Below are 72,089 nucleotides of genomic sequence, written 5' to 3' on the forward strand. Positions count from 1 at the left end.
TCATAGAATTTTATTTAGTTTTAATGTTAAGAGTGTGTCTCATCTCTTGGTTAAATTGCTTATTTATGTTTATCTGCTCATTTAATGTCTTTATCTGTCATTAGAATATAACATTGCCTCTCCAGTACCTAGTATGTTTGGCGCATCATAGATATAGGAATGCACCCTTGTCCCAATCTTCTAGGCATCATGGGGAAGAATTTGTCCAGGAGCATTGGTTCTGTGTTCCTCCTGAAGGCAGCTCCCAGTGTTCCACATACTTGTTCAAAAGTCTTATATTTCATTTTAAATAAAATGTTGTTAAAAACATTTCATTTAAGGCCCTCTAGGGATCAAACTCTAAATTTCTTACCTACTTTCATCTCCCATATTTTCATATATGTATTTTCCCATGTCTAGGCCTTTGCATTTTCATTCCCTTAACTTAAATACTCCTCAGTGCTCTTGAAATCCTACTTAGAGTGTATGCCTACAGTTGGTTTAGAAGTACTTCCCTGATTCCCTGAATGGAAGGGGCTTTCTAGCCTTTGAAATGTCAACCGCTTTTATAACTGTATCAGGACACATCACATGATGTCTTACATGATTTTATTGCTGACTGGTCTTCCTGTGTATATATTTTCTCTGACACTAGGTGATTGCCTTTAGACAAATAACCATGTCCTTCCACTCAGCCAAGTACAAAATAAGTGCTCAGTATTTATTTATTTATTTATTTATTTATTTATTGAACAAATAACTGGACATTTGGAAAAATGAAGTCTGGAGTAGATACTTTATTATATTTACCCTGGGTGTGGGGGGATACAGTATTTTCCAGGATAAGATATTAGCTCTTAATAATGCAGTGTTGTCTTCTCTTACTCATTTTATGCTATGATTCCCTGTGTATTTGTAGTACTTTAGGAGATTGGGTTTTCTATATATTTAATTGGCAGGCAAATTATTGTGAGAGATCGCATGTCTTGAATAAAGTAAGTAACATAGACCAAAATGAATGTTTATTTCCAATAATTAGATTTATTTAAAAAATCTTTAATATTGCCTTATGCAGGTTTATTCAGTATTTCTAAAATCATTTAACTATGGTCATCAAAACTGCTAGCTCTTGAAATTCATCTTTCCCATCATAGAATACAAACCAATTTAGAAATTGTAAAAATTCTATGGTGGGAAAGATATTTTCTGAACTTAGAGTATATATTGAATGGTTATGAATATAGATTGAATATATGTACTAGAAAAATTTATGAAGCAATTTATGTGATTTTGATGTGTATCATCTAAATCTTCTCTGAATTATAGGTGAATTGTGAGCCCATTTTCAATAAATAGAATAACCTATGGTTGGTTCTGAACATAAAGTGAAAGCATGCTTTGATAACTACATGGGTAATTGGGCCAAAGTAGGCTATTAAAGAAAAAGCTAGGAATGTTTGTTTTTTCATTTCAGTATTTTGAGATTGTTGTAATGAATGACAATGGTACTTGCCTGTGGATTATCTCTGATCATAGCTAAAGACAAAGTTTGAGATTCAGTGGATGACCCTGTCTGATTCAAACAGCATTTCTCCATTAAAAATTATATTTTCAAAGAAATTTTTATTAAACAATTTCCTTGGCCAAGTGACATGTGTTTAGGGAAATGGAAATGAATAATGCAATGGAATTGACTTCTAGATGTCTATAATACAGATTAAACTAATACAAAGAGACTATTTCTTTAGAAGATACTCTAGGTTCACAATTTTTACTAATGGTTCTACTTTGCTTTTCTATTTCATCCAGTACTATGTGGGGAAGTCACTTTAAAAGTGACACATCTGAGGTGCCTGGGTGGCTCAGTGGATTAAAGCCTCTGCTTTCAGCTCAGGTTATGATCCCAGGGTCCTGGGATCGAGCCCCGCATCAGGGTCTCTGCTCGGCGGGGAGCCTGCTTCCCGCCCCCCTCTGCCTGCCACTCTGCCTACTTGTGATCTCTGTCAAATAAATAAATAAAATCTTAAAAAAAAAAAAGTGACACATCTATATTTCAAGCTTATAAAAAACACCACATTTCTGGGGTGCCTGAGTGGCTCGGTCAATTAAGGATCCATCTCTTGGTTTTCAGCTCAGGTCATGATCGTCATGATCTCCAGATCACGAGATCCAGGCCGGTATCAGGCTCCCAGCTCAGCATGGAGTCTGCTTAAGATTCTCTCCCTGTGCCCCTCCCCCTTCTCTAAAATAAATAAGTCTGAAAAAGAGAGTGAGAGGGAGAGATTTATTTATTTTAGAAAGAATATGCACTCAGGTTGGGGGGGTGCAGGAGGAGCAGGAGAGAGAGGAGCTCAAGCAGGCTCCCACTCTGAGCACAGAGCTCAGGGTGGAGCTCGAGCTCCACATCAGATACAAATAATTAAGTACTAGGAAAAGGATATGGGTACTGTTTCATTCTTTTCCTTCCTTCCTTTCTACCCTCTCTCTTCCCTCCCTTCTTTCCTTCCATGACTGAGAAGTCTGACATAACAGGGCATTGTAGGTACATGTCCTGTAAGGGAATCTGTACAGTTGAAGTAAGGGATGGTGTTCAGTTGTTGACAGATTGACATTAATAAAGAGCATGATCCCTTTGGAATAAATCTCTTCCCAACCCCTGGATATGCCTCTCGGGAGTTCAGAACTTGCATGATAGACATGTGTCAGCTATGACCAGACATATGCAAGTGAAAGCTCAGCAAAGAAGGAGGCTGTCTGTAATTCCAACTCAGAAGGAGAGAAAAGAAGGGAGGGAGGAGTGCATGAGTTTCACAATACTTTGCACCAGGAGCAGGTGGATAGAAAATGTGGTTTCTGAAAGGTTTCCGTGGAAAGCTCTTTCTGCTCCTTGTCATTTAGCTCTCTTACCTGCATGTTAAGCCTTTCAAAGTATCATTGGGGTTGAATTCAACTGTAATTATCCTGAACTATGTATCGTTCTGAATTAAATTCAAATAGAGATTATGAGTGACTGATAACTGACTCTCTACTAGAGAGTCTCTACTGACTCTCTACTGACTCTCTACACAGGGTGTGTAGACAAGACACCAGAAACAGGGAATGTGTGAGAGGGAACTGCACAGCAACGTAAGAAGGCAGAAAAGGAACTCTGATGTGTGCAAAGACAAAGACTGCCTTCTCAAATTTTTTCTGGGCCACAGAGCTCCATTTCCAGACATTATCATGAAATTACAGGAGATGAATCAAAAAGACTGAGAGGATTGTGTGATTCAGGTGTTGGGAGGAGCCTCCAACCTCTCAGAGCCTCAGGATACTTTATTACGCATCTTGCAATAGGCAACAGTTGCAATAGGAGAAAACAGTTGCAATAGCGAAGAAAATGGAAGAAAGAAAAGACAGAAATGGTATGGGGAAATCTCGCAGTTTTCCTAATGGAGATTTAGGGATTTTTGAGAATGAGTCACCACCAATTTGAGGGAAATTTGGGGTAGGCATTTATTAGGATTAAGTGGCAACAAATTAGCACATACAACTCATGACTCCTGCTTTACGATTTGAAGACTTCCTGACTCTCCCTGTTTTTCCCCCCATTGACTGTAAGTGAAATATGTATCATAATGACAGGACTTCAGTTTACATCTGGAGACAGTTCTCAAGTTATCCAGATCCTTCATGAAAGTCAAATAAGCAGCTGGTTAAATTCTCTCTGTCACAACTGTTTGTGTCCTTTTTAAGAACTTATTTCAGAATTTCTTTACTCTCACATATTCCCTGTGCACATTTTTTACAACGTGCAAAATTGTTTTATTCCTAGTCACTTACTAACTTATTTTTTTCTACTGATAATGTATAACTGACAAAGTATGACATTAATACTGTATAGTTTACTTAATTCTGAAAGTTGATAATAAAATACACAAAACCCAAAAAAAGAAAAAAAGTTTCCTACTTACAGCCTCAAACAGAGAACAGCACTAACTGATGTCAGAATGGTTGGTTTTGATTGTGGCCTGATTGACCTCATATCAATTGGTGGCAGGTATTAACACGAGAATATTTTATGAGAACTGTTCTTACAGCTCAGTGACATTACGGGTCTTATATTTTATGTAGTTCATTATGGAAAAGAATACCTGACAATGCCTTCATCGGCAAATTCTGCAAAGGGATGAATAATGACTCTCCCTAACAATGGCTGATAATGAAAGCTCATTCTTCAGGTAGCCTATAGTTTGGTCCATGGAGCTTGCAAGGCATGCATGTGGACATTATTAGTCTTTCTAACAAGTATTAGGCTTGTGTCGGAATATCAACTCTAATGTGTAATTCTCCATTTAACATTTGTCATAAATTTATTCATTAAAATTCTTTCTAATTTACTGCTTACAAGCAGACAAGCTGAGATAGTCAAAAATCTCCCATTAAGTGTAGCATAGGCTCCGTATGGGTTCTCTGTGAAATGATACCAACTGAAGCGCAAGCCCCAAACAGTTACCCTGGCCTTCGCACAGGGTCTTGGCATTGAAAGACATATTCTTAAGTCCGTAACTCTGGTAAGGAAGAGTTAACTACTTGCTTTGTCAGCCTGATGCGTTGGGAACTGGTGGGAGTGCCTGTAGGGCTGCATTTGAACAGTCTTTCAGGCAGGGTTCCTTACTGTTCTCTAAAGGTACCAAGCTCATTACTGTGGGTAATGATTAGAAAATGAGTGTGGAGAGCAGGGAGCATCTACAGATCTTTGGAGACTCCCATTAAAGTTCCTCCTTCACAGTTACACTTGATGGTTTCAACCCCTGATCTCTCCATAGTCTGAATGCCTGGAACACTTATCACATCCTCTCATTATGGCTTTTAATCATAGACTGTCCCTATCATCTTCTAAGTGTTTCTGGTGTCCTGCATTGTATTGTTCACTCTGAGCAGGAGAGATCACCCCTGTAACGTCTATCTCCTCTGTGGGGTTAGCCGGAAGGCCATTCCATTACTTCATTAAATTCTAGCCCTGTTGAATAAATGAGTTGTAACCACTATTAAAGATTTAAACAGTTTAAAACTAATGTTTTGTTTTAATGAGCAAAATGGTAAAATGGACTGATTATTATTAAACATCTGATGGAGTAGATAGACAATGAGTTATAACAATGCCAGCACTTTTAAAATTTTAATAGCATAAAAAATACATTTGTTAAAATATAGTGAATTCTGTTTGAATCAATAGGAAGAGATGGTTTTGAATACTTTTCTTTTTTAAGTCTTTTTCTTTGAAGCGTTTGAAAACAATGTCTGCCTGTTTGCTACTCAGGGTGTTTAGAAATACTGTAAGTTGACAAAGCCAGTGCCTTGAGAAGTGGTGGACTACTTGTTCTTCCACAGTAATACCTTTTTATTTTCACAGAAGACCTTAAGCTAATTCAAAAGCATGGAGAAGTTGGATTGAACTTCAGGTAATAGAAGAAAATAAAGCATAAGACATTAGGTCCATAGGAAGTTATCAGTGTGTTACCTCCTGCCTGGGTAACTGGAAGGGGAATTTCCTTTCCTTTCTTTTTTCTTTTCTTTCCTTTCCTTTCTTTCTTTTCTTTTCTTTTCTTTCTTTCTTTCTTTCTTTCTTTCTTTCTTTCTTTCTTTCTTTCTCTTTTTCTTTCTTTCTTTTCTCCCTTCCTTCCTTCCTTTCAATATTTATTATTTATTTATTTGTTCATGAAAAACAGAGGGAGAGAGAGGCAGAAGGAGAAGCAGGTTCCCCACTGAGCAGGGAGCACAATGTGGGATTTGATCCCAGGATTCTGGGATCATGATTTGAGCTGAAGGCAGATGCTTAACCATCTGAGCCACCCAGGTGCCCAAGGAGGGGGATTTTTCTAAGCCACATGTCAGCCTATTCATATAGTCTTAGGACAGAGCAGTAAATACAGAGGGATTCTCCGTATCACGGGCATCTAACCATATGACCTTTGGATGCTTTAATCTTCTTAGCTTCAAAATGGAGTCAGTGCATCCTGTATTTCATTTATTCACTCACGAGATAATATTTTTCTGGTCCCGCTATCTGCCAGGACTCTTTATAGGAATTAGGAGATCCAGCAAGAGACCAAAAAGATAAAGCCTTTGCGTTCATGAATCCTACATTCTAGTGTATTTTGGTTTGTATAGGTGTCGAGGGAGTAGTTCGGGAAGTTAAGGTGTAAAGAACATCTTGAATACAGACATCCAGTAATAATAACTGTCATTTATTAAGAAACTACCACACACCAGGGATTTTGCATATCATTCTCATGGCACAATAGTCCGTATTTTAAACATGAGAGTACTATTTGATTTGGTAAGAATTAAATGATTTCCAAGTGCTCTTCACGGACACAATCTGGATTAACTATCTGCCTTCCTGTATATACCTTCTCTTCCTCCAAGCATTGCCCTTTATGACCTATAGATACAAACCTGATGGATGGCCAGGTTGATAGCATAGTAGAGGTATTTTAGGAGCTATGATCCCATATGTGCCAAATATCATTTTTTATAATAATGGGCCATACATAATAGCTCCATTTTGGGGGAGACCATCATTCTGTTTCCTGCCTCTAGCAAGATCCCCAAACTCAAAATTATCTGATGAATGAATGAATGAATGAATGAATGCATATGCTGGGTTATAGGAAGGTCCTTTGGATTTACTGTTTTTTTTTTTTGGTATCACCCAAGGGGTATCTTTGTCAATTCACATTCCCTTTGCTGAGTTAGTCTTTTAGGGACTGGGTTTAGCCTCCACAGGAATGAGTCCCCTGCCATGCAAGTCTCATTAAAGTCATGCTTCCTGGCCATAAGCTCAAGTGATACATTTTCAACAGGGATACCCAGGGACTTCAGGTTGGCAGTCGTGAAGGGGATCTGGCTTATAAGATTTCCCTTTGTCCTCAAAGGAAGTGTGCTTTGGTGGAGAATCGTATTCAGCCTGGTGGGGAGGAGGTGCTATCAAGCTTTCAGAGCTTCCAGGTAGGGGCTACCCAAATTGCTTTTACCTCAACCACCTTGTCCTGAAACTACCTATTTACAAAAAGCAGTTCTAGCTTCTCTGAGCATGTAACTCCAGCCATAATTTGTTTCTGACACCAGCACTTTCTTGCTACATTATCCATGGGTCATATGATAGCAACCAGGCATTCCATATACACTGCAGGCATGAAAGTCTGACCAATCTACGTGTGCGTGCTCTCAGTGAATTTTTCCTGTTAGGGGATATCTAGCAGGAATCGAGTGCAGCAAGCCTGGAGAAGGCCTCTAACACAATAGCTTTTACTTTATTTACTGCTCAGGTAATCCCTCTTGATAGCCATCAGTTGCTAATTGATAGTCTGATGAGCGGCAGGCAAAATCGTGTGTTCAAATTAAAATGTATTAAACTTTTACTACGTGCAGAGCATTTATTTAGGCACTTACTCAGAGATACAGGATTAAGACACAAACAGTTGAAAAATTAAAAAAGAGAATAAAGTTTGGATCCAGGGCTGTCTGCTTTATGAGACAGGAGCTTGCTCTTAGAATATGGCACATGGTAGGGTTTTGATCTATTTTAATGAAATGAATAAAGCATAGCATTAGACTTCAAATCTGTGAATTTTAAATGAGTAAATGGTAATAACCAGTTCTCTAGAAATTAGGTGAAGGAGTGATACATTCAGGCCTGGAAAAACCTTAGATGTAATGATACTGAGTATCTATCTATCTTAGAAGTTTGCAAAGTGTTTCATATTTGTAATTTTATTCTGATCTTTTTAACAGTCCTGGGAGATAGATGGTGGGGCAGGTATTATTAGTCATTTTGCAGATTAAATGGCACTGAGAATTCAGTGTGACTCCAGGGACAGAAAACTTTTCCTTCCTTCCCTTTTAGTTCTTTGGCTAGGCTAATAATCAGATTGATATAAGACAGATTTAACAGGAGAAAAACAAATTTCATACACAGGAGAACCTCTTCCTGAGTTGGGTAGGCCCTGCTTGTCTTCAGCTTGAAATAATTCACATGGCAAAGCAGTATATTTTGGGGTGGTGCATTCTGCTCCCTTTAGAATTTCCCAGGGTCATAGCTGGTATGTGGCAACACTGGGACCCTGACTCACTTTTTGTTATTGTCAATGCAGTGCTCCTTCCAGCAGGTACAGTATATTCTTCCACTTTAGTAGAAACCAGTAGTAGAGTTTCACCAAATTGATGTAGGTGTGGGGCGCGTGGGTGGCTCAGTCAGTTGAGCATCTGCCTTCAGCTCAGGTCATGAGCCCAGGGTTCTGGGATCAAGCCCTGTATCGGGCTCCCTGCTTGGAGGAGAGCCTTCTTTTCTCTTTACCTCTGCTGCTCCCCCTGCTTGTGCTTGCTCTCTCTCTCTCAAATAAATAAATAATTTTTTTTTAAGATTTTATTTATTTATTTGACAGAGAGAGATCACAGGTAGAGAGAGGTAGGCAGAGAGAGAGAGGGAAGCAGGCTCCCTGCTGAGCAGAGAACCCGATGCGGGTCTCGATCCCAGGACCCTGAGATCATGACCTGAGCGAAGGCAGCGGCTTAACCCACTGAGCCACCCAGGCGCCCAATAAAATCTTAAAAAAAAGGTGTCAGTGCTCTGGACACAAATTGCCTTCATTTGCTATCCTAGAATCTAGAAGAACCTGCCCATGGTCTTTCGTTAAATCTTTCAGGGGTTTCTCTCCAAACGCTGAACGTTTAGTCCTTCAAAAGAGAATTGGTGTTAATGACAATGATTGAAGAATCCAAATGGTTCCTTCTAGATACCACTGGGTAGTTTAAATTAAGTATTTGTGGGATTCAGTGAGTAAGGAAGTAGGTAGGGGGTTGAAAGGAAGAACATGGGTAAGAATACAAAATCAGACAGATCATGCAAATCATACAGCAATTCATTTGCAGATGATTCTTGGGCAGCAATTACATAAACTACCCTGAGGGACGTGAAGCCTGCCCTAGTTAGCTTGACTGCCCATAAAAATTGTCTCCTAAGTGTGTTTTAGTCCATATGTTAGAGCACATTTCTGGCAAGAGTGCTTTCTAAATAGCAGGCTTCTTTTTAGGGGACTGGAACAAATTTCACAGGTGATAACTGGCCTTGTGCCCCAAGGTAGATGTATTACTCTGCAACAAGAAGCTGATGTTAACCTCTGCCTGGCCTCAAAAGCCATTCAGTGGTAGAAGCCAACAATTTCAGGTATTTCAACCTAATGTACCTTTAAGCCTCAAGGCTGCATTGCTCTATCTCTTTAATATCATATTTTGTGCAAAATCAAGCCCCTTAACAGTCTGGCAAAGATGCTCTAAGGAGTTGGGCTAAAGAACTCTGATGTTACTGTTAGGGAGATCACTGTGTTCCTCTGTGAGCTACGGTGTGGGACGGAGATAGTTGTACATGTTGTTGGCTCAGACTAGCCCTGGAATAATTATTATTTATTGCCTTGTAGTGCATGCAAGTTGTTCTTTTTCATGTGACAAAACAAAAGGGATATAAGCCAAAATTTTGTCTATATAGCTTGGCCCTACAGACCCGTAGTTTTCAACAAGAAAGATAATTATTTGGAGATGATTCAAGGTGCCCCTTTCTTTGCATTTGATTCAGAGGTCTGCTTAAGTAAAATGAACAGGACTCTCTAAAATACCCTTTTGTCTTTTACTTTGCCCACCTATTTCTGATCAACTCATCCCAAAGAAGGATTTTCACAGTAGTATGGATTTCCTGACTTCAAAGCTGTACCCCAACATTCCTGATGTGATTACTTTGGAACCTCAAAAATTCACTGAGAAGTTGCATTTTCCGTCCATTAGTGCTTTCCTTTTATTTGACAGAGAGAGAGATCACAAGGAGGCAGAGAGGCAGGCAGAGAGAGAGAGAGGAGGAAGCAGGCTCCCCGCTGAGCAGAGAGCCCAATGCGGGACTCGATCCCAGGACCCTGAGATCATGACCTGAGCTGAAGGCAGCGGCTTAACCCACTGAGCCACCCAGGCGCCCAGTGCTTTCTTTTTTTTTTTTTTTTTAAAAGATTTTATTTATTTATCAGAGTGGGGGGGAGAGAGCGAGCACAGGCAGACAGAATGGTAGGCAGAGGCAGAGGGAGAAGCAGACTCCCTGCTGAGCAAGGAGCCTGATGTGGGACTCAATCCCAGGACGCTGGGATCATGACCTGAGCGGAAGGCAGCTGCTTAACCAGCTGAGCCACCCAGGCGTCCTTTTTAAATATCACTCCTGATGCTATGAAACCTGTCCCTCCCTGTGCTTCCGCCTTAGTGTTCTCCTGTTCTCATGCTGTATACCCTGATGGAATGTCTTCTCTCCTCTTATCATGCCTATTGGAATAGCACTTGTGTTTTTTATGCTTCATGACATATTAGGTCTTGGCTCTTCCTGTACTGTGTCACTCAATTTAGAATTTAGCATGCATTATTGTTTTCCATTCCCTATGAGTTTGGTCTGCTTTTCAAGCTGGGATATCAGCTATGTTAGCCAGGCATTTGTTCTCAGGAGAGGCATGGGTATGTGGGGGTATTAGAAGTGGCCCAGGCCTCTTCCTTCATGGTTGAGAAAACTAAAGCCCAGTGAAGGTTAATATCTTGTTCAAGGTGCTTTAGTGAATTTATGGCAGAATCAAGGCTATAGAACTAGTTATGGAATGTTTCAACTATCGGTCCACCACCTTACACATCAAAGGTGCTCTATAAGCACTTGATGTAGATGGATTGACTTATCTGGTACTTGTTCAGCTGTCTAAGGCAGCTCTTTTTAGTTTGTAAGCCCTGGTGCTGTGTGAATGAAACTCTAGTAGTAATAATGGAGACCATTATTATTATTGTTATTATTTCCCAACACACACATGCACTCACAGACACAGACACACATTTTATTTTCTGCTGTCTCATCTGGAAGCTAGCGGGGTTTCCCACTCATTCCTCCACCAAGAGAGATGCCTCTGTAGCAGCTGACTTTAGAACACCCAGGAGAAGTCAGCAGGTGTGTATGTGTGTATACACATACATAGAGTGCACATATCTAAACACACACACACACACACACACACACACAATCTGGGGCTTTGTGACACTTGAAAAGTGGTATTCAGTTATTTGGTCCTAATGTATTTAAGCAAAACATTACTCTTCTCTGTGTTACAATGGTATGGAATCCCCCCAAAAAAAGTTTTTTAGAAAAATGTCATGGAAGGTGGCCACATTAAGCCACATTAAATTAACATTAAAAGTTATTACAACATTAAAGATTATTAAAGTCAAATCTTAGATTGAAGTTTTAAAGTAGTAATAAAATCATTATTTCAAATAAATTCTGCTTCAGTTGATAAACTCCAATTAAAACAGTTCAGGGGGAGGATTATTTGGGAGATGTGGGTAAGATTCCTGGGTCATTGACCAAACGTTATGGACTTTAAGTCAGCAAGATTGATTTGGGCTTAGAGGTGAAACCCTGTTTTTCCCTTTGTTGTTATGTCAAGAGTAGGAACTCTGGTAAAGTTTTTTTTTTTTTTTTTAAATCTTTGAACTATTTTTATTTAGAATAGTAGAACATTTCAATATTAGCAAAAGATTTTGGATTTGACTTTTTTACAGTTTTCTGGCTAGTTATACTATAAAGTGGATAACTTAGAACTGAGTATCCCTGTATTTAATAGTTCTATTCACAAGACTATGACAATCAATTTTTTTCCTGATCTCTGCTATGTAGGTTTACAGAGTGATCCTAAGAAATATGCCAGAGATCCACATTTTTAGGAATCATTTTCTTAGTAGCTAATATGGGTGACCTTCTGGAAGTGATTGAATACTCATTGCTTTAGGTTTTGAGAATGTGCACATGTACAATGCCTAGGAGAGGCACACACACATGCCTACTTAAGGTAGCTGCTGAATGTTCTGATTAATAAAGGCAAAATAATTTAAAATTTTCACATAACTCAAGTTATTCAGATTCAGTAGGTCAACTTAGTGTTTCAGAAGAAAGGAACTCACTTTAGTCATTTCTATCAAAATATTTGATCCCCTGTCTTTGCTCTCAGGATTGAACTAGTTCTGGGATATAGTTAGTGCACAAGAGGGTATTCACTCTAGTAAGTTGCCACACCTAGAGTTTTCCTCAAGGCCTAGAACATATTGGTTCTAATTTGCTCAGTTTTGGGGAATCTGCATTGAATTAGTACTTCTCCTCATCCTTCTAAGATCAGTGAATTTTAGAATTTGATCTCCACTTAGGAAGATAATCTCATACTTACATTATAGGATGAACAGTTATAGCAAAAGTGGGCCCTTTGAACTTTACCCCTTTGAGTTCTTACCTTTGGGCTCTAGAATTGACATGGATTCATGGAGGCATAGGATATTGTCCCAGGAGTACAACCCACCATTAGTAGATAAACTGGTGGAGGGGCTAGTCCTAAGTTACTTAATTTACAAGGGTAAATTAAGAATTTACACTTGTGGAGGGTGCCTGGGTGTCTCAGTCAGTTAAACACCTGCCTTTGGCTTGGGTGGTAATCCCAAGGTGCTGGGATCAAGCCCTGCATTGGGTGCCCTCTTCAGTGTAGAGCCTGTTTATCCCTCTCCCTCTGCCATTCCCCCTGCTTGTGCTCTCTGTCAAATAAATAAATAAATAAATAAAATCTTAAAAACAAAAACAAAAACAAACTTCTCCCTTGATTTTAAAGAAAAAAATTTACACTTGTGGAAAAAAACATTAGAAGGATGGAAGAGAGGAGGATGAATTTGAGGGAGGACTAGCAAAGCCCTGGCCTATCTAATAAAGTGGTCTGGAGGGGGTATGTCACATCAGAGGGTTCTACGGTGGGATATCACCTCCCCCATTTGCTGGATGTGGTGTGCCCTAGAAATTATTTGACCTTGACCCAAGTGGCTCTGTGCATCTGAGATAGAACTGGGTTCTGGGCCCTGGAAGGTGCTATCAAGTCAGGGCTGACTGATGACTGTGTTAGATTAAGCAGCTAGTTAGTCTTTAACAGGAGCCAGCAAAGGGGGGTCAGGGTCAGCTATGGGGAAGGTCAGATATCTATCCTGGCAGCACTCCAAAAACAAAGCCAGAAGAAGCCAGATCACACCAGACAGGCCCAAGACAAAAAAAGACCAAAGACCCTAACCAAGTAAGAGAGAAAATGCAGGAAACCCTGCTCCCAAGGAAATCCCTCCCCAAGTAATGCATATTCCACCCCCCACCCCAGCTGACAAGTGTCAATAAAAGTGAGAAACTCCAAATGCGGGGTGTATGGCTCTCCCTTGAGCTCACCTGCTCTCACATCCAGAGAGCATACTGTCACTTTAACAAAAATTTTCCCACTGCTAGCACTCACACTGTTGTGTCTGGTCTGTCCTTGAATCCTTTCTTGTGAGCAAACTCAGAGCCTCCCAGGACATCACAGGAACAGGCTGGGCAGAGGCCTCCAGCCGGGGGATCTCCCCAGTCTACCTGGTGACAACTCCATTCTCTGCTGCTGGGCAAGAAGAGGCGTATCTTCTAAGTCTACTACTCTTTCTTTGGTCTAAACTTCCATAAATGAGATCTACTTAATGATTGGAAATTCTGCTAATCTTTTGCTGTGCCTTGTAGAACTCAGAGGACTTTATTGCTTAGAGATTGAGGAGCTGACAACTCAGACCACAAATTTAGTACCTTAGAAGCAGAGTTAGTATATAACTTAGTATATACATGTGTGTATATATATATATACATATATATGTATATCTGTATCTTAGTATATATATATATAACATGCTAATTTTACAGAGACGTGTGTGTGTATCTTAATATATATAACATACTAATTATATAGAGATGATAGTAAGGTCTGGAGGGATTGTGTGGTTTAGTCAATGTTAAACATCTTATTAGGCATAGGACAGAGATTAGATCCAAGAAGTTTTAGATTGCAAACTTTATTCAGCCTCCAATATCACTACATTTTTAAAACTATTCTTAAAATTATTTTTTTCTTGACGTTTTGATCATAATTGGGAAAAAGAATTATTGTAATCTGAAGTGATGCCTTTGGGTACTACGTGAGCTGCTGTTTACTTCAATGATGGAGGGAATAGTGACCTCGAGAAAAGTGATAAAGAGCTGTACAGGCTTGAAATATCATTTAAATTGTTTTTCATCTGAAGAATATTCTCTTAAATAAAAAGCCATTACAATAATTAGCACTCCAATGTACAAAAGGACACCATTAACAAAAGGAAATTACCAAACATATTAAATTAACATATCAAAAGATCACAAATTGTTCCTTAAAAAGCCTAGCCCCTAAGGGCATGCATAAACAATTAGCAATGAGGTCACACCGAGGTTAATAATGTATTTGGATTACAGTTTGGGACTTTAAAAAAGGATGCATTTCTCAGGACCAGTTTAACCAATCTTACTCAGATAGGAAGGAAATAGAGTTTCTGTCACTAAACACTGCTTTCCAGCCTAAACAATCTCCTTTTTCCACATGAATCAAGCCCTAAGGAAAAGCTAGTTCTGATAAAATGTCTTTGTCAGTTTCAGTGCACACTAGTGTTTGTGATTTATTTGGGGACACTCTGCCATTTTGATAAAATAATCCTCTTTGTTATTACAAGTCTGTTAGGAATTCAATCTCACATTTCAGAATCCACGTGAAGGGAGGTCTGGGGCTAGAAGCAGCATGAAGTTTAGGGGTAGAGCAATTGAAACACTGATGTTCTGATTTGGGGGTTCAGGCTTAGGCTATAGAATTCCAGGTGGGCTTGGGTCTCAGGAAGATTAAAGAGGTTTTGTGGACTGAAATTGGAAGGATTTAGCCAGGTATAATGGGATTGTATTCAAACATACTTGTTTTTTGGAGCATACTGTTCAGGATAATGAGGAAACAGAGTGGTATTTTGTTATATTTATGTATTATCTTTATTTTTGCTTTTGGTATTAACTAAAGAGAACGTAGCTTTAAGTGTACCTTAAAATTTGATCCAATTTTATAAATTAAATTAAGATGCATTTAAATGTTAACCTGAAAATAAAGAACAGCAATGAGAAGAAAACAAGCATTTGTTTGGGATCAAAGGATTGCAATTGGGGAAGCTCAGATTCAGGTAGAAACCTAAATAGTGTCCTGGCTGCAGGGTAAAAGCAACGGGAAAGGAAAGGGAGCAATTACAGAGTTGAAAAACAAACAAACAAACAAACAAACAAGGAATAAAAAGTTGTCTATGAATGTCAACAAGTTAAACTACTCTGGGTTCTGATTCTATCTGCAGAATGTCCATAACCATCAATCTTGTGATCACAAGGTCTGTTCTCCCTCTGACGTCTCAAACAATTTCATAAAATACTTGCTGTTTTGCCCTGGCCAGAGGTTTTGGCCCAGTTCGAACAAAAGCAGGTAGGGCAGTTTTTCTGCAGTGGCCGCTCTGGCTCTGTTTTTTTTAAAATGGCTCCAGTCATGTCGGTTTCTCACGGTTCCCCCATTTTGATCTTGATCTTTCTCTGAAAGCACAGTTGATCAACTATTAGAAGGTACTGGTGATCGACTATTAAGAGGCAGTGTTGATCATCCAATCAAGAGTTATGGATCCCTTGTGGTCAGGGAGGCTCATTCCCACTGTGTCTTGTCCCACATAGGAGGGAAAGTGATTTCCTTTGGAGCCTTAGGCCATATTTGAGCAAGGAGAGTGAGCATCAGAGCATAGAAAGTCTCCCCCTGCAAGTTCTTTTAAGGCCAAAACACTGCTGCAGTTTCTGGGAGCTTCCTCATATGATGTCACATAAGCCTTAGAAATCATTTTGAAACACTTGAGTAGCTGTGGTCTGGTTGGCATCTTTATAACATTGTCCTATGCAGAGGAGACAAAGTTTCACAACGATGACAATTCCAAGAATAATACTCAAAATGCGGAGTCCAAATTGGAAGAATGACCTGAATCAGGAAGCAATTCCTAAGGGCAGGTACATAAAAGATCTAAGACCCAGGGGGTTATCAGTGGGTCCTGCATTTAACATCTGGTTGGTTTGTGCTTGGATTTTATCTAGTTCTGTTTTAACTCTGCCAGAAACATTTATCCAAATACAGCAGGAGGTGTTTATTACGTAATAAACCCCACCTTGTTCAGCTAGCTATATAATCAAGAACAATTCTATTATCTAATACAACAAAAACTAGTGAGTTGAGAGATTATTTATTTATTTATTTTGAGGGTAGCTATTGCTTTAACAATATCTCCTGGAATTTTAAACAGATTTCTCATCACCTATTCATTTGCCACAGTGCCTACTGAAGGAAAAAGTAATCTTCCAAACTGGGCAGCTTCACTGAGGTTTATACTACCAGGATTGAACACCCTTGAACTATATATGCAACCAGTGTCATGCTTCTAGTCTGTGAAGGAAATGTAAACATGATACCCAGTGTTGAATTTCTGATTGATTATATAATGAAATAGGTGTAACTGATAATCCAATTGCATGATGACCTTCAGTTTGATAGGGAATGAAACACTGCATTCCCCATAAGTCCTCTTGGCAAATATAAGTGAACATAACTCTAAGGGAACACAAATTGATTAAACCTAGGGTATGGAGGTATGAGCAATTGAGAATGTTATCTATAGGTAGAGTATGATTCAAGTGGCAGAAGTCACATGGTCTTAAATTTTTCTCTTTGCAAATATCTTTCTTCGGGTCGTTGGTTTGGGTCGTTAGGGAAGGAGTACAAGGAAGAATCCAAATAGGACCCACCTACTATAAAGGTTCAACAAAAACAATTCATACAATAAGTTAAGGGAAGAAAGGCAAAGAGATTAGCAATTAAATGTGCTGGAGGATCTTCAGATTCAGGTACAGAGTGAGGTAATGATGAAAAATCCAACAGTTTGTTCATTCTCTCCATATGTGGGGGATTGGCATATGTAGACAATGAAATTCTCCTTCTAGGAAGAACGTGAGAAGAAAAAGGAAATAATAGCTCTTATAACGAATGTCTGGCCTCCCAAATTATTTACTAGGTAGGGAGGGACTGATTGAAATATGTAAAGAAAACAGATTAGACAGTTGACATTATAGTTACAATATGTTCTGCAAAGTCAGGATGCAGGGTATTTTTCAAAACCATCAATCAATAAGGTGGACCTGTTTTAGTAGGGCAATTAATATTCAGGAAATAAAGAGCCATGGTATTTAAAAAATATATCAATAATCTGGGGCATTTCAGAAATGTTATCAAAATTTGAGGAACTTGCCATTATTGTAAAATAGTTCAAATGTGAAAAAGGACTAAGAGCAGATTCAAAATAACGTCTCCACAAGGAATTCCAGTTGTTTCCTAAGTTCCCTTCTCTAGGTATTTATGATAAACATTCCATAATATCTGCAAACATAAACATTCTATGAACATTTTATAATGCTTGACTGTTCCAGAAAATTGTCCTGGCAGTTTCTCCTTACCTAAGCCCTCCGTTGGGCTCTGTACAATACCACAATGCGCCCTCCTACCCCCGCCCCACCATTAAGAATTGCTCATTTGTTAATGTCTTCTTTGTGGCCTTTCATCCTCAAATTCAACTGTAAATTCTTAACAATGAAAGCAGAGAAGAGACTACAGTTTTCGGCAACAACTTATTAAGAATATGTAGATCCTGGGAAAAATTATAAGAGACTGACTTCCACAACTCAAGGCCAAGTCTTGGTTCATCTTTGCAATACTTGGGAAATATGCTTTCCTCACAGATCTTGATCTAATAGCACTTGGGAGGGCCAGATGACCTTCTTGCCTTTAGTGAGAGTTAATAATACCATGTCTGTGCTACCTTGATGTGAGATACCATCCAACAATAAGATTCCAGAATGAAAAAAGAACTTCTGTTGTTACTTTTAACTGAGAGATCCATCTCCCAAGTCCTTATTTCCATTGCTTCATTGACGTCTGCCAAGTAATATTAATCATGATACTTCCATTGATTTGAAAGAAATCACCCATGTGTTGTGGCCTTGCACCATAGCCATAAAATAATATAGCTCTGCAGAAGTCCATTTCGGGTAATCAATCTTAGGTAACATTATACTTAAGATGACAGCCCAACCCAGGTTCTACTGCCCAATTCAGTTCAACTCCTTTTACATTGGTCATGTAGCTACCTGTGGTCAGCTCTGAATATCCTGCAACTATCACTTATAGACAGATGCACATAAATCTTTAGGAAAAAAGAAATCTTACATATGTATTTGTCAAAATGCTTACTGTAAAAAGGGCTTTTTTCCCCTCCAACTAAGGAACACAGTCTTCAGAGTCAGTATTCTGCTAAAATATATACTGAAATGAAATTATCAGACTGTTTATTTTTTTAGTATGAAGTATTGACATCCAGGTCACTTAACTTCATTCAGGTCTCTTCCATAAACAAGAAAACAAAACAAACATTATCTGAAGTTCTTTTTTTTTTTTTTTTTAAGATTTTATTTATGTATTTCACAGAGAGAGACATAGAGAGGGAACACAGCAGAGGAAGCGAGACAGGGAGAAGCAGGTTCCCTGCAAAGCAGGGAGCCTGATGCAGGGGCTCTCGATCCCAGGACCCTGGGGTCATGACTTGAGCTGAAGGCAGAGGCTTAACGACTGAGCCACCCAGGTGCCCCTACTTACAGTTCTTAAATGGCAGTTTTTGAAGTCTACTTATCAAAGATTTGTGGAATTTGTTTTTTTTTTTTTTAAAGATTTATTTATTTATTTATTTGACAGAGAGAGATCACAAGTAGGCAGAGAGGCAGGCAGAGAGAGAGAGAGGAGGAAGCAGGCTCCCTGCTGAGCAGACAGCCCGATGCGGGACTCGATCCCAGGACCCTGAGATCATGACCTGAGCCGAAGGCAGCGGCTTAACCCACTGAGCCACCCAGGCGCCCAAGATTTGTGGAATTTGATTGGTAGAATTATTTTCCCCTCCAATTGCCTATTTAGAAAATACTCAAACATATATTCATATTTTGATAAAGATTTCATTGATGCTTATATAGCTATATTACTCTAAAATTGTGCACATTTCAAATACAGATTTTTCAAGATCCTCACTCCAGCAGAACATAGCATTTTGGCCTCTTTATGATGTGGAATGGGGGAAATTATTTTTAAATTATTGTGGGATCCATGAGATTTTATTTGCATTAAAATAATGATACCCCTTGGGCACCTGGGTGGCTCAGTGATTTAAAGCTTCTGCCTTTGGCTCAGGTCATGATCCCAGGGTCCTGGGATCAAGCCCCACATCGAGCTCTCTGCTCCATGGGGAGCCTGCTTCCTCCTCTCTCTGCCCGCCTCTCTGCCTGCTTGTAATCTCTGTCTGTCAAATAAATAAATAAAATCTTAAAAAATAAAAATAATGATACCTCTATAGTCCTTTGCAGTTTAGAGGGCAATTATCAGTAGATGGATTGATATACAAGTATCTGAAACTTTAATTCATAAAGATCAGTAGATTGTTAAAATTCTTTTGATTGTATGTATCAATTAACTTCTTCTTCGAAAAAAAAAAAAAAAGTCCTAAAATTTAGTGGCTTAAAACACAGCAATTTACTTAACTTATTGTTCTGTGGGTTGGCAATTTGTGCTAGACTCCATTGGGTGCTGCTTCTAATGGGGCCAGTCTCAGCTGATATCTGTTTGGCTTGCTGCAGGCAGCTTCTGGATTAGTCAACAGATTGCTGGTCCAGGATAGTTTGGCTGGGACAGCTCATCTCTGGTCTGTGTAGTCTTTTATAACCTAGCGGGCTACTCTGGGCTGGTTCCTGTGGTGATGGTAATAGGGTTTCCAAATGCAGGAAGAGAACAACTTCCAACTCACAAGCACTTTTCAAGCTTCTGCTCGCATCACATTTGGTAACATCCCATTGTCCAAAATAAATCTTGTGCAAGCTCGGAGAGTGACAAGACTCTCAAAGTTTTATGGCATGATGTCATGGTTAGAGGGAAGGGAATTTTTAGACTCAATCTAGTATGATATAAAACTGAGGATTGTTTCAAATATGAAGTGATTTGCATTTTTCGTATTCTACCTGGTCAAGTGCTAATACATCGTCAAACCTCCTTGACTGAAAGAATTTCATTTTTATTTAGTCAATCATGGTGATTAAAACTGAATTGTAAAATGCTATTTGTGGTCTTAGACTATATACTTCTAAAAGAGCACAGAAAAAAATCCTTTATCTGCTGTCCCATACACATACACCCTTTATTATTGTATTTTCAACTCAAAAACTGGTAATTGGATAGCTAACAAAAAGAAAAAAAGTGCCTTAAAATGAATGTTCACCCACTATGTTGGCAAGAAAGAGCAGCTGGATAGAATTCTGCTCCATGCTGATAATGGTAATTTCAAAGTGTATAACCTTCTAATAGAACTATTTGATAGCTTAACATCTATGTGTTTCTTCCTTTGCAGAGTTGCCAACAGTTGTAATAGACATTCTTTGAACAGAAATCATTTTCCTTCCTAATATTTTATAGATGGGCAAGATTTTATGTCATTTCTATTCTTTTCCCAAATTAGTGTGTGTGTGTGTGTTTTTTTTTTTTTTTTTTAGTCTTGGAGGTTACTTGGAAGTAAAATGTGATATGTTTCTAGGGGGATATAATCATCACATAAAAAAGAAAAATAGTAACCTCACTCAGGAAAGTGATTTCCAGATATTCTGTTAATTAAAGACATTGCCGTTGTCATATAAAAAAAAGTTTCAGTAAGAAGAAACTTGACGCCTAAGCTTATGTAAACTCTGCTTAAATGAGTTATAATATGTTGTACTTTTATTTGCGTTGATTTCAAGCTGGAAAAGATGACATAAAGTAAAAGTAAGTTTTTATCTTACCTTCAGTTAAAAGTCTTTGTTAATATTCTTTAATCAAATGAATGGTTTAAAGGTGAAAATCATATGTACGTGTGCATACAAATATATCTGGACATGTGTGTATCATCTACTCTTTTTATTTTTAAGATTTACTTATTTATTGGACAGAGAAAGAGAGATCATAAGTAGGCAGACAGGCAGTCAGAGAGAGAGGGGGAAGCAGGCTCCCTGCAGAGCAGAAAGCCTGATGTGGGGCTCAATCCCAAGACCCCGACATCATGACCTGAGCTGAAGGCAGAGGCTTAACCCACTGAGCCACCCAGGTGCCCCTCATCTATTTTTTGATCTACCCATCTACACCTATTGATCTTTAGCAAGACTGGGAGGAAGGGCCCATTGTCCACTTTCTCAGTTTATCCTTTTGTTTTCAAATGGCTCATAGTCAAGTGAGAAGACTATTTACAGGATGTAATTGTAATTTGCAAGTGGCATGCTCAGAAAAATATCAGCAAACCATTTGTATAAAATAATTGAAAATATCAAAGTTCCCGGTTCAGTTATACCAGGATTGTGATTTATTATTTAGGTGTTCATTCATTTATTAAGCATCGATGCTATCTGCTAGGGACTTGAGTAAGTACAGAGAAATCATGGTGCTTTGCCGGGTAAGCAAGGTGGCAGGCTTGTGATGAGACGAGATCTCTAATCCACTCTGTGCATCTCCTGGAGAAGAGAATTCATGACCGTGTAATAATCAACTGAGCTGGTTCTTGACAAAATGTGATTTTCAAAGACAATCACAGGTATCTGGTTCCTAGCCTTAAACATTTACAATTTGGGGGGTGATATAGATTACGTATTTTGATATATCCACACACAAGAGAATTATAAAACCAAAAAGAAAAATAAGGTATTAATTTTTTTACATGTCCTTTTGCAGTTCAGGTATGGTTCCCCCTTAATTATGGATTGCAGTGTTTTTGTCCACTCTTTAAATTTGCAATAGCTTCCCCTTGCCTTGGAATGAAGTCCTAAACATGTACCAAATCAGTCCAGGATTTTCTCTGATCTATTCTTAAACTTCCCATTTTCTTCTACTACATCATTTTACAAACCCTAAACAAATCCACATTTATATTTTTCTACATATCCTATGATTTTGTCACTCTTAATTTTGTCTGTGTTCTGCTTTCAGCATGGAATCTCCTTTTCCTAATTTTTCTAGCCATCAATCTCCATTTTTCTCATTAAAAGTGCAGTTCAAACATCACCTGCTTTAAATGCTTTGCTTGGTTAGCTTATCATAAAGAGCTTCTCTCTCATACGGCAGATAGCCATTAAATATTTGTTGAGTAAGTTAATCATGCCAAACTTCATACTTAGTACTTATTTAATTTGGGGTTTTATTATACATAACTATCATATCTTTTTCTCACTCATTAGTTTGTACGTTCTGTGAGGGATAGGACCATGTATTAATCATTTTTGTAAGACCTAGCACAATACCCTCCTCTCAATACAAGGTTAGAACTAAATTGAATTCAAGGAAGTTTCTAAAATTAGGGTGTTGATAAAGTACTGTCACATCACTAGATAAAGGGAAAGGCATTTTGGACGTCAATGATAATTTCATAGGCAGCAGGCATTCCACTCTATGAAGACAAGTTTACCTTTCCACAGTAGGGAACACACTTCTGGGATGACCTACAACATCTACTTTGGGTTGCTGTTGGATTTTCTGTTCTTTATCTGTGAAGTCAACTTGAAAAAAGAAGACACATGATCAAAATGAAGGTTCATTATGACTGTTTCATGGCGATGGCCAAGTTACTCAATGTCATAGTTTTTGTCATCTGTGAGGATGGTGATATTTGCTTAGATGACACTATAGACTTGCTATGATGATCCAGTGTAATAGAATAGTTACAGATACTAATAGACAAAAATAAAGCTGTATTATTCCAAACCCCCTTAGAACAGACTTTACATTTTCCTAAGGCCATTGCAAGAAAACTAGGGTTTTGGCATATTGCAAAAAAGTGACATTTTGCCAGGAGAAGTTGGGGAGAAGAGGTCTCCTTAAAGAGGACTCTCCTCCGGTGACTGGTTTTCTGCCTTTCCCAAGTACTCTCGGTGATACATCTTTTTTACTTCATAGTAACGATCAAAATCTGAGGTAATTGATTTGCTTGTTTACTTACTCATTTTCTATTTTGCAAGGCTGTTGGTCCGATGAGAGTATAAATTGTCTGTGGCCTTCTCTACGGAGTCAACAGTGCCCGTGAGTCTAAAGGGATTCTTGCGGAATCCGCTAGGATCAGTGGATCTCTACTTTTAATGTGAATAAGAATCACAGAAATGGCTAAAATATACAGACTCTGAATTCCCACCTGGGAGATTTTGATTATGTGGTCTGGTCTGAGGCCCAGGAATCTACATTTTAACCCCTTCTCTCCCTTCCACAGTTCTGATGTGAACAAATCAACAGATGGCTCCCTGATAAGTAATGACCCGGTGGTACATGTCCTGCATGTTGTGTGGGAAGGACTGCCCCCCTCAGTGATGGGGGCAGGATTAGAGCTGGCTCCTCAATATACGCAGAGAGGAACCCCTCTGGAAATGCACACTGTTGAGGAGGCAGATTGTGCTTTCATTTGTCTCGGAACATAGCAATTACAATTCAGACTTTTGAAAGGATGGAAAATGAGGTTTCCTAAGGACGCAGTTTGGCAAACCATAGCGATGCTGTGTCTTTGGGCATTGGCTGTCTGCCAGAAGCACTTGCCCAGCACTAATTACAGAGCACCTGAACTTTTATCCATCATCTGTTCTACCACACAAGAACTCGAACTCGCCGATGAATGGTTTGCATTCTTCCCGGCAGCTCCGGGATGGGAGGCAAATCCTTTCATTTAATTAGGCTATTATTTTCCATTTTGGGCTTCGAAAGAGATTCAGAAACTGGTGCCAGTTTCCCTTCTGCCTCTAGGCCTAGTAATCAGAATAACTACTACTGGGAAAAGAAAGCAGATAAGGTCTCAGACACAATGCTATTAACTTGCCTCTACCTGGGCTGACCGGAAGCAGATGTTAATTACCACACAGTAAGGCCAGAAACAGAAAACAGCTTAATCACTGCTTGGGCTATTGGAGCTTGTCTGCTAATGCTTTCTGCTGGTTCTTGTATGTCTGGAGAACTGTGTGTATTTCTAGATCTGTATCCATATCTATCTGTATCTATATCTATTTTAGTAGTAGGGTCTGTATCCTTTTTAAGAGTATGGACAGTACCTCATTATAGATGATACTGCTCAGGGCTTCTTGCCCAAGGCCATTGTTGACAGCAGAGGTACTGGGCAGCTTTCACACTAGATGTGTGGGCGTGATCATTTTCTCTTCTTTTCTTTTCTCTTTTTTCCTTTTCCTTTCTTTTCTTTTAAGGGTTTATTTATTTATTTGAGAGAGAGAACGAGTGATGGGGAGGCGGAGACAGAAAGTGAGTGAGAAGCAGACTCCCCACTGAGCAGGGCGCCATAAACGGGACTCCATCCCAGGACCTGGAGGTCCTGACCCAAGTTGCCAAAGGCAGATGCTTAACTGCCTGAGCCATGCAGGCACTGCCCTGCCGCCCCCCCCCCCCCACCATGGTCATTTTGTGACATGATGCATGACTTTATATCCTCACCTCCACCCAGGGTTACAAAATTATTTTTACCAGGCAAGACAAAACAAAATAAAAAATTCAGGGATTTACCTGAATAATTTGCTTTAAAATTCATTTTATTAAACAAGGGGAGATTTGGGTTTTAGAGTTTATGTTGCATTGCTGTCTTTGGATAAGGAGACTGTTCCAGGAAACAGGGAACTGCAGCGGGATGCAGGAATAACATATTTTGTGGGACTAGAGACACACCACTGACTACCCTTGGCTTTGTTCAGGGTACTTGGGAATGGCTGAATGGGTTAACAGTCTGTAAGACAGCTGTGTGCTAAAGGCTGGAGAAACCTAAAGCTTAGGGAGTATTTAAAACACATGAGAAGTACAGAGCTGAGACTGGTATCTTTGTGGAGTGGGTCAAGTAACTCCAAAACCAAAAATGACTATGTTGTGAGGTAGCTCAGAGGTTAGTGCAAGGACAATTGGATTGGCTTTCTCAGTGCGCAGATTCTTTGAAAGAGAATAAAATGGAAACTGATATATTATCAAGTTCCTCAGGCCTGGGGAAGCAGAGTCAACAGTTTTCTTTCGGCTCGGATAATTCATCCTGACTGTCTGAAATCAGGGGAGGTAAACTCAAATTCCTCTGAAGGCTAGGAATAGAATAAATAAATGAGCAGAGTGACCTGGGTGTGAGAAATATTCCTGGAAGCATTTGCCCTCTTGGACTAAATTTTATTTTTTTGCTAGAAATGTGGATATAAAAATATTTCACTTTCTCATAATTCTAGAAGAAAAAATAAAGAAAAAGAAAAGGGAAACAGGCTAAGTGGGATGATAGATGGGAGTTGGAGATGATGCCTTAGGGCAGCGGGCCCAGAGGGATGACGACTGGAGATTCCCTGCCCCCTCCTAAAATGGCCAGTCTCTGCTGCCTGGCTGGAGTCTTGCCACGTGAGAATGTGGGCCCGTCCTGTCAGTTATTCTGTTTTCAAGACAAACTAGAAAACCAAATTCTTAGATGGAACCTCCTGATTTTTACGTTATGGCTGCTGATTCAACTTTTTATGCAGTCTGTTTTTCCATAGTCCTTGATTTTTCCAGATAGTCCTCGATTCAATAGTTACATACTATCTCAGCATCCTTTGTCCTAGCCCAGAGCAAACTTCTCAGAGGCAGAGTGAGGTGTGATTTATGTTGCCCAAAGTCCTAGAAGATAGTTTCCTAGTGAGTTGATAAACAACTCTCTTTTCTTTTACCTAGAGCTTAACTGATCGTTGTTCTTTTGCCATTGACTTTTGGAAATTCCCCTTAAATGTATCATTGGAGGACTGTAGGAAGCATAACAATAGGCTTATTATGAAATACATTTCAGTATCCACATGTCAGGACACTATCCCTAAATGATAATGTGTATGTGATAATAAACGACCACTAGACATGCCCAGCAATACTATTTAGAAAAGGATCTTGCTTTTGTAACAGATGTTTCAGGAATATTTGGTGAATTTTCAACACTGTAACTATGGAGAAAAATGGGAATTCCAGAGAGAACAGCTTTTTATGAACCCATCATGTATAGAAGTGAAGGAACCTTTAATAAACACAACACAAACCCAAACCAAAACCAAAAGCAAGCAAGTCACAAGTCTTCCCAAAAAGGATAGATAATAGTGGGGCAAGCAAATGTGTTAAGGCTCTAAAGTTTACTCTGGCCTATTAGTCAAGTGCTGTACATTATGATAAAAATGACGTGTTTTTGAGGAAAACTCAGAATTAAGAACAGCCATATATAATGGGTATTTTAGCTCTCAAACAGCTTAGTTTCTATTCTTGGATTTAAAGAATACTCTCAGATTTCAAGAACCTCTTTGAGGTTCAGTAGATTTTCATATTTGGGGGTCATACTCCTCCTGTGTTCAGGGCATAACTTTTTTCCTGTCTTTAATGATAAGGATATTCAGTGGTCACATACAAAGCATTTTTAGAGTGTGAATCTTATTTTAAGGCACATTCTTGGATAATATGAAGCTTTCCTAAAATTCTGATGCTTTTAGGAATCGTTAAAATCCATCCTTTATCTTCTAGCCTCAATGAATGTCATCTGACTTAGTGGAACATTTAATCATTTTCTCCCTGCCTTATCATCTCTTCCTCCAATCATATGAAATAGCCAATCCATCCATCATACATAGAGATCCTTTCTCTAAGTCTGATCATGAATCCCACATATTCCAATGATCCAGGCTTGTATACAAACCACCCCAAACCCAATGGCTTAGAGCAACAACAATTATTTATTTTTCTCGTGAATCTGCAGCTGTCTTTTGCTCTAAAGAGATAGTTCATCACCACTGCACGTGGGATCCCCAGGAGGCCCATACGGGGCTGAGGGTCCACTTTCAAGTGACTGTTTTCTGTGCTTGGGAACTTGGTGCTGGTTGTTGGCTGTGAGTTCATCCTGGGCTTCTTCTCCCCAGGGCATTGTGATTTTCATCCCAACGTCTGTGTTCCAGGTACGAGTAGAGACAGAAAGTGCAAGCTGCCAGCCTTTTGGGGACAGAACTTCAAAGCAGCAAAGCAACACTTGCATCATTTTTTTTTGGTTGTGCAGTAACAGCATCCACCAGATTCAAGGGGAGGAGACATAGCCCCTGCCTCTCAGTGGGAGGAGTGTCAAAGAAAAAAACAATCTGCCCACCTTTAAAATTTCATCTCCTAACACTACCATCCCCCACCATCTCTCCTTCTCCACCCCCAACTCTAACTGCTTCACTTGCCTGGATTCCAGCCACATCAAGCAAATGATTATTGTCCATTATGTTTTTTGTTTTGTTTTGTTTTTGTCCTTCCATATTATCTTCCTGGACTGCTCTTATCCAGCTGTGTGTCCAGAATACCATTCGTAGGGTACAAAATGTGAGTGAAATCATCCCTGCCTCTTGGACATCTTTCCTAACTCCCCCAGGAAGTAACGTTAAGGGCACTTTTCTCAGTGCTTATCTACTACACTGTTTTTGGGTACAATGTTTGTTGGTCCCTTCTGACATCATGCCTAATGCAGAGTGAGAACTGAATGATTCTCTGCTGAGTGCGTAAATTCTAGCGAGTTAGAGAAAATGATTTATTGAGAGATTGGATCTGTAGTAAACCTGGACCCTAGTTCTGTTGCTACCATTCATGAACATGTCACTTTGGGTCAGTCACCTAAGCTCCTGTAGCTTCTCTTAGCTTCACTTTCTTCATTTCTCAAGAGGTAGCAGTGTCTGTACTATAACCTCACAGGGGCATCTCAAGGTAAATAAAATTTGCATGTAAAAGCACTTTAAATGTATATGATGATACTGAAATACACATCTTTATAAACTATTTATCAAATGACTATAGGTAATATTGGAAGAATTGAGCCAAAGGAATAAAGATGGCATTAGCATTCCATGTTGTCCGTGTAATTTTTGATTTAAGAGTGATATTTTTGCAAACCACCATGGTGTCAAGTGACTTTTTTCTTTTTGTCCCCAGTTTTATTGAGATGTAGTTGACATATAATATTGTGTAAATACAAGCTGTACAATTTAATGATCTGATACACATGTATACTGTAAAATGATGACCATCACCTCCCATGATTTCTATTTTGTGTGTGGGTGTGTGATAACATTTAAGATCTGCTCTTAGCAACTCTCAAGTATATAATAGAGTATTGTTAACCACAGTTACTGTTCTACACGTTAGCTCCCCCAAAACTTGCTCATCTTATAACTAGAAGTTTGTACCCTTTGACCAACGTGCCCCAATTTCTCCACCTTTCTACTCTCTATTTCTATAAGCTCAGCTTTTTTAGATTTCTCATACAAGTAAGAATATTACTGGATTCTTTTTTTTTTTTTTTTTTTAAAGATTTTATTTATTTATTTGACAGAGAGAAATCACAAGTAGATGGAGAGGCAGGCAGAGAGAGAGAGAGGGAAGCAGGCTCCCTGCTGAGCAGAGAGCCCGATGCGGGACTCGATCCCAGGACCCTGAGATCATGACCTGAGCCGAAGGCAGCGGCTTAACCCACTGAGCCACCCAGGCGCCCTACTGGATTCTTTTTTTATCTGCCTTAGAAAACACACACTTGTTATCATTTTATTTTTTAAATTTTTTTTCCTTTAAAAAAAAGATTTATTTATTTTAGAGAAAGAGAGAGTGGGAGTGGGGGGTGAGAGAGAGGGCAGAGGGCTAGGGAGAGAGAATCCTCGAGCAGACTCCCCGCTGAGTGCAGAGCCCGATCCCAGTCCCAAGAGATCATGACCTGAGCTGAAATCAAGAGCCAGCTGCTTGACCAACTGAGCCACCCAGGCACCCAGAAAGTTAATTCTCTTCTTATATAATGCTTCATCAGACAAAACAATCCAGTGTGGACCTGACGACAAGCATTATTCAAAGAGAGAAATCTTTAGATATTGTTTCAATCCCTGTTTTACTGAGTAGGTTATGAAATTTTTAAAAACTTGATTAAGGAACCAAATCTGTGGACACATGATTAAAGTCCAGATCCTTTTAAATGTGTCCTGTTGTGCCAGTTATCATAAGAAAACAGGGCATGCTGTTCCTTTGTAAGTCACTTGTAGTGGGTTGCAAACATTTATTAAGAAAAAAAAATCAGTTTTGCCAGTTTTGAAGGAGCCAGAGAAAGAATTTTATTTTCAATTTTTCATGTAGTTTGAAAAAAAACACTGGAAAATATCTGTCCCTTAAGTGACGGTCCTTCTGGTGATTGTGAACATAAAAGCAGGTTTTCTTAATCTAAAATGATGTTGCTTCATTCAGAAGTAAGTAGCTCCTTATGTGGGAAAATGATTTCAAGAAATGAATGACCTGAATGTCCAGATTGCTTGGGTTGGAGGAGAGAGGTGCCTGTGTCTATAGGTAGCCTGACACCTCTTAGAAGATGCTATCTTGGGGCCAAGGCAGGCAAATTCTGTAAAGAAAAAGGTTTGAGCTCAGAATGCACAAGAACAACATAAGGGGACAAAATTTAATTCTTTGAGGGTGCATGTAAGTGAGAGAGAGTGTTTATAGTGAGTACAAGGGGGAAGCTTCGGGAATAGAGCCAAGCAGTTGGAAAGAACATTATGTGCCGGCATGTGGTATAGACAGGAGGAGAAGCGTGTGCACGAACATCTCAAAAAAGGAAAAATTGTGGTGATTGTGATGGAACATTTCTGAGAAAAAGGAAAGGTGATTCTGTAAGAAGCTGCAATCAGAGATGTAAGTCCTAGTTCTCTAACAAAGGGGAACTGCATAAATTCAAAAGGCATGCCTGAATTCTCAGCAATACACATGCAGAATAGTCAAAGAAAGAATACATAAGGGATAAAGACTATAGTCCTCTGACAAGGTCATTTTTTAAATATATATTGTACTAACTCCTTTATAAGGGGGCTATTGGTTACATTATTTTGATGATCCTTTATGTGCCTGGAAATTAATACCTGCTAAAGATGTTTATTAAAGTCTGATTTAAATTCACCATATTATCGTCTTTGGGGAATTTGTTATTATTCTTAAGTCAAGCATTTACTAACTTCAGAAGGTCCATAGGGTGTGATTAATGTTTTCAAAGACACTTTTAATACTGTAACTACTTTCAGTTATGTTTATGTGTATCCAAATCTCACTGGTTCTATAAAATGTCTGGCGACTCCCAAAGTGGGGAAAGACTGCATGGATTTACTTGTCTATATTCCTACATGGATGGTGTAGAGAAGGGGCAAATACAGAACTGTCAGCCCTAAAGGGCATTTGTTGCTCTTACATACTAACAGTTGTCATTCCTCTAATTACATAGTTTTGCTTTGTTTTTAAGTTTTTATTTATTTGACAGAGAGAGTAAGCACAAGCAGGAGGGAGGGGCAGAGGCAGAAGCAGGCTCCTCTTGGAATAGGGAGCCTGATGTGGGGCTCAGTCCCAGGACACTGGGATCATGACCGGAGCCAAAGGCAGATGCTTAACTGACTGAGCCACCCATATGCCTATTACATAGTTGAGAAGAGAAAATATACGTAAAATGATGATTTTTGGCAGAGTTCAGAGGTCAGTTTGCTCCTTCTCACTTTAAGCCCGAGTTGTTTAATCCTTAGACCAACAACAGTAGGACAGAGACTCTCACTGAACATTTATTTCTTCCCATTCAGAAGGCACTCTTAAATCTCATAGGCCGTGATGAGGAGAGCAAAGGTGATGTGAGTGACAGCAGTGAGGAATTTCCTGCTCCAGGTTAGTCCATGATAGCCAAGACTCCTGCTCAACCAAATCACTTAAGCTGGCACTAGGAAAGAAAAGACAGAGCTGTTTAGGTAGATGCAGTTCTCCTTATAAGCCCTCTTGATGTCCTTCACCATTTTACAGGACTTGGGAGCATTTCGTCAGGTCCTTCTAGAAGCTTATTTTGCTTCTTCCTTGTGCCTCAGTTTCTTCAGTTCTAAACTGTCCTAAGATACTCTGGAAATGAAAGACTACCTGGAAATGAGTGTAGTGATTTCAAAAGTGCATTCAACTTTTTTTGAAATAAGAGGACAGCTTTCAGGCCCCCCACCCCACCGCCTTGTGAATTTCATACACATTGAGAGATAGAGTGAAAATCATTTTGTGGCTAGTTCCGATTTGACTATAAGATTTTATCCTGGTTTTACTTGTGGTGACAAGTAATGTTCAAATCCACTTATGAACTTTGCTTATGAAGCATTTTATGGAATAGAAAGGATTTTGAATTTGTTTTCTTAAAAAGAAAATGATATATTTGTTCTAAGTTTTCTTGAACCAGTCACCTTAATTCTGTTTGATACCATTCTTTGGAAAGTTCTATAAGAAACATGATCTCCCTGATATGAGGAAGTGGTGATGCAACATGGGGGCTTAAGTTTGTAGAAGAAGAATCAATGAAACAAGATGGAATTGGGAGGGAGACAAACCATAAGTGACTCTCAATCTCACAAAACAAACTGAGGGTTGCTGGGGGGGAGGGGGTTTGGGAGAAGAGGGTGAGATTATGGACATTGGGGAGAGTGTGTGCTTTGGTGAGTGCTGTGAAGTGTGTAAACCTGGTGATTCACAGACCTGTACCCCTGGGGATAAAAATATATGTTTATAAAAAATAAAAAATTAAAAAAAAATTCATCCATACTTACCTCATTCTTTGTATACTTTTTCTGTTATTGATGAAATTATATTCTATATTCATTGATTAGTGCAAATGTGCTTAGATTCCTATGTCCTTTGTAAGTGAATTGAATCTCTTTGGCCTTGTTTTCCAAAGTCCTATGCATCTACCCATAATGCACTGGGATATGACAGAAGCCACATTCATGGTTCTGTAATTAAAAATGTGTGTGTATATTTAATAATATGCATATTAAAGCAATACAGTGCTTTTATAGAATGTGTGAACAAATATATTTCATATTTATATAGAATTTTTGAATACATAGATTTCATACTTAATATATATACCTATATAAAGAAAGCATATATTCTATGCATTTTCATATATAGACCATATAGATCTATACTATTTAATAGAGTATGCATTAACCAGAGATGGTACTGAGCAATTAAAATGTAGCTAATGCAATATATTGAAATAATAGTATTTTGGATATACTCGGTGAAATTAAATGTACTATTAAAATTAATTTCATCTGTTCATTTTCACTTTTTTTTTAAAGATTTTATTTATTTATTTTACAAGTAGGCAGAGAGGCAGGCAGAGAGAGAGAGGAGGAAGCAGGCTCCCTTCTGATCAGAGAGCCCGACACGGGACTCGATCCCAGGACCCTGAGATCATGACCTGAGCCGAAGGCAGCGGCTTAACCCACTGAGCCACCCAGGCGCCCTCATTTTCACTTTTTAAAGATATGTGCTATTTAAAATTACATATGTGGCTCACATTTTATTTGTATTGGAAAAAGCTTCTCTAAAAATATATATTGTCTAGACAATGAAGATATCCTATATATTATAATTATATATATATACACTGGGGAATGGTTTTCAAAAACTTCTGGGAATATGTCTACATGATCAAATCACCATTGTACGGTACTATAACATTTAGTCCATTTAAAACATTGATGAAATAATACAATTAGAAATAGTTTATTAATTTATGTATTTATGGTTATTGTACTAGACACATTGTATTTTTTACAAATTCCCATTTCTGAGAATTGCCCTCTTTGACTTTCAGTTCTATAAACACAGTTTTGTGGAAGCTTCCCTGTTAACTTACCTCTACCCACAGATAATTGCAACTAGTTCAAACTAGGTTGGTCAGAATCTTTCTGTATTTTGCAGTTGAGTCAGAGAATCTCATTCTGTCTAGATGGCCAGTGCTGTAAGATGAGAAGCGCAAGATCATACAGTGTGCCTCTGTTCTGCACTATGGAGAAAACCAAGCTACTCTAAAGGATACAAATGAAGAGTGAAAAAAGCAGAGATGATATATAGAAAATGTCCTTTTCTGCAAGATTCTGGAGACTACCTCCGTTTCCCACTCATTAGGTTTGATGAGATGTCTCAGGGCCCTTATAACATATTTTGAGTTTCTGTCACTTGAAATAAAATTGTTTAATCAATGCCATTATCAGGAGCACAGAGAAATCTTATTAACAGTTCATCTCTTAGGTGATTAAATATTGTGGTGACAAAGCTTCAGTCTACTTCCTAATTGTAGAAGAAATAGAACCCAGAAATTTGATTTTAATCTTTTAAACAGTTTTATTCTGATTTATATAAAAAATGCATGTTGATTGGGGCAGATATACAAAACACAGGCAAATTTAAGAAACAAATAAAAGAACACCTGATATCTCATCATTCTGAAAAAGTTTATTAATAGTATTTTATTTTATACCTGATTTTTACACATGTAAAATCAATGTATCTAATTTTATTTTTTCCCAAATTTACTTAAATACTGGATATTCAGTATTCTAGTCAGCATTTGTGTTCTGTTTAGTGTTATAACATAAGGATTTTAAAATTACTATATTACGTTAAAACTTGATTCAAATATCCTTTTGAAATGATAGCATTAATTCCATAGTACAGATGCATTATATTTTATTTACCAATCCTGTGAGTTCTCTAAGCTTTTTATAATTATCTACCAATATATCTAATACTGAAATTAATACATATGTTCACCTATGAGCTTTTTTTCTTTACCAAATTAATTAATTAATTTATTTATTTATTTATTTTCATTGACGTATAGTTGACACACAGTGTTACATTAGTTTCAGGTGTACAACGTAGTGATTTGACAGCTCTATACATCATGCCATCTGTCACCACATAATGCTATTACAATATCATTGACTGTATTCCCCATACTTTACCTTTCATCCCCATGATTTATTCATTCCACAACCGGAAGCCTGTATCTCCCACTCCCCTTCACCCATTTTGCCCCTCCCTCCCTCCAGCTCTCCTCTGGCCACCACCAGTTTGTGCTCTGTATTTATTTAGGTTTGATTCTGGTTTTTTTGCTTTTTCATTTGTTTTGTTTTTTAGAGTCTACATATAAATGAAATCCTGTGGTATTTGTCTGTCTCTTATTTCACTTAGCCTAACATCCCCTAGCTATATCTGTGTTGCAAATGGCAAATCACATTCTTTTTTTATTCAGTAAATTGGTACAGTTGACAATAAAAGATTTTAAAAATAAAATGTATTTGCAAAATCAAGTAACACACTGAGGTTGAAGAAAATGTGAAAAACACAACCTCAGAAGATCTAGAATCGATAAAGTGTAAAATATCATAGTGATATCTAAATAAAGATACTTCAAACTTTAGAGATGAGTTTGCAAGGAATTTTAGAATTACATGCAAATCTGTATAAGAAATAGAAGTATACCCAAGAAATTAAGAATTACAGTATCAGTAAATAATGTATAGAGATATAGAAAATAATGTGAAGAAGAAAATGTGCATCTGGGTATGATATTGAAATACTGGTTGTAGATCAAGAGGTACATGGTGGAAGAAGGTCAGACATCTAAAATTGGGAATAAGCCAAATACTGGAAATCCAAAGATAAAGGGGAAAAATAAACACAATGCTTATTTCTCTGTGCACCATGCTGCCCATCTCTCTTTGATAATTCCCTTATACTTCTCTTTGCCTTAGTAAACACATTTAAAGAGAATTCTCCAAAGTCAAAGAGGTGAGAGGTAATAGGTGAGGGTGATGTAATAAGCAGCCACAGAGGTATTTACTTCTCAGGCAACTTGCTCTCTTGAGAAGGAGGTTTCACTGTTTGAAATCAACTTGTCTATTTTTCCCCTTTGATGTGTTGTTAAAGAAAGCTTTACAAATTATTTGAGATATTGCTTCTCTTCTAATACTCTAAAACTTTGCTGATGCAGAGAAAATGCTCCAAGGTTAATAAGTTAGTCTTTTATCATATAGAACTTCATATATATTCTAACTGTGATCATGTTCCAAATTGTGCCTTAAAACAGTTCATTAATAATAGCTGATGTCTTTACATTTTAAGGTAGGTCAATTATATTTGACATGATGGTTGAATTTCATTAAAAGGTACAAAACATTAATCTAAGTTTAAGAAACACTTTTTTTTTTTTTTTTTTTTTTTTTTTTTTTTTTGCTGATAAAGGAGGGCATTTGGGAGGGGGAGCTTGAAATGCATGAGAATGCAGCACATTTAAGAGGAAATGTCTAACTGTTCTATATTAAGCATGTATCCTTAGAATATAAGCTTTTGAGTGTAAATGGGCAGCCACTGCCTCAGCCCAGATTCCCCCAAAGCAGTGCTGAAGCAAGGTTTTGCATAAAGATAGTTTATTTGGGGACAGGACCTTGTAGAGCAGGAATGATGAATAGGGGTATACAGGGTAACTTTCTAAGGAGACCAAAAAATGTGTGGTAGACCTCTTTGACAAAAAGGAGGGCATATGTCCATCAACTCCTGTTCCCCATTGGTCAAGCATGATTCTGTAGGCATTATCTAATTCATGTTTCTAGTTTACACCTGCATGAGTGGCGAATGTTCCCATTAGTGTCACACATTGTGCCATTGGAGAAGCCCTCATAGAGGAAGTGGGTGGTGTACGTACATGGTGAGTCTGTGGTGAGGTGCTGGTTGTAGCCTCCACAGGTCTGGTTGCCACAGCTGGAGTAAGGAGAGATGCTGGGAAGACTTGAAATTAGGAACAAGATATGTATTTGAAGTTCAATCTTTGTACCACTAAGATCTGTTCAGACTGTAATTCTCAGGATTATTTGAACAAGGTACTATTCCCAATAGTAAAGCTTGTCCTGAGGCCATAATTGATATTCATTATCTCCCTCTTCGAACATCCATTCTAGATTTATCTCACCTTCAGTCAGAATTTGAACTCATCTGTGTTGCTTGTCTAGTAAAATGATCCTTCAGATCCAAAGGGGATGACTTTTTAATTGAATTGTGTTATTGTATGATAGTAGTTGTAATTGTTCACAGCTATTAGGGAGCACATAAGCACCAAGAGGTGCTCCATGAATCACTTGTTTTCCAGACATACTCTTCACTTAACTCACTATGGTGGTAGTTGTAATCCTAGCTCCTCGTGGTAATCATGGCCAATAACTTCCTACGTATGGTAATTCCTTTTTTTTTTTTTTTTCTGGTCTGTGATTCTTTGATGTGGGGATCCCAGCATAGTTCTAGCTTTAAGTCTGATGGAGCCTTTACTATATTTCTGGTGGAACGGCCTCTTTTTCTTCTAGGAATTATACTCTAATGTGGGAATAAGAAGCAAAAATTCTGCAGGTGTATTAGTGGGAGTATTGAATACAAGGGTTGATTATATTTCAACCCCTTGGTTTATGGACCTGTGTATTCTAATTATTGGGACACAGTATTAGCTTTTGGTTTTGGTTCAGCACCTTAACCCATTCTGGAGGTAAGGAACTGACTCTACAGGATCTTGTCCCCAGGCTGCCAACATAACTGCCTTTAAAAGGATACATAGCGTGTTTCTACTAGGTTAAACATTCTGGGTGGCAAGCTTTGTGATAAAACTGGAGGATCCATTGTCATTTCTCCATTGTTACACCTCTTTCTGTCATAAATAAGCCCCTTACTGTGTAACATACAATGTGAATGACTGATGGTGCTGGAAGAGGCATTTGGGAAAGAAAGGACAGATTCCTATTCCAGAACAGATACTGAGTTGGATAAGTATTCATCACTTATCCTCCAAGATATTAAAGTTTAGATATAGTCAAAGTGCCAACAAGTGGATAACTATTCCTCTTGAGGGATGATTCTAGATTGAAGGCATAGTATTATTTTTGCTGCTGGTAATTTGATTATTTAGCAGTGGCAGTACTCTGATCAGTCTTGCTGAGAGGGAACCCATGCTGTTGCATCCGTGTTCAGTTTCCTCACCCTCATCCATAGCTCATTTCTCCAGCATTGGGTGGCTGAGGAAAAAGGCCAGCATTTGGGGACACGTAGTTCTGGCTGTTTGAATGTTCCATCTTTTCTCTGCAGTGGATACATTCTTATGTACCTTATTATGGGATGAGAACCTCTGCATACAGAGTTCATGACCAAGCATACTGCTCACAACTTTGCTATGTGGAGGTTTTCCATTCACCATTGTTACATACAGCCATCCCTGAATGAGAGTATAGGACAGCAACATTCAGTTTGTGGCCAGTACCAGTACCAGTCCATCTGTCAACCAGGACCAAGAATTTCCCTTCTTGGTCAGTTAGTTCTAGGGCATGTCTCCAAAAAGACCAAGTATATATCTGGGACCAGGGTCTTCTCCCCCCCCCTCCCCCGCTTTGTAACTTATTTGTATTTTCTGGATCTGCTCAGGCATCATTCTGAAGGTGTCCTTTCTATCATGCGGTTGGCTGACTGCTGCCTGCTCTGTTACAGGTTGGTCAGCTCCCAACACAGTCATTTGGTAGCTCCCATTAGGTCTTAAGATTTTATTAAGAGTCATTAATACAACAGGAGTTATTTTTTAAGGGCTGGTAGTTCTGCCACAGAAAACATGGCCTTGTTGCAAAATCCTTAGGATTTGTACATGGACTCCTATGTTGTGGCTTAGCAGAGATGCAAAGATTTTGTTTTTTAATTTTTAAATCCACCAAGTATACTTCTAGCATCATCAGACATACTAAGTCATATGACCCAAGTGTTAGGACAGCTTGCATACATCTGAGACTTCCTGCAGGGTCTTCTTTATTCTGGGAACTATTTTATTTTTTATTTAAAAAATAATTATTTATTTCAGAGAGAGAGAACATGATCAGGAGGAGGAGCAGAGGGAGAAGCAGGCTCCCTGTTGAGCAGGGAGCCCAAAGTGGGGATTGATCCCAGGACCCTGGGATCCAGGGTCCTGGGATCATTACCTGAGCCAATGAGAGATGCATAAATGACTGAGTCACTCAGGGGCCCCTACTCTGAGAACTGTTAAAAATGGTCAGCATTGTAAGTTACTTAATAAATAGTGCAAAACAATTTTCAAATTTCTTCCAGATATCAAAAAAGACTACAAACTGATGTTTCTGTTTTCATTGCAGAGGGTACACAATGCAGCATGTTGTTCTTATCTTAAACAGAATGTCTCAGTATTCTTCTGACCCCTGGACATCTATAAACTTCACAATAGAGTATGTCCCTGAATTATGATATTTATTTTCTACCCCCTGGCAATTCCATCTTCCCAGATTACTTACAGCTCTTGAGTGCCAATTAGCAGTATGCTACATTGTAATTGACCAATAATGTTCTGCAGAATGTCAAGATGATCAAATTCCCTGTGGAATAGGACAGTTCCCTGAGGACAGGGAGTGGGGTAGTTAACAGGCTTGAGAAAAGAGTGAATGTGTACTGGTCTCACTTCCAACAAAAAGAAGTGCCCTCTATCTTCTGGTAGTGGTTGAAAAGAATGTATCCAGTAGATTAATAAACACAAAGTACCAGGGGCTGGGTTGGTATGTTTCAGTAAAGAATTATAGCACAGAAGCAGCTATGAAAAAGGCTACTATTTGGTTACGTCTGTAACAGTTCATCTTCATTTGTTTTTTCAGAAACAAACAGGTGAATTGATAGAAAAGGTTTGTGGGCAGTGGGAGTAGTATCTAAATTCCTCCTGGATTGAAATACTGCTTTTCCTTTGCCATCCTGACAGATTTCAGTGGCGGTTCAATTGTTCCAATTATCCATCCCACCATATGGCTGTTACGTCATAGGTTGGAGAACTAATGTGAGAGTGTGCCAGCTACTTCATATAGCCTGTCAATTATGCAATTAGAGATGGAAGAATTAACACCAGAATCAATCAGTAGGAGTTTGGGACTATTGTGAATTGGAGTTGGACCAAAATTATTTTTATTACTGGGTTTTTATAAACCCTTTAATAAATTAGAGGACTCCTGATGGGGTTTCATGCCCTCTGGTATCATGTCTTAAAACAAAATAAAACACAAAACTTTGAATCCTATCCTTTCCCCACTTTAGGTCATGGACCTCTTTAGGGAGTTATAAAAGGAATGTTTATCACTTTATCATATATGCTCGTGGAGACATTTTCTCAAGGGAATCTAACATTCTCTTTATAATGGGCTGCATTGTGTTCCTCTCAAACTCATATGTCAAAGTTCTAACCCTTGGAACCTCTCAGAATGTGACTGTTTAGAAATAGCGTCATGTGTGTGTATATGTGTGTTAAGTTGATAGGTCCCCCAATAATGGGTCTGTGATCAAAGGAGCGAGACTGATACAAAGTGAAGGTCAAGCAAAGCTATATTTTGCGCCCAAGCAAAAAGGATCAAACCGACCCGTCAGGGCCGTCTCTTACAAAGAGTCGACCCCTCCCAGCCTCACAGACTAACTTTTATAGAGCAAAGGCCATGTGGTTGAGCCTGGCCACACACAGGTGGCCAATGAGATTGCAACACACAGAGAAAACTGCACAGTCATGCTAGGTCACACACGGGTGGCCAGTTGAATTTCAATTTACCCTCGTAGATATTTGAACTAGCCTATCACCTTGGTCAGATTTGGTGCCCCAAAGGCGGGGCCCACTCTCCTTGGTAGCTAGGGAGACAGTATGCGCGCCCCACTGATTGGATGTCTCTACCTGGCCTCACTTGCCCTTGTATCTGGGCTTTGCTACCCAGGACTGTTTTCCCGGACTTGCTTTTAAGTAATTTCCTCTGGGAGGGGCAGGGTCAATCTAAGTTTACTGCATAAACAACAAAATGGCTCCCTCTGGTTAAGTAGGCCCTTACAAAGTTATTCACTTTTATTGCTATTATAATTACTACTATTTATGTTAATGTTAAGTCACATTTATTATTATTATTATTATTAGTTACATGTATTTTGTTAGTCATAATCCAACGTTAGTTTTTGATGTAGTGTTCCAAGATTCATTGTTTATATACAACACTCAGTGCTGATGGAGATAGTATCTTTAAGAAGGTAATTAAGTTTGTTGTTTGTTTTTTAAAGATTTTAATTATTTGAGAGAGATAGCAGGAGAGAGAGAGAGAGGGAGTGAGCACATGAGTGTGGGGGGGTCGAGTGGGAGAGGGAAGAACAGTATGAGAGGGAGAAAAGGCTCTGCACAGAACAGGGAGCCCGATGTGGGGCTCCATCCCAGGACCATAAGATCATGACCTGAGCTGAAAATTAATGCTTAACTAACTGAACCACCCAGGCACCCCTAAAAAGGTAATTAAGTTAAAATGAAGTCATTAAGGTGGGCCCTAATCCAATATGACTGGTGTCCTTATAAGAAGAAAACATTTAGACACAGGAGGGAAGAGAGGGATGATTAATGAAGATGTAAGGAAGAAATGGACATCTGCACATCAAGGGGAAAGGCCTCAGAGGAAATCAACCCTGCCAACATCTTGGTCCTAGATATCTAGCCTACAGAAGTGCGAGAAAGTAAATTTTCATTGTTTAAGTCTCCCAGTCTGTGATACCCTGTTAGGGCAGTCCTAGCAAAAGAAAATTTTAAAGAATAAAATTATTCTTTAATTAATGCAGTCTGGGTATATGGACTGACTTGGTTTGGAAGTTAGGCAAAGGATTGTGGTTATACAATAGAGCAATTCATCTCAGCCCTCTTATTTCCAGACCTTGATTGTATTGTTTTTAGGTTCATAGAGAAAAGTAACATACTCATCTGTACATCTGTAATGCCCCTTGAAGTATATAATCTTTTAGCCAATGATCACCAGGAATTTCTATGGATTAAGACACTCTGCCACTCTGGCTTTACTCTAACATTTAAGTGCTGCACCTGACCTCTGCTATTTTGTGATTCTATAACTGCTATTAATATTAGTGATTCCAGTAGGAAGTATCTCCTATTCCCTGCCTGCAAAAGTCATTCCACTGAGGTTTTCAAAGATACCGGTGCCTCTCTCACTATTTCATTTCTTGTTTCTTTCTTTCTTTCTTTTTTTTTTTTTTAAGATTTTATTTATTTATTTATTTGTCAGAGAGAGAGAGAGAGCACAAGCAGGCAGAATGGCAGGCAGAGAAAGAAGCAGGCTCCTCACTGGGCAAGGAGTCTGATATGGGACTTGACCCCAGGACCCTGGGATCATGACCTGAGGTAAAGGCAGCAGCTTAACTGACTGAGCCACCCAGATGTCCCTCATTTCTTTTTTCTTTATGAAGACATGTCCTTTGGGTCCTCCCCGGGAACATAATCAGGTAGTAGATTTTTCAGTCTCTTATAGTAAGTTTGTTTAAATATTTTTACTTCCTTAAGTCTTCTGATCCCCTTCTCAATACCATTCCAAGGACATTTTATAATCTCTATCTCATATGATATAGACCAAGCTTCAAAGAGCCATCTGTATGGTTTGTTAGGACCAAAACCAGTTGTCCTTACTAGAACATTAAACTCTGAGTCATAGGTTTCCGAACCAATGAACTATCCTCTATTCAACCTTATATTCTGCTTTATATCCCTTACCGCTGCCCAGCATAGTAGCCTCAAGACCGACCACTCATTCACACATATATTCTTCTGTTTCTGCTTGTACATATTAGCAATCCCAGTAATTCTTTCAGTGTATAAGAAATTGCGTTTCCCTGTTTGGGGTATACTGCAGACCTAACCTTGCTTTTCGGTTGGAAAGAAATGAGGAGTTGTGGATATATATCACGAAGAGGACAAGCAAAATCTGGCTAGACTCTAGGCCTTAAAGTCTTTGTGCAGTCATTAGGAAGGGGAAGGCTACTTTCTTTACCAAGGGGGAGAAGTCGGCTTCTATTGCCTTGAAGAGTTCAGGGATTCCTTTTGGTTTGAGATTCTTCGAATTTTCCATCAAAAAAATTCCATCTTCAGGTTTTTAAGGCGATATACACACACACACGCACACACACACATCCTTGAAATAAGTATATATTTTTATTATATAAATTTATTTTTTAAATTTTTAGCAGAGTTCTGATTCTGATTTAGCAGATCTATCAAGGCCATATGCTGAGTCCTTTTGCAGCTCAATAAAATCTTGGGCCTGATTTGCAGGATGTATTCTAGTGGCTGTAGGAGATGTGGATTTCTTCAAACACTCTTCTAGAAATCTTTCTCTTCAAGCATGCCTTAAGTTGATGAAAAGCCAACCTGAGCTTGGCATTTCTTTTTTCAAGGCTTCCAAAGCAATCAGTTAAAGACACTTAAATCCATTCTGTAAAATTACAGCCTGTAAAATGGTATTCTGATAGCCACAGATACCAACAGTTGAACTTTCCATGTGTATGCCATCCCAATCCACCCAAGCTGAGATTCTTACTAATCATGATGCTCTTGAATGCCTGGGTCCTAGCACACATCATCACCTGTCTGACTGAGTTTGATCCAGTTTCCAAAGCCCATTCAGAAGATCGGTTATGTAGACTCAGTTCAAGTACCAAGTATCTTAGCACCAGCACACAAGAAAGCAGAGCCTGGATCAAGGATTACAGGCAGAGGACGGGAGTGAGGGGTGGGAGAATAAAACAGGGAAGGAGGGAAAGCTAAAATAAAGATGCATCATTAAATTAGCAATCAGTCTGAGAAATTGTGGCTTAAATTCATTGCACTTTATGGCGTGTTTTATGAAATGAGTCTTAGAATGATCTGCCTGGGGGATGAAAGGAGGAAGCATTTATCCTTTGGCTTTCATCTCACATTGGTTAAGGATGACTCTAGGCATTCATTCTCCCCCACTTCCAGATTGGTCATGCCTAAATGCTGAGCAGGTACCTGCAGACATCCCACACTGTAGCATTAGAAAAATCCTAAAGATAGAGCTGTGAAGCAATGACCTGAAGTTTCTTCTATATGAAGCTTATCAAAGTTAGTGAAAATGGGTTATTGGAATATCAGCAGGAGTAAGAGGTGGACAGGAGCATTTAAAGTGGAAACACATGACCTCTGATTTGTAGGCCAATAAGTGGCTTGATGGTAAAACATTCAAATGTTTTCTTCCTTTAGAAAAATACTGTGTTTATGGGGAAGTCTCACACAATTAGATTTTGACTATAATGTAGAATTATCTTGGGTCTTGATTGCAAGTAATAAAAAGAATTGATAGGGGAACCTAGGTGGCCCCATCAGGTGAGTATCTGTCTTTGGCTCAAGTCATGATCCCGGGGTCTTGGGATCAGGCCCCATGTCAGGATCCCTGCTCAGTGGGGAGCCTGCTTCTCCCTCTGCCCCTCCCCCGGCTTGTGCTATCTCTCTTGTTTTCCCAAATAAATAAATAAAATCTTTTAAAAAAAGAATTGGGGGATACCTAGGTCGCTAAGTGGGTTAAGCCTCTGTCTTCAGCTCAGGTCATGATCTCAGGGTCCTAGGATTGAGCCCCACACTGGACTCTCTGCTCAGCAGGGAGCCTGCTTCCCCCTCTCTCTCTGCCTGCCTCTCTGCCTACTTGTGATCTCTATCTGTCAAATAAATAAATAAAATCTTAAAATAAATAAATTAATAAAAAAGAATTGGTTAAAAATAAAGAATTTTACTTTGTGCAAATCATGTCAATAGGTTCCCAGTTTGTTGAGCAAGCCTCCTCATAATGCTTCTTCCTTCCAGTTTGTGCAGTTGCCTTTGCCAATCACTGTATTTATCAGTGCCTTGTATCTAGTGGACGTTACACAACAGAGTGGTGCTGCTGCAGATAAAATAGGTTGCATTATTTTACTCACCAGTGTTGCCTTGAATTAGAGTAAAGCTCATTAATAGCTCTAGAAATGTGAAGTAACTTTTCAGAGTTTCACTAGCTTCTTGTAGAAACTCAATATGGAGTGAGGTGAAATTTGAACTCTTTTCTCTTTCATAGTTTTGGAGACTAGTTTTCCAAATAACCAGGTATTGAATGGGTAATCCTAGGTGATTGAGGACAGCAGTGACAGCCTGTGAGTTATTTATCATTATGATTGATAATGTCCCTGGCACACGGTAAGGATATGCAATAAACAAATCTTCATGTAAGCTTGTTTTTATTTCCATGGCTTTCCTATTCAGTTCTATACAACTTATAACCACTCAGCAGAATACCATTGTCACAGAATGCAATATATAACATAAAACAGATTTGTAGTGTTGAGGTATGCTTCATATCCATGAGTATGAATGAACTAAAAGTATTCTCTTTAAGATCATTTTTTTAGAAGACTTTTTAAAAAAATTCAATTGATAGAGACAGCAAGAGAGGGAACACAAGCAGGGGGAGTGGAAGAGGGAGAAGCTACCCTCCTCAGGGAGCCCAATGTGGGGTTCCATCCCAGGACCCTGGGATCATGACCTGAGCTGAAGGCAGATAGACACTTAAGGACTGAATCACCCACGCACACCTTTTCATATTATTATCCTGTTCTTTCCCTGTGCTCTGTCACTGCTGATTTAACTTTGGTTAATTTTCCCTTACCAACTCCTCTTTCCTATGGTAAAAAAAGTTTCTTAGTCTAGTTTTATAATTATGAGCCAGTTAATCTTCCTTTTAAAAGTCAGTTTAAATTTGGCCTTTTGTTTCTTGCAACTAAGAGCATTCTGTTAGATACAGCCTTATTCTTCTTGTTTTTCACTGCTTTACACTCATATGACATTACTCTCCACTGCTATTTTCTACCAATTTCATTGGAGAATAATCATCAAATGATAAATCACACATACTTAAAGTGTAGAAACTAAGTTTTGCCATCTGTATATATACGTGAAACCATCCCGTAATCAAGGCACACATTCATCAGGTTTCTTGAGCCCCTTTCTATGCGTCCCCCCAATTCCTCTCTCACTGCTCAATCAGTAATCCCCCCTCTGTCACTCTATGTTAGTTTGAATTTCTTAGAATTTTATGTAAATGGAATCCTACATTCTGAATTACTTTTTTTTTTTTTTATTTGACAGAGAGAGATCACAAGTAGATGGAGAGGCAGGCAGAGAGAGAGAGAGGGAAGCAGGCTCCCTGCTGAGCAGAGAGCCCGATGCGGGGCTCGATCCCAGGACCCTGGGATCATGACCTGAGCCGAAGGCAGCGGCTTAACCCACTGAGCCACCCAGGCGCCCCCTGAATTACTTTTTATTTGGCTTTTTTCACACAGTATAATTATTTTGAGAATTATTCACATAGGAGTGTGTGTCAATAGTTTGTCCCTTTTACTGCCGAGTAGAATTCAATTCTGTGGATCTACCCCAATGTTTATCCATTCCCCTACTGGTAGATATTGGATTGTTTTTAGCTTTTGCTTTTCAAAAATAATGCTACTGTTAATATTTGTGTATAAGTTTTTGCATGGACGGATTCTTTAGTTTTTCTTGCGTGCAGTTTAGGAGTGGAATGGCTAGTTTGTATGGTGAGTATATGGGTAACCTTTTTCAAAAACTGCCAAGTGCTTCCCCAAGTAGTTATCACTCAAGTGTGTGAGAGCTCTAGCTGCTCGACATCCCACCAACAGATGACAGGGTCCTTGAAACACAAGCACTCAGAGACATCAGGTCCTAATCTCAAAAACTGTATATGTTACCTTATTTGGAAAAAAGAACTTTGCAGATGTAGTTAATTAAGGATCTTGAAATGGGGACATTACCTACATAATCTGGGTGAGGCCCACATACCGTCACCAATGTCTTCATCAGGGAGAAGCAAGGAGAGTTTTGAGAGACACTGAGAAGAGGAGCTGATTTCCAAGTGGAAACTGAAATTAGAGTGCTGTTGCCTCAACCCAAAGGAATGCTGGAAACCGCCAGAAGCTGGGAGAGGCGAGGAGTGGAATCTCCCCAGAGCTTCTGGAAAGCGTGCAGGCCTTTCAGTTTCTTGATTTCATATGGTTGACCTCTGAAATACACATTTCTGTTGTTTTAAGTTACCAGGTTTGTGGTAATTTTTTATGGTAGCCTCAGGTAACTGATCCAGTGGCTCTTCAGGTCTCAGAAACATGGTCTGCTCTTGATGAGTTGGATACTTCTCCCTTGGGCCTTGATGCTTCAGTGGGTGATACCAGGACATTAGATAGAATAAATTCAGAGAGGTAAAATGGGACATGTCCAGTAGTGGTGTTATAGGCTGTTGGGGGCCTTGTGCTTAGAATGCGTTAACCCAATAGAGCAACAGTTCTTGGGAACCTCTTCAACCGAGGACCTTCACAGGTGGTGAGCTAGAGTGCCACCGTGTCTCCCTGGTGATTGTTATGAGAACATTGTGAGGTTTGGCTTGTTGCCATTGCAGCTGCTGTCTCAAGACTAAGGTAATAAGACTCCTGTGTTTTGTGAACATTGAGTTATGGCCTAGGTGTCCAAACCACGAAGGTCAAGGCTGTCTGATATCTCTGCATGGCCAGCTACCCTCAGGCCAAAATAGAAACTAGCACCAGATGTATAGGAGGTGATTCCCTTACTGTGTGGTATAAATCAGAACTCTGCAAAATAAACGTGGGCACTAGTGGACATCCTCTTTGGTGCTCCTCCTGCCCCCATCTCTTTGTCTCTTAATTTCTTTTCACCATCCTCTTACCCTCACGTTCCTGGTCGATTTGTCATGCTGGCCGTGACAATAGGCTTAGCAGTAGGTGGTGGCCATATGTCCTAAAATAGCTGGAACACTGATACCCTGGCCGCACTCTTCTGTTAGTTGCGTTTTGTGTTTTGTGCATGTTAAGAGTTACCTTAGCTTCTATTTCCTACCTATTCTCTTTAAAGATTATTTATTTATTTATGACAGAGAATGAGAGGGAGAGAGCATGAGAAGTGGGGAGGGTCAGAGAGAGAAGAAGACTCCCTCACTGAGCAAGGAGCCCCATGAGGGGCTCAATGCAAGGCTGGATCTCAGGACTCCAGGATCATGACCTGAGCTAAAGGCAGTTGCTTAACCAACTGAGCCACCCAGGCGCCCCTCCTACCAATTTTAAGCCTGGTTCACTACACTCCTATGGACTTTGTGAGACTCCTCCCACCCTGTTTTGTTTTCTTTTGTTTTTCCCCCAAATAAATCCTTTGAAACTATAGTTGATTTTTATTAATTGCAGTTGGAAGTTTGTAGATGATTTAGGCAATCAATCAATCAATCAATCAATCAACCAAGCTTTACAGTTTGAAAAAGAGAAAGAACAATTTTCCCAGTATTCAAATCCTTTTTCTTTTGGTCAACAACTAAACATACAAAATGCTTCAGAGTTAATAGCTTTTGGGTGCTTGTCATCGTCTCTTACTTTTCTCAGAAACCCAAATTTAATGGCAGCAGCTTTTAAATCTTTCAACAACAGTGTTATCCCCTAACCCTCAATAAGCTAAATCAACATTAAGTTCCCATTGGGGTAATGCTTTGAGTTTAATACAGATGGATCTGACCATAATATTGTACTATTTAATACTATTTTCCATTCCAGTGATTTATTCTACTCTTCGGACCACTTTCTTCAACACTCAAAAGACTAGTCCTCTTTTGTACATTACTGATATAATGAGTTTTATGTCACTTTCATAGATGCCACCATTTTTCTCCATGTTCTTACGTAGCTAAATTTGTTTATTGTAGTTGAATATGTCTTAGGGGCATAGTGAACTTTACAGTGATTAATTGAAAAAGGTTTAGATATATACACAAGACATTTTTTTGAAATATTTTATACATTTAAGAAATGTTTAGAAACAAAATAAAGAAGAGATGGACATTTGCATGACTACAATCTAAACAAACCCAGACTTGAATTTCAGTTTACTGTATTTAAATTCTCTTAAGCTCTGTTTACATAATACCATATGAACAACCCATTGTCTGAGGGGAAAAAAATCAGTAAAAATACTGGGTAATTCATAGCAAAAATTACTGCTTTTTTAATCAATTTTTTTCAATAGTTGGTGATAAGTTTACATAGAAATAGCCTTAGGGCCAAGCGTTAGCTTATTTCTCTCTCCTGTCAAATATAATTCATAGAGAGTTAATTACAATTTTCTATGCCCTTTATCCTTTTACTCAGGTGGGCTACACTCGAACAATAAAAGGGAATTAAGAAGTGATGCAGGAGACTAAACAAAGGCCAATCTGGGACACTGGGGCCAAAAACATATTCTTTGTTCTCATTTTTACAATTCTGACACTAGATACACTGCCTTAATTGCTTATAAAGAGAAAACATTGCATTTCATATGGCCTTAATACTTAGAATGATTAAAATCAACTTAACATTATCATTATCTCTTTGTACAAATAGGAAAATCTGTCACTTGAGTGTTGGACCAGCTCCTCAACAGTTATGAGTTACTATTACCAAAGGTGTCTCAAAAAGCACAATATCCTCAATGCTATTACTTTCTAGTAACAAGCTTTTATATTTTTAATGCAACTATATAATTTCAGTCTCACCATAACCATTCTAAGGTTGTTACGGCATATCAGCAAGGTAGTACCATTGAGGGGAGCCTGGGTGGCTCAGTAGGTTAAGCATCGACTCTTAGTTTTGGCTCAGACCATGATCTTGGGATTGTGAGATCAGTCCCATTTGAGCACCTCACTCCGCGCAAAGTCTCCTTGAGATCCTCTCCCTCCCACTCTGTCCTTCTCCTACTTGTGCTCTCTCTCAAATAAATAAACAAATAAAATCTTTTAAAGAAAAGATGGTACCTTTGAAAAAATTAAGTAATAGAATTGTGATTATTGATCGTATCATCTACCTAAATTTGCCTCTTCCAGAGAAAGACTTGTAGATGACTCTCCTTTAATAGTCTTCTAGGATGGGAATATTACAATGATCCAGATAAATTATGGGGACATATTTTGCATTTGGGAAGAATTTTTACTTTTTCAGAATCATAACGTTGAAGGGACTTCGAAGATTTAAGAAATCTAATCCCCATATTTTTCAGAAGAAAAAAAGGTACATTGGAGTATGATGATAGGCCCAAACACAATGTAATTTATGGCAGAAGTCATACTAGTAAGTCTTCTGATGTGTAGTTCTCTGTCTTATCTGTGATAGAAGACATTAAAAGGATGCACCACAGAATCCTTTTAGGTAATACATGTATTTAGTGCCTACAATATCAGCATATTTGCAAGCATTGCATTTGATAATATTTTTCTGGCTCACATTTAATTAATGTCAATAATTTCATAGAAAGAGTGCTTTTGTCCTGCCTTAACGGTTACTAGTTATAAGATATGAGGTAGCAAGTCACTTTGGCTTTACTTCCCTCAACTGATGATTAGATTATGTGACCTCCAAGGCCTCTTCTAGTCCTTAACTCTTATTCTGCAACACACATTTATATCATCTACTGTGTCATTCCACATCTGTGTGGGAAATTCTTAATCATGAATAAATTGGCAAGACAGGATTTCTGATGAATGGATTGGTCTCTTACCTTTCTTTTTTCTTTTTAAGATTTTATTTATTTTTATTTGAGGGAGAGACAGAGAGAACATGAGAGGTTAGAAGGTCAAAGGGAGAAGCAGATTCCCCATGGTACTCGGAGCCCGATGTGGGACTTGATCGTGGGACTCTGGGATCATGACCTGAGCCGAAGGCAGCCACTTAACCAACTGAGTCACCCAGGCACCCTGGTCTCTTATCTTTCTTTACAGTGGAGCCAGAATCAGCCTTCTTTGCTCAGTTTCCACATGCCCCCACCCAAACCAAGTCTTCTCCCAGGCTGTGATACCACCCAGCCTGGCTTTCTAGAAAACATAGCTGGCTGAAGTGCCTAGATACTACTATGAGGGACCAGAAATACTTACTTGCTTTGAATACTTTCTGAGAACTAGATACATAGTATTCCATAAACACGTTCAGCCAAACATAACAGTTATATTTCAAATATATGAATATACTATCATGAATAGGAAAAAAAAAACATTTTTTAAGACCCAAGTGAATTCAGGGTAAATTTTTGTCTTTTAATTTCTCAAATACTAAAATTGTCTAATGTAGTAAATGAGTACTATCATCTGGGGAGTCAGCACCCAGTGTCTTACCAGTGTCTTTACTCAGGAAAAGGTTTGGAGGTCTCAGGTAGGGATAATTAGAGAAACCAGTAGGTGTTGTGGTTTAGTGAATAATATCTTCATGAGAATACTTTTTAATTTTTCTTAGAGACTTGAAGTCTGTAGGAAGTTCTAGGTGCTATCACAGGCTTCTGAGGAATGCATTTTAGGGCAAGAATATTTTCGTTGCCTCTCCAATCCTATCTCCTTGGGTGTTGGGCATTACCTGCTTTGCATACTTATTTTAGTCCTCAAGTTCCTTTGATTATTAAGAATCTTCATGCTTGAAAAGCTGGCTCTGCTACTCCTCCACAGAGTGAGGGTGGGAAATGGCACATTTTGCAAATTTCAGTTCTTTTGAAAGGAATAATGGAAAGGAGGTGGTGCTGCTTCAGAAGGCGGGCTACAGATGGAACAAAAGGTTAACTCAAATTTCTGCTGAAAATAGAAAGTAAAAATAGTAATGATGATCCGTACAAGAGCAGAAAACATAGCAAAGTGAAGTTATTCATTTTGAATCAGCAGCTTCTTTTAAAACATCCAACATCCTCTGATTGTTCAAAAGGGTTTTATTTTACAAATTGGCATTCAGTAGGCGCGTCTGACAACTGGTTCATTGTGTCTTTTTTACCAATTGTCAGCAATAGTCTTTCTTTGGATCCACTGAGCAACTTCAGTGTTCTGAGGTAGTTTCTTTGAGGACAAATGATCCAACTTTTTTCCCCCGTGTTTGCTTAAAAAGAATTCAAAGCTTAACTTTGCACTCAGTGGCTTCTCTTTATTATATCTGCAGCTGCTTTCCACTTCCCCCATCACTGGAAATGGGAGTTTCCTCGCTTTCAGATATCAGTCTTTTGTCTGTCTGGTGCCTCACAGCATTAAAAAAAAAAAGTAATCCATCTTCACAGAGGTTGCATTACTGTTAAAAAGAGACTGCTTCTATTAGAGACTTCAGAAGAAGGTACAAGTGGTATATGCACAGGAATGTGACTGAAATACAGTCATTCCTCCTGAATATTTCAGATGTGTTGCTATGAAAAGGTACAGAGCTCTCTTACAGGATTGGCTTCACTTATTTCTTGTTAAACCTTAACCGCAGCCCACACTTGAAGAGTTTCAGAGCTCTTGAATTAGGAAAAACCATCCTTGCTAAAACGAAAGAGAAAGAATGATACTAAGAAAGCTACAAGTGGCAAAGAAGTATATTACATCTAGCGAGGAATACTTGAAGTCAGTCTTTGTTATAAACAGAATCTTTAAAAATCATGTTGCAAAAGTAATGCCTTAAAAATGCATTGACATGGGGCACCTCTCCGTCAGTTAAGTGTCCGACTCTTGGTTTTTAGCTTAGGTCATGATCTCATGGGTCCTGAGATCGAGCCCTTTGTCAGGCTCCATGCTCAGTGGGGAGTCTGCTTGATGAGCCTCTCCCTCTGCCCCTTCCCCCACTCGTTCATGGGCACATGTTCTCTCTCTTTCTGAAATAAATAAATCTTTAAGAAAAAGAATGCATTGATATTTGTTCAGAGTGTTCCCTTTATTGGTAATACAATATCCTATTTGCAGATTTTTCTATTCATAGACTCTTACGAATAAATAACACCTTGGGTGGACACAGGACTTAAATGTAAACAACCTTATTTTACAGGTGTGATACTCTCAAATAGAACATACCATCATCATTACATTATGATGACATAGATATTAAAATGCCTGTTACAGATGACGGCTTTGTTGTTTAGGATCTTACATCCCTTGCATAAGATCACTGTGGCAGAGACTGTTATACTCCTGGAGATTGGGTTATGTACATGGCGGTGAATAGACTGTATTTCCCAGCTTCCTTTGTAACTGTGGGTAAGATTTGGCAAATATGCAATCAGTGTATGTGCAGGGATAGGACCTCATTTTCTCTCTGTCCTTCATTTTGCCTGCTCTCATAGGGATCTGATGGTCAGAGCTTGAGCAGACAGTGCAGACACTGGGGAAGGTCTGACAGAAGAATAAGATAAGAGCTCAGCTCTGATTAGCTTGCTTTTGCATAAGAGATTAAAAAATGTGTGAGTTTATGACAGATTATTTTTGAATAGTCATAAGATATAATCAAGAAATAGAAAAAGTAGAATTTAATCTCCTGTTATCTAAATCTAATGTAAATGTTTTTTATATTGTACAACTTCAATACACCTGACAGGCATCAATACCATAATCTTTTGTCCTTCTTGAGTCTTGCTTGTTTAATTAAGGTTTCTTCAACAACTGTTGAAAACTCATTGTTTTACTACATTTTATGGGATGGTAGACTATATTATGATCTGGACTCGTGTTTAAAATGCTTGAAATACTAAGCATTTTAAAGTACTTCTCAAGCATGAATTTTTATGTAAGTAGAAATGTCCACCTTATAGCAGTTTATGGAGATGTAAATGAAGATATTAAAATCTTTTACAAAAGTCAGTGCAACTTGTAAGAAAAATAGGGAGTTGGGATAAGAAATGGAGCTGCTAGACTTGATTTCCTCTCCTATCACCAATCTGTCTTATTCACTTCCTTCCAATGGATTCTTTTACTAAAACTCCTATTTCCTTCAAACAGCTGGTGGTAGTCTTATCTCCTAATGATATACAACACATTAAAAAATGCTACTAATCTAAAAATTCTACTCTGTGAAGATAAGCATATGGTTTAGAAGATGAAAAATGCTGACTATATGATTACATTCCTGTCTACTTGTACAATGCATGATCATTAAGCCATTCATCATTCTTTCTGTGGACTTAATTTTGGGGCTGGGTAAAGGGGAGATGAGGTAAGCAGAGAATCAATTAACTTTGACTTGGCAGACAATAGTTCTTGCCCCTGATATTATACAAGTTTCCTTATTTTAAAGGTGATCATAGAGTTTAGTGACTTGTCAGTTGGTTACAAAGTTACTTCTCTCTCTGGGTTTTTAAAAGACTCTGAAGTCAAGGGTTTTTCTCCTACTTGGTATTGTTCTTTCTGTCTTTGCTAGAACCTTTTGGGAAGAAGGAAAAACTGATCTAAAACCCCAGCCACTCCCCTTTATTAACCAGGTGATGATGAGACAACTTACTCAGCTTCTCTTTCTAGTTATTAGAAGAATTCAATAATCATCTCTACACTAAGGGGTGGTTGAGAACGGGCATGTCATATATTTTCCCCAAGCCCAGCACATTGTAAGTGCTTAGTAATTTACTGAAAAGCTTGTTTAATCAACAATAGGAAATATAAAAGAGGAGTAGGGTTAAGTGACTTAATTTGTCAAAACTAAAAAAACAAAAGCACAAAAACAAAAAACACCTTCTAATGTTTCACTCAAGGGACAAGGCCATATCAGGAACGAAAATGTAAGTGCAGGCAAATGAAGGAGCACCAAGTCTGTTTTATGCCACAGAAGTGAAAACCACTCACAATTTAGTTTATCAAGCACAGTTTTGATCTGCCACAAATAGGGTAGAGTGAGCCAGTGGAATTTTCAAAAGTAATGTGATTCACATTTATTTTCAAATACATTCTGTAATTCATGCTCTTGAGTGATTGAAACCTGTGAAGTGTATTTGAATTCACATATACTTTTTTTGTATTTTTTGTATTTGTTTAATACATGAAAGAATCAATGTTTGACAATATAGTTAGAGGCAGTCATTCTTTTTGTTAATGTGAACTATTAAAGGTTTGTTTTTCAAAAACAAAGAAATAAACAAAATCCAATTAACTAACCCATGGACTAGTTTAAACCGAAGATTGAAACTCATTAACATTAGCAGGGAATTTTCAGAAGTTCTATTGATAGAATTACTGAATGCAGTTTCATTTTTCACGTAACAATAAGAGTCATTCTCCCACTGTTTATTAAGGGATTATAGAATGCAGGCTCTTTAGGAAAGCATTGCTTTTATGAGGGTGTGGAGAAATAAACATGATTTTTCCAGTTTTGGAGCTCATAGCCTAGCGAGGTAGATAGATGTTAATAATAAAAACAAAAAGCTGTCTCTAACCCTTGTTCTCAGAGGAGACATTCATGGTGCTATGACCCATTATATATAAGGAATTTGACCTAAAAAGGGAAGTCAGGGATTAGACAGTTATGCTGATATCTGAAACAGGAGTTACCCTGATGAAGCAAAACCACCTTTTCTTTTCTTTTCTTTTTTTAATTTCTTTTCAGCGTAACAGTATTCATTGTTTTTGCACTGCACCCAGTGCTCCATGCAATACGTGCCCTCCCTAATCCCCACCACCTTGTTCCCCCAACCTCCCACCCCCTGCCCCTTCAAGACCCTCAGGTTGTTTTTCAGAGTCCATAGTCTCTCATGGTTCACCTCCCCTTCTAATTTCCTTCAACTCCCTTCTCCTCTCCATCTCCCCATGTCTTCCATGTTATTTGTTATGCTCCACAAATAAGTGAAACCATATGATAATTGACTCTCTCTGCTTGACTTATTTCACTCAGCATAATCTCTTCCAGTCCCGTTCGTGTTGCTACAAAAGCTGGGTATCCATCCTTTCTGATAGAGGCATAATACTCCATAGTGTATATGGACTACATCTTTTTTATCCATTCGTCCGTTGAAGGGCATCTTGGTTCTTCCCACAGTTTGGCGACCGTGGCCATTGCTGCTATAAACATTGGGGTACAGATAGCCCTTCTTTTCACTACATCTGTATCTTTGGGTTAAATACTTAGTAGTGCAATGGCAGGGTCATAGGAAATCTCTATTTTTAATTTCTTAAGGAATCTCCACACTGTTCTCCAAAGTGGCTGCACCAACTTGCATTCCCACCAACAGTGTAAGAGGGTTCCCCTTTCTCCACATCCTCTCCAACACATGTTGTTTCCTGTCTCGCTAATTTTGGCCATTCTAAGTGGTGTAAGGTGGTTTCTCAATGTGGTTTTAATTTGAATCTCCCTGATGGTTAGTGATGATGAACTTTTTTTCATGTGTCTGATAGCCATTTGTATGTCTTCATTGGAGAAGTGTCTGTTCATATCTTCTGCCCATTTTTTGATATGCTTGCCTGTTTTGTGTGTGTTGAGTTTGAAAAGTTCTTTATAGATCCTGGATATGAACCTTTTTTTTTTTTTATCTTGAGTACATGAGTTTTATTTTATTTATTTTTTTCAAGTTTATATAAATATATATATTTTTTTACTAATCTCTGCTCCCAACGTGTGGCTCAAATCCATACCGCGGAGATCCAGAATCATGTGCTCCAATGACTGAGCCAGCCAGCCAGGCGCCCCTGGATATCAACCTTTTGTCTGTACTGTCATTTGCAAATATCTTCTCCCATTCCATGGGTTGCCTCCTAGCTTTGTTGACTGTTTCCTTTGCTGAGCAGAAGCTTTTGATCTTGATGAAGTCCCAAAAGTTCATTTTCGCTTTTGTTTCCTTGGCCTTTGGAGACAAATGGTGCTGGGAAAACTGGACAGCTATCTGTAGAAGAATGAAACTCGACCATTCTCTTAAACTGTACACAAAGATAAACTCAAAATGGATAAAAGACCTCAATGTGAGACAGGAATCCATCAAAATCCTTGAGGAGAACACAGGCAGTAACCTCTTCGATATCAGCCACAGCAACTTTTTTCAAGATATGTCTCCAAAGGCAAAGGAAGAAAAGCAAAACCACCTTTTGCAAAGAAGGTGGCTAGAGCAAGTGTGGCCAGTGTGGATGAAGTAGAGGTGGAGACCCCAGGAGAGACAAGGCTGCAAAATCTCTAGGGGGCTCACAGACACCAAAAACTCTGGCAAGGAGTTTTCTGTTTATAGCTAAGTGCACTGGAAATTCAATGAAATACTTCACATCTTTAGTTGGGAGTGGAGGCAGGGGAGGGTGAAGACACAACACACTCAGGTATGCCCTTTGGAAAGATCACCCTACATGCATCATGGAGAATGGATTTTACAGAGACCATGGTACCTTTGTAGTCAGTAGCTCTAGTGGAAGATGATGGTGTTTCCTTCTTTCTCCAGATGGTTGTTAACTTCTTGTGGGCAAAAGCTCCATTTACCATTTCTTATATTTTATAGTGCTAGACTCAAATTATAAAGGAAGTTATTATTTGCATATAAAATGAAAAAAATGGCAAACTCATCTGTTATTTAGATGATAGAATAATTAGGTTGATTACTTATTATCATTTAATTTAGCCCTATGAACAATTGAAGCTGATTGGATAATTAGTGACCCATAGCATACTCTGTTTTGAATGCTCATCACAACAGAAAGGGGTAGAACTTCATGTTCTGGGGATTGTCTCTTCATCTGGGTCACTTGACATGCAAATTAAAGTAGGAGGCAGTTGCTAGTTGTTCATTTTTAAAGTTCTGAGCTTTGCTTTATCAGACCTACATGTTTTCATGACTTTGACATTTTTTTAAAATATCTTTTTTTTTTTTTTTTTTAAGGAAAAGAAAAACATAAGCAATCTAATAAGCAGATTGTGCCTCCTACTTGGGATTTTTTAAAATAATTTTATCAGCTCATATTGTGTTTTGAATTAAAAATGAAGCAGTTAATTTAACTTATTTGTCTTCGAAATATTCTTGCATGCTAAGTTCTCCAAACTGTCTTTCTACAAACAAATTTGTCTAGGAGTTAACATAGAAGAAATAATAATATACTAAATAGTAAATTGATTATCCTTTGGGAATTCTCATAACATCCTTCAAAAGATTAGATAAGATTTTGGATGGTATCTACATGGTGCTGTCTTCACCATTCTAAGTAGGTACTCCAAAATTATCTTTGGCCCAGATTTTTTTTTAAAACGTGATATCAGAAATATGAAGAAATAATGGTTTTTGAAAAAAATGCTTTTTTAGTTCAATAGATACTTATATCTTATGTTTCTCTTTCAATTGACTTCAAAATTGTATAAGTGATGCTGAAGCACTCTAAAAGAGCATGCAGTCAGGTGTGTGTGTGTGTTTTTTTTTTCTCTCCTCTCCACCCCCTAACCCTACTGGGTTTCTAATTCTAACAAGTATAAGAAATAGATCAATTAAGCTAACACACACACAAAATCATTTAGGAAAGTTGAAGGAAAAAAAAAAAAGAAATATCAACAAACTTGGACATATTCATGCAAATAATGTACCTCTGACAAAATCATAGGTAGAATACAATCCATTAAAAGAACTTGTAAGATAGTCCTTAGGATATTTTCTTTAATAACTTTGAAAAGCAAGCAAAGATAGGATGCCTGGGTGAGTCAGTTGGGTAAGCATCAGGCTCTTGATTTCGGTTCAGGTCATGATCTCAGGGTCCTGAGGTACAGCTCTGCACTGGACATGGAGTCCGCTTGGGCTTTTCTTTCTCTGCCTCTCTCTACCTCTCTGCTGTCTCCCCCACCCCCACCAAGGCAACTCAACTAGTTCTCACTTATACATTATTTTCTGAGTTTAGTGAGGACTTGTCACAGCTATTTGCTAAAAAACAAACAAAAACAAACCCTGAAAATAAATAGGTTCCCATATGCGGTTTTTAAGTGCTCTGCCTGTCTGGTTTTCTTTGAGTCTCTCTCTTTAAGTTTCTCCCTCAGCTGCCATTAGCCCATATCTCTCAGTCTGTTTCCCCCACCCCCATCTCCCTTTTTTGTTTTATTTTCTCTATCTTTCTCAATCTATCTCTTCTCTCTCTCTCTGTAGCAAGCTATATTAAAATATCAAAGTTCAGTGAATGCTTCCCAGTACCATATGTGACTCTCATTACCCACATAGTCCTAAAAAAAAAAAATCTGATATAACTACCACTCTTAATTAGCAACCACAACAAAAAAGGAAAAAAACCACGAAATCCAGTTTTTCTTTGAGAAGCTCTTCAAATTATTTTCAAAGTCCCTCTCTTTCCTTTTCCATCAAATGTGTTTTGAAAATTAGAGTTCAAAGGACTGGGGACTTCTTAGATCTTATTTATGTTTAAAAAAAAATGAAGTGAAATATAGTTTCATTTCTCCTTGTGGGATGTAGTAAAGAAGTTAAAAATGAATTATCAGTGGGTTAAAGGTTATAATGAAATAATTTAAAGTTTTAGGAGTTCTGTCTGATTTAGCTTCTTATTTTGCTAATGTTTTTGCTAGTATATATAGAGTGCAGGTTAAACTGGTACTGATTGGGAAAAACTGTACTCTAAGATGGCTAACCAAACCAGCAAGGGAATTCCAGTTCCTGTCTCAAAGCCCTTCTGGGTTCTTTCCTACCCCATTTCCCACAAGCACCCAAAGTACCAAGTATGCCGAAGTAGAAGGGTATAAATCCCCCTCCCTGCTTGTGCTCGGGGCTCAGACCTTGGAGAACAACCTCGTCTGAGCCCACTGGTGTTAAATAAACCTCCAATCCTCCAAATCTCTTGAGTACCACTAGGTTCTTCTGTCAGGATCCAGTCCAGGTTCTGCAACATTTGGTTCCCTGACCAGTAAACCCAACCCAACCATTGTCACCACTGCTTTGGGGCAAAGGCAGGGCAGTGGCGGGATGAGGGACTGTAAGGGAGAAGGTGCGCCCTGCCTGATTTTCAGCAGTCTCCCTCCTGGTCACCTCAGGCCAGCCAGCCCCACTGTTCCCACCCAGACTCAAAAGAGAATTGGCAGGTGAGACCTGGTCCCGACGTCAGATTCTAATAAGACCTGGGGCCCCAGGACCCAGTCAGGCCCACCCTTGAGGGTGGAAGGGGATACTGATCACCTCTCAGAGACCTCTTAGAGATCTCACAGGTAGGGCCTCCTACCCGGGGTGGGGGGTGGGGTGGGGTCCTTCAGGTCAGGAATCCCCTGTAAGGGGGAACAGGAAGGAATTTCCAGAAGGAATTCCACAGGTCAGGGCCTCCTGGAGGGGAAGAATATAATAACTTCGGTGTGAATGTGAGTGCATGTGCAGTTCAACCTGGCTTGTCAGGAGGACTGATTCTGTGGCTCCATGGGTGGCCACCCCAGAAGCCTGTGGAGTCCCAGTGGCCCTAACCTGCTTCTGTGGTGACCTCATAGGGTCTAAGGCAAGCCCCTCTGGGGTGCCAGTCTGGGATTCATACAGACTCGGTAAGGCTAAGAGGCACCCACCTGTCCTCTGGGATGGTGGGCGGGAGGGATCTGACTGGTCTCTCCTTTATTTGTCCTCATGCCAGTGACACAGGGAGGGAACACACAGGGTGGCCAAGGGAGCCTCCCTGCTCATCATGGTGAAAGCTCTTAAAAACCTACGGTCTTAGACTATATACTCAAAATTTTAAGAAGTGATTATCAGGACGCTATGGGATCAAAACATCTGAAAAATTTGGTACATTATGTGAATTGGAATGGGCCACCTTTGGGGTCAACTGGCCCTCTGAGGGGCCCTAAGGCCTACCCACTGTCCAGGTCATTTACAAAATAATGGTTGGGACTCCCAGACACCCTGACCAATTCCCATATATTGATTCTTGGCTTCAGGTAGCCCAAACTCTGCCCCCATGGGTCCGATTCTGTGTTGATAGGAAGGACCAAAGTAGGACATTTGTAACCCAAGTAAAGAGCCCAAGGTCTATAAGGAAGCAAAGCCTATCAGGGAGGCCCTGGCCGGGGGGTATCAGGAGCAGCAATGTGAATGAGCTCTGGACAAGGATGAACTCTTCAGAAAGTGTGTGGATCACAGTCCTCCTCTGACCTGGGACCTAAAGCTGAGCTGCAGGAAGACAGTGCTCCTGCTTCTTGTAAGTGGCATGTGTGAGAAGAAACCGGATTTAGCAACTCTGACAGCCCACAGGAAACGTGATCCAGACAAACAGAATATAAAATAACAGGAGCTCTCATAAGAGAAAGCTGGGGGATGGGGGGAAAGTGAGGGGTGGGGGGACACCTGGCTGGCTCAGTTGGTTAAGTGTCTGCCTTTCACTCAGGTCACGATCCCAGGTGTCCTTCAGAATGGGGACTTTAAGGAATATTCCCAAGCATCTGCCAAACCTCCTTTGTTTTGGGGAAATTCCCTGTCTTCTCTGGCCCAATATGGATTGCCTGTCCCTGCCCTTGTTGGCAGGAAAACATGGCATCTGCTCCTCTGGAGCTGATGATCTCCTGAACCGGGAACCCTTTCTTTGCCCTTTGGCAGCACTTTGTCTCTTCTGCCTCCCCATCCCCCTTTTTCAAACTGTTTCTGCACCGCTTTGGGTGCGGCCTGCATTACGGGTTTCTAGACCATCCTCAGTACCTGAAGCACCACTGTCAGGGAGCAAGAGAGCACCCACAGGACCTAACACCACCCACTCTGGATTTCCCTATGTGTCTAGGTGAAAATTGACCATGGGGAAGATCCTGGTTGAACATATTTCAGCATTTAAACTAAGTTTGTTGGTTTAGTTCAGACAGATGTGTCTCTTAAGTTATCAGTGGCAAACGTGAGACTTTTATTCTATCAAGGTTTACTGAACGTCAAATAAGCTTGTTATCTCTGTTGAAATTTGTTATCAAAGTGATGACTAAACTGATGGTTAATTGTCTCAAAGTTTTCATGGGTAATTGCTAATATAGCTTTCAAATTCTTTGGTAAACTAAAACTTTAAAGTTTTGGTAAATGACAAATGGAATTAAATTCGTTGAACATCTAGGTCTTTCAAATAGGATAAAATGCTAAGTCATTAATTACTGGACATAGGTTTGTGCTTTTGACTTACTGCAAAGAAACTAAGAATATTTAAATCTGTTGGTAAACATGTCTTGTGCTTAACTGATTCATAAATTTGCCATCTAAAGAATTCTGTTGTAACAGCTCACAAATGGTTAATACTTAGCCATCACTAGATATTAAGGTGTTTCTAAGGACAAAATTCTGCTAACTGTAACTATGACTGATGGAAATAAGGGAAACGACTCTACGTGGAAAAGTAGGAGATATGTAAGAAAGATATAAGGAATGGGAAAGTCTTTTGTTGAAGGAAAAGAAGATAATTTTGTCCTAAATGAGATGATTATTTGGGAGGAAATGGCTTGGAGCAAAACCTAAATGCAAAGGAAAGTTATAGAAGGTTTGTGCAGGGAAATCTTCAGAAAAAGACTTTTAAGTGTTGTCATGACAGACTAAGATTGAAATTAATTTTTAACAAGACACTGGTATAGAAAGCTGGTTTTCTGTCTGTTCAAAAGGACAAAGTTTTCTTAGGTTAATTAATCTGCTGTTAAGAATAAAATGTAAACAGTTGTTTTCTTTTTGCTGGTCCAGGAAAACCATTTTTCACCTTTTCCCCATATCAGGTGTTTAACATCCCTAATTGTATTTAGGCATGTGCTTTAAAGCTTTCTAAGATTTTAGCAAATGTTGACAAGATCTAAATTGTAAATGAAATCTCTTTAACTCATTAGGCTTTTCCTTGGTATGCTAAGTTACTCAGGAATTACTGCTAAACAAATGATAAACTTTGGGTTACATTTGAATAAATGTTATAAGGATTCTAAAGGTTCTACACGTTTTCTAAAATTTTAATGTTTTGATAAGGTCATCACTTGATATTTAATTATTGAAGTGTTATGTGTTACAGAAATAACCTGATTTCCTTACCAGCTAAATTGTAAACTCTCATCAGCTCTTGAACCATATCTATTCTGAGTTTTTGTCATTTATAATTGTTTTAATTCTCTTGTAAAATGAGTTTCACCTTAAAGGAGATTCATATAAAGGACTTTCAGGACAAATACAGGTATTCAATATATTGAAAATCCTAAAATTGATATGGGAAAGAATTTCCAGAACTAACTAATGCTGCATTCAGACTAAACCAGAATTAGTAACATGGGACTAAATGAATGAAAAGATTATAGTGTTATGTCTCTTATTTTAGACATTGCTTGTTCTCTAATGTTTGCTCTTCCAGACTAAGAAAAATTTTACTTAAGTTATCTGTGACTTACAGAAATGTAAAAATATTCACTTGTAAACAAATCAAAGCATTCAACTTTTCTCTCTATCTGAACCCTCTGAAACTCAAAAGGTCTCAGTAAATATTCCTTCTTCCATGGCAATTGATCATTTGCATAAGTTCAATAAGAATCTGTTCTCTTTGTAACAGGACATTATTGAAAACATTGGTTATTTTACTAAGGCTTTGACTGGAATGTCATATTTGAGAAAGACATGCATAGAATCAGATATGACCAGGCAGCTTTAAGGAACTAAGGTTGACTTTATGAAACCTGGAGCCATAAAGCCCCTTGGAACTGTTGGCCTGATACCTTGCTTACAGAGTTCCCAGTAGCCTCACCAGGTGAGTAAAGAATGTCACTTTCTGGCAGGGGCAGGAACCTCAGGATACTTTGGGGACCTCATGAAGAGGAATCTGCGCAAATCTATAGGTATTACAGTCATGTCTGATGGCAAGTACTTGGCTTGGCTTCTGGCCTGAAGAGGCTACTGAAAGTTCAACCTAGAGATTTCTTATTAGAAGTTCCAGCAAAACAGATTCTAAAGGATCTATATGATCACTCACGGTTCTTGCTGAGCTTATATAAATAATTAGGCCAAATTTGTTTAAACTGGACTTTTCAAATAAATTAGTCCTAATTTGGCTATCTTTGGAAATGAGAGTTATTTTAGAGAAAAAAAATGATTTAATAATACACCTTTGTGAATGTTAAATTCTAGATTTGATTGTCTTTAAATGTTTGTTGTTTACCTAACCTAGACAATTTGAAATAAACTTCAAAAAAGTTGCACAATAGCTCATTTAGATGATCTTCTCGCTTTTTTCTATGGGGATAATAACAAGACCCCATGGCACATGATTAAACAACTGGAAAATGGGATTGATTCCCCAACAATTGTATAACTTAACTATCACCTTGACCAATTCTATGTGGCTGGGATAATAAAATTGCCTAAAAGCCGGAAGTATACCCTACTCCATAGGATTAATTATGGACTTGTGGATATAATAGATGACCCCACTTTCTTTATGATTGGATTGGATGATGCATGTGGGACTCCCCTTAACTCTTGACAAGTTTTCTCCCACTGGCCAGTGATCCCACTTGTCAGTAATTAGGATATTGTCAAGGCTGGACCACTCAAAAAGGACTTCTTAATGGTTTCATCCCTTAGTCATATTTATCCTAGAAGCCACTTCTATTGAGATTCAATTAAAAACAAAGGCTTTAGCTAAGCATAGAACAGCCCTTCTCGTTAAAGGAGCTTCAAAGCTTATCATGGGACAGTCCCTGACTGTAATGACCTCGCCACAGGTCCAGATTTGTCTTAGAAACCAAAGGCTGCCAATGGATAATGGAGGTCAACTTATTTAATACAAGTCTACACTGATAGAGATGCCTGAAATAATACCTAAAACCTGTCTGACTTTAAAATCCAGCTACCCTTATGCCTGGACCTGAACATCATACTTCTGTAGAGCATAACTGCTGGAGGTCATTGATATTGTTTATTCTAGTCAATGGGATTTAAAAGATTGCTGCAGCTATAATTCACCTCAAAAGCTCTATGGCAGGCCACCCCCTGTAGTAAGTAGGCTTAGAGGAGACCTCGAACAGATTGGAAACTTAGAGGTGTCCCAACACCTCCAAACCCTGGGAAAAACTCGAAGGCACATCTTCTGAGAAGCTTTAGAAAGGATCCCCTCTAGCCAGGGTAGACAGGGCCCCACACCGTTGTTCTAACCCCCCCCATTGCCCTCAGGGTCTTAGGTGTCACCGAATGGGTCCACTGCTCTAGAGTAAAGAAGGCTCTCACCAGTTGGATGAAGCATACCAGTGGAAAGCCCAACCAGATCCTATAGACCTGTTCCAGCTCCACCTTCAATGAGACCTCCACTGACTGATGGACATCTGTGCACTGTGGTCCCTGGCTATTGCTGGCATGACACTGACATCCTCACCTCAGGAGCTGGACTTTACTTTGCTGTCCCTTCTGACTGGACTTTCTCCCAGAAACTTGTTATTGTTATTGCTTATTGGGCAGCCTTAAGAACCTTAAGATGGATTGCTAAGTTTATAGAAAAAACTGTTATCAGGCAAGCCACTGTCCAAATACAGGCCTTGAAGGGCCATGGTAATAGATATAATGATGCCCTCTAAACTAGATGTTTAAAGGGACATCAAAGGCGGGAATGATTGGGAAAAACTGTACTCTATGATGGCTGACCAAACTAGTAAAGGAATTCCAGTCTCTGTCTCAAAGCCCTTCCGGGTTCTTCTTTCCTACCCTGTTTCCTATGTGTGCCCAAAGTACCAAGTATGTGGAAGTAGAAGGGTATAAATCCCCCTCCTTGCTTGTGCTTGGGGCTCAGACCTTTGGAGAACAATCTCTTCTGAGCCGACTGGTATTAAATAAACCTCCGATCCTCCAAAGTCTCTGAGTGCTGCTTGGTTCTTCTGCCAGGATCCAGTCCAGGTTCTGCAACAGTGCCAACCAAAGATCCCAAAATATAGGCTATAAAAAGATAGACCTATGTCTCTCTGTGGTATTCCCAACCATATATAAGCAGTCACAGCTGATTGCCTAATTTTCCTCATTTTGATGTGTTACTTCCATCTCTGTTCTAGTACTCATTGACTTGTGGGCAGCCGCAAAGGGGAAGGAGCCAAAATAGCAACATGTCTTCACTCTTAGGACCTAAAGTTGGGACCTATATCTTTTGCTTGCATCCCACTAGCCAATACTTAGTCACAAGGCCTGCAGGAGTTCTGTTATGAGCCAGGGGGGAAGATGGACATTGGAGAACCACTAGCAGTTTCTGTCAGTTTGAACAATTTAACTGAAGATAGATTATTTTAGCAAAATTCTCTCCATCCTTGGAATGCATTTAATTTTAAAATGTGGTTTATTTCAACTTTATTATCATTAGTATTATTTTTATTTATTTATTTTTTAACTATGGAACACTTCACGAATTTGCATGTCATCCTTACCCTGGGGCCATGCTAATCTTCTCTTATTGATCCAATTTTAGTATATGTGCTCTGAAGGGAGCACTATTTCAGCTTTATTATTGATCAGTTGGTAACAAATTTTTTTTTTTTAAAAGTTGGAGTTCAACCATGAGCCTTTTAGTGTACTACCAAATGAACATTTTTTTTTAAAGATTTTATTTATTTATTTGACAGAGAAATCACAAGTAGGCAGAGAGGCAGGCAGAGAGAGAGGAAGGGAAGCAGGCCCCCTGCTGAGCAGAGAACCCGATGTGGGACTGGATCCCAGGACCCTGGAATCATGACCTGAGCCGAAGGCAGCGGCTTAACCCACTGAGCCACCCAGGCGTCCCCCAAATGAACATTTTTATAGAAAACAGAAGATGATTAAAATGTGTTCAGACATAGGGTGTGAACATTATGAAAAATGCTTTAAAGAAAAAGTCCTTATAATGTTTTTCAAGACTTTACTAGATTGGTATCTGGAACCTCTGTCTCTCCATCTCTCATTTCTCTCTCTCTAATGACACTCCAGCCATGTTGTCATCTTTGATTTTCCTCCCAAGCACCAACCATTCTCTTACCTCTGAGCCTTTAACCTTAATATTCTTCTTCTAAAATTGTCTTTCCCAAAAAATTTCTGCAAGATTTACCCCATTTTCTCCTTTAGCTATTTCTTTAAATGTCACCTACTCAGTAAAACCTACTATAACCTTACTCTTTAAAATTTCAAGTCCATTTCCAACATTTTCCATTCCCTTTCCTGCTTTATTTATTCCACTGTAGTTATCACCACCCAAGATTCTATATATTTGCTTATTTATTTTGTGTATTGACCATCTTCCATAACCAACCAGAATGGATGCTCTCTGAAGGAATTAATTTTTGTTTAGTTTATGCTTGTTTCCCATGGCTGTAATAGCCCCTGGAACATAATACAATCATCAATAAATATGCAATCACTAAATGAATGAGTGATTGAGTAAATTAATTACAAACCTAAAATGGCATTAACTCCAGTAGTCATTTTGGGAAAATGTGATTCATGCATTGACATTTTTTAATATTCTGTCTTTACTTAGGCAATCACATTATGTTTCACACCTTGAAAAGAACTCAATTTATTTTTTATTAGTTTTATGCACCCAAAATATCTAAGAAAAATAAAGTCTTCTGTAGTAAAGAATATTGCATAAAATTATGAATTCTTATCTTGTGTAGAAGGTGTACCCGGGGTTAAAAATATCCAAGCACTGATTTTAATAATCCTAGCTACATTAAAATCTCTTTAAAAGCAATAAAATTATGTTTTTGGAGTATCATTGTAATAGTAAAACTATTATTTATGGTTTTCTTACATAATGAAGGAAATTCTTGAGGCTAATAACAAAGCTCTGAATTTCATGACCTCTTATAGTCTTATTTTTAATGCAGTGAATATGGTTCAAATGAGAATTTCAAACATTAGCATCATTCTGTGTTTAAACATAAGGCATTGGAGTTAGTTATTGGGCAGAACTTATTTTTATATTAAATCATGCCATGCAATGTTCTTCAATATATGTTATCTGAGTGCCAATTAATGCCCAAGCTGTAGTTAAGCACCCAGATTAATGTTTCTACTCACCACATGAAGTGATTCTAAAAATCCCTGTGGAGGTAATTGCAAATTTGTTTTAGGTTCAAATGTACTGATTTCATTATATAGTCAGCAGAGTCAAATCTGAATGTAGCCCAAACAAGGTGTGGTTGAGCAAATTGTTCTGAGCGTAATTGTCCAGAATGCTTCAAAGTGATAATTAGGATGATAACAAATGAATCCCCAAGGGAGGCAATTGTCAGGTAGCATATAATAAAATTGGAACTTTTTCGCAGAACTTAAGGAAGAACTTAGCATATATTTAAAACCACCTCACAAAAATAAAAGTGAAATCGTAAGGTTTTTTTTTTTTTTTTGGATGTCCATAAACTTATAAACTCCACTACACTTATGTAAATGGGAAAAATTTGGTATATACCATCAAATGATATTTTTTCAGAATAAAGATTTTTTTTGATCTTGATAAATAATTAGAGATGCAAATATACTATTATAGAGTATTTCTCACACAGAAGAGATACTGCTGCTACAGCATACTTGTAAGGAATGTCCTCACCTCCCACCAGCACATACGATCTAGCATGTACCCTTCCAGAGACAGGTGCTAAAATTTCTGGTCTTACAGTGGCAATTCAAGCTAAAGATAATAATAAAATTAATAATAATTACCATAATAAAATTAATATTTACTGAATCCTTAGTCTGTGTCAGACATTTGTGTTAACTAATTTAAATACATAATGTAGTTTTCACACCAATGTTGGGAGAAGAAATTGTTGTATTTATTTGACAGATGGGAAAATGAGTCAAAATTAGCCAATAAAAGAGCATGGATTAAAATTCAAGTCTGTCTTGTTCTAGAGTTCCTAATCTTAAACACCATATAGTTATAGGCTGAGTTGACGTCCTTTATTGTCATTAACATTCTGTACTGTGTTTCCAGAATTCTGTTACTCACATACCTCACATTCTCTTACAGGCCAGTAGGGGCCTTCTGTGCCCCGTACTTACTTAAACGGATGGCCCTGTCCATTGATACTTTCTCTTCATCATTCTGTACTTCCTGAACTTGTTAAAGAATCAAGTTACTAAAAGAGTGTCCTTTAAGATGGTCCTTTTATAGCTTGTATCTCAGAATGATGAGATGATGAGATCCTATTGGCCTGCTATAATGCTTGAAATGCTTATGTAACTTCTTCTTTGGACATTGGCATATCTAAACACTTGGGAAAATCATGTAACTATTGCTCATTCAGTTTTCTTCTCTGTAAAATGGGTATAATATGACATACTTCCATTGCTGTGTTGGCCATTAAATGAGCAGATATATTCCAAGTTCCTGGCATGTGCTAGGGAAGCCTGGGTGGTTCAGATTACTGGGGGGGGGGGGGGAAGGTGGCAATTAATTAGGATTTTTTTTTTTAATAGGCACTCAATGAAAAGAACTCTGTTAAAGTTGAGTGTTATTTATAAAGAACAACATTTACACTGGGTCAAGCCCTGTACTAGGTATTGATTCAGTGGTGAATAAAATAGATTTTTTTTTTCTGAATATTTGTGAACAAAGAAGTAGAAAAAGTCAAATTATGACAAAGAAGGACCAGACAAGGGAGTGATGAGGGATAGTGATGGGCTAAAGACCTAATTTGGAGTCCATAGTTGGAGAAATCTCTTGAATAAGGTTATGCTCATGCTGAGACCCAGCCAATGAGAAGGAGGCAAAGCACAATGAATGTTTAAGGCAATATGCTCAAACAGGGATAGGAAATTGAAGGGATTCCACATTGAAGGAAGTGAGAAGACAGTAGCAAAGTGCAGGCACTGGCTACCATGGATGGGAATGAGATATATACATAGAGAGAGGATGGAGAGGATGTGTTCTTGGAGGGGCAGCAGAGGTCACTGAATGGGTGCACAAAGGTGGGAAGAGTCCTGGAACTAATGCTGGAGTCAGAATGGGCAAAACCCCCAATTCTTTTCATATGTTGTGCCTTATGGGGCCGTGCTGACCTGTGGCCCAAGGACCATCTGCAGGGGAGGAGCCTGCACTTGTCCAACACCTCAGCGTCACCTACCCACCCCTTTCACCGTCCCCCTTATTTCCCAGTGAGCCCTGGGCAAGCACTGCTATGGTTGTCTTGCAGACACCAAGAAAAGCTTTGTGAAGTGCACTCTGTTGGAACATTTTTGCCCGACAGGCTGTTGCTGCTTGACGAGCTTATCAGTTCTCGGCCTTGCAGCCCTACGAGGTTGCCTTGCTCAGTTAGTTTTGCTGGAAAGTCTCTTAAAATGGATCAGTCAGGTCAGTGGAAGGTCATGTTTGTAGTCTTTAGTGTTTAAAGGTAAAAGTAAAGAGGCTGATAGCTGGGGAAAGAGCATTTTAGGCTCTGTTTTGAACTGTGTGCTGACCTGGAGGAACTTGGATAATTAAGATAATTAGGAGAGCCAAATGAAAGGCCCACAGAGCGGATTCTGTCATCCTTCTGACCTCTGCTAGTGACAGAATTTAAAACATTTGTTACTACGTTTTGCCTGAGTAACAAAGTATCATGACCCAGATAAGTACTGTGACTTCTTGTTTATCTTGCGGGGGGGGGGCAGTGGAGAGGAGGGAAAGTGGGAAGGGAAAGGGAAGGGGGAGTGAGGAGGGAGAGACAGAGAGAGGGTATAAGAGAGTATACAAAAACAAATCAAAATGATTCAACAAATTACAGATGTGGTTTTGTTTCCTGAGAAGCTCTTGGTCCTTGTTACCTATAACCAAACTGAACACCAGAAATTTGTTTTAAACAAATGACATTAATTAGATATCTAGCTGCCAGACTGTTAAAAAGCAGAGGTACCAATGAAATGGTGCTGACTACTGTGTTTTCAACAACTGATACTGGAAGATTCATCGGGCTGGAAAGGCTCTATGGATAGTATCTCTATCTGAGGCATTATTTCTGTGTCCTTTTCCCAGAGCTTCTAGAAATGTCTTATTTGTATTCAGCCGAGTGGCAGCCTGCTTTGAGAAATCACAGACATTTTTGGTTGCCTCAGGCACACCATACAACATGGGACAGTTTCATGTGCTGCTGTCTCTGGCCACAAGAGGCATAAAGTGCTCAGGACTGCCATTGAGCTGTTTTGAATCATATCCATTGTGTGGGAGGAGTTACAAAGCTCCTGTGTTTGAATAACCCAGGCAAGTGAGTCAGTCGAAAAAATGGAAATTCTCACAGAAACTCTTCACCAGAGCTTGTGTCCTCACAGAATTCTCTTTCCCCGCGTGATAGTCAGACCTGACAGATGGAAAAATAGCATTGGCTTATCAGAAGGCCTGTGTAAGATAAGGTATGATGTTTTATAAAAGAGAGCCAGAGGCCTACAGATATTTAAATGGCTGCAGAAATTGAAGTAACAATGACCAAGAGAGCTGACTAAAGGTCACGGAAACTCAGGAAACTCGCCTTGGAAAAAGGGCAGCGTTAAGTTCTAGGTGTCAATACCGCTGCAGACAACAGAATCGTTACTGCGCTTACACCTGGGCTATTGGTTAATAGTGAAGATAAACAGGATGACTTGCTCTGTATAACTCAAGACATCCAGTCATGTCTTTCAAGCTGTTTGTGTTTGTAAAACATCTACTGGCTGCAAGATACCTTACATTCCTGAAAACAAAAACAACCTGCTTTCCCACACTCTAGATGTTTTTTTTTTCTCTCTTATTTTTCTGATTTCTCTTCTGCCCTCCTTAAATTGTTATTCCTCCTGCATTCTGCACCTGCATTCCCATCAGCAGTGCATGAGAATTCTAATTCCTCCACATTATAATCTATAGCGAAGAAAGGTCTGTGGTTGCCTGATAGGAGGGAAAAAGAGAGATGAGAGATGGGAAAGGAGAGATGGAGTACGCAGGAACACTAGAAAACTTTGGGGATGATGGATTGATATCCATTACCTTGATTCTGATGATGGTTTTGCAGGTATATACATAAGTCAAAACTTATTATATTTTATGCTTTAAATGTATAGTTTATTGAATATAAATTACACCTCATAAAGTACCTATGGTTATGGGAATGATAATAATGATGTTTCATCTAGTTATCATGAGTATTAAATGAGGTAATACATGTACTAAGCGAAGCCTCGTTTTTGTTAAGTGCACAATAAATGACTATTACAACTTTATCCGTAGTAAAAGAACTAATCTTGTACTTTATTGTTTTTTAGATATATGGCATCAATTCAGAGTTGGAGAGGAGAATAATCTTTATTCAAGTATAGTTGACATAGTTATACTTTTAAGGAAAATGCCTGGTATTTCTTAATGCATATGGAGTTCTAAAACATTTCCTTCAATATGAATGAGTACATTTAACCCATCAAAAGGAAAATGTGAAATTAGTGTAAATTTTGCAAACATGATGAATATGGATGTAACTTCCTTGTTCAATCCTCAAATCTGGCCCATAGGTTGGTATCATGGAACATTAAGCAGGCTATGAAGCAGTGGCCATAGAACACAGTGAAACTAAGTGGTTTGCTTTGATCTTCCTTAATAGGGAGCTTTGTACTGAATCAGTGCTATTTCATTTAATAACACTATGGGGGAAAAAACACACTATTTTTCTTCACTTAATGTCCTTCTCTTATTGCCTTCTTGTTAAATTTCACTGCCATCCCATGATTCAGAAGACACATGATTAACTTGTTTGACACTCTGGGTTTCCATTTTGAGGAAAAGCGTCTTTGGCCTCTATGTTTACCATGTTGCTTCATTGATAAGAACATAGTTCATTTAAAGGAAAAAAGAAAAGAAAAAGAAAAAAAGCAGTAGCAACAAAAATCTGAGTATAACTTCTTCTTACCCTCTTCTCAGCAGCTAGATCAGATATGCTACTTTTAATTGAAGTAGATGTGTTGAAAGTAATCAAGATTGCTTTGGTGCAGTGGAGAAAAATACAATTAGACTTCACATGATAGAAATGGAACATCACTAAAGTTGATTTTTGAGAATAAGAGTTACTATTTTTTTTTCTTTAAATTTGTTATTCCAGTTTTTCAATGCTCTGTTACATAGTTAAACTTCTTTATCTCCAAGTTTACAAATGAAATAAGGAAAACAGACATAATACACAGAACTTAAACTGACTGCAGTAATGACCACTGAATTTATTAAGAACATTTGCGGTGGTGGTTTCTTAAGAAGTTCGGTTTCTGTAAGAGAACAATAGTTTGTTGTGGGAAAAATGGTATTTTGGATGATAAATATGAGGGCAGTTTTGGGGGGTATCTGCCTGCTGTCAGGGTTGGGTTGGCTAATCTCTATGTCTAGGCAAGATCCTTTTTAATTTAATAATTCCATGGATATACGGTTAACCTAACAGGGTATTTGTTGCTATTGTTATTTTTTAATTCTCCAAATATTTGTAGGATAGTCTGTAGGTGTTAACTGCAAGAGTTTTGGCTGCGAAGGCCAGAACTGTAAAACTTTGACCTGGTCTGTTTAGTTACCAAGAGATGAATCTAGTCAACACCATACGGGATCATAGGGAGAAGCTATCTGAGCATGGTTACCACACTGGAAATGCAAAAGTTTCCTTATC

This window comes from Mustela nivalis (genome assembly GCF_964662115.1).
Source record: "Mustela nivalis genome assembly, chromosome: 1".
In the NCBI taxonomy this organism is placed as follows: domain Eukaryota; kingdom Metazoa; phylum Chordata; class Mammalia; order Carnivora; family Mustelidae; genus Mustela; species Mustela nivalis.